We start from the raw sequence: 70,949 nt of genomic DNA on the forward strand, positions 1-70,949 counted from the left end.
CTAATTAGCTGCCACAAAGGTTCTTGAGGAGGACAGAAAACGGGGCAGAGGAGAGCCAGGCTCATCCAAGACCAGCCTGGCTTATTTTACAACAAATCCCGGGCATAGTAAGATTTTTATTCATAACTTTGTATTTCTAAAGACTTTTAAAATATAACCGCAATACCATTACCACACCTAAAAAAATAATAATTCTTTGATATCATCTAATACTCAGTGTTCACATGTACCTGATTGTGTAATATTTTTATGTAGCTGGTTGGTTTGATTTGGAATCCAAACAAGTTCATTATATATTTGTTAGATAACTATCCTTTAAGTTTATGTTTTTTTTTTTTTTAATTGTTTGGCTGTGCTGGGGTGCTGCATGCAGGATCTAGTTTTCTTACCAGTGATGGAACCTGGTCCCCCTGCATTGGTAGCACCACGTCTTAGCCACTGGACCACTAAGGAAGTTCCCTCTTAAGTTATATTTTAAGCTAGAACAGCACTGTCCAATAGAAATACAATGCAAGTCACATAATTTAACATTTTCTGATGAAAAGAAACATACAGTTCACTTTAGTAATTTAGTTTAATGTGATATATATGTACCTTAAATAGATCCAAAATATCACTTCATCGTGTAATAAATTTTCATGCTTTTTTCCTGAACTAAACTTTCAGAATCCAGTGCGTGCTTATTTTATAGCACATCTCAATTTGCACCAGCCACAGTTCAATTGTGACAAAGAGGCTCCCTTATTAGTGAGGATCTAAAGGTTTTCTATTCTTAAAGTTTCTTCTTATGTAGAAGTCAGGTTTTGTGTCTCATGTAGAATTCTTTTCCCACACTCTGGGTTTTTCTGACTACATTCCCATGGAGTTAGTTGTTTGAGTCTCTGTCCTCTGCATTTCCTTTTAAAATGTTAGTTAACCTCTATACGCTGTTCTGATTCCCTTGAAATTTTTAAAAATATTGCATTGGAGGTGTTTTGTACTCCTGCCAGGGGCACATACTGGTTGGTGTCCCTTGTGATGTTAGCAGCTATTGATTGTTCTCTAGATGCATTGTTAATTATTTCCATATCTGTGATATTTTAATTCAGTATTCCTCATTTATTAGCAGGAGTACTCCTATAAGGAAGAAATTTTCTTTATTATTTGATTACTCTAAGATGTACTTTTATAAAAGGTTAAGGTTTTGATTTCTTATTTATATTTATCAATACTAGTGTAATGAACTGAATCTTTAGTATGTGCCAAAATCAGTAATTTTTCTGGTATCATTATGAAGTCATGGATTTTATCATAGAGGATGTGTTTTAATCCATTGTAGCTTTTATTCTCTTTGATGCTCACATTATTCAATTTTTGGCTAATGGGAGTGCCCTTAAGATTGGTTCCTGAGTTTCTTGACTCAACTTCATGGTCTTTGGCTTATTGAGTTTAAGATATAATACTTTCTTAAGTGGATCCATCAAAGTTCATTCAACTGGACCTCTGCTACTGCTAAGTCGCTTCAGTCGTGTCAGACTCTGTGCAACCCCATAGACGGCAGCCCACCAGGCTCCCCCGTCCCTGGGATCCTCCAGGCAAGAACACTGGAGTGGATTGCCATTTCCTTCTCCAATGCATGAAAGTGAAAAGTGAAAGTGAAGTCGCTCAGTCGTGTCTGACTTTTCGAGACCCCATGGACTGCAGCCTACCAGGCTCCTCCGTCCATGGAATTTTCAGGCAAGAGTACTGGAGTGGGATGCCATTGCCTAGTGATGGGCAATTGGGTTGTTAGTCTTTTCCTATTAGAAATAGTGCTGCAGTGCTTCATTTACGATTCTAATTTATCTTACATGGTGATGAGCATCTTTTCATGTTTAAGGGCATTTCTTTTTCTATCAATTGTCAATATATCTAGGCTTTAAAAATTTTTTTGGACTGTTAGACTTGTGTTTCTCTTTTTAGAAGCTCTCTATATGTTTAAAGATATTAACACTCTTGGGAATAAATTGCAGATGTCTTTCCCATTTTATCAGTGATATTTTTGCATAGCTTATGCTATTTTTAGCCATGCATAAGATGTTTAGGTTGGGTTTTTTTTTTTTTTTTTTGATGTGTGTATATTTGTAACCCTATATGTGAGTCATGATCAGGCATGTTCTCTACTTCCAGTGTGGAGGAATTTTGTAATTTAGGATATTTCTTAGCATTTCTTAGAAATACGAAAAATCCTTAGCTAACTCCTATTTTACCTTCATTAAGATGCTAATGTGACATCATCAGTGATTAACTTGGAAATGATGAATTACAGTGGGATTCTTGGAATAAATCCAACTTGATCATGACATATTAAGTAGCCTTGTGTATTGTTGGATTTGGTTGTCTTATGTTTATGTAGGAATTTTTCATGTGAGTTCTGGAGTGAAATTAGCCTGTGAAACTGGATAAACTAATTCTAAAACTCTTGAAAAAATCAATTCCAAGTTTATTGTAGATTAAAATGTTTAAAAATGTAGATGAAAACAACAGAGCCTTTAAGTTTAAAAACTGTCCATATGGCCTTGGGCCAAGAGAAAGATTTCTGAAATAACACAAAAATCGATATTCATTTAAGAGAAAAATGACAAGAATGAAAAAATTCTAAACTATTATGTTTCTCTTACAGTATGCCTTTTCAAAAGTCCTGACTATATAAATATTAGAAATTCCTACCACATTCTCTCCTTTTAAGTTTATCTGCATGCAGGGATGATCCACAATTCACATCTCCAGTCTTCATCTTCACCCTAATTGAGGTCTTTTCTGCATTACTACAAATATTTGGTTAGAATAGTGCTGTCCAATAGAATTATGATATAAATGCTTTTTTTTTTCCATTTTTATATAATTCACATACCATACAGTTCACCTTTTTAAAGAGTATGATTCAGAGGGTGTTTTTTTAATTCGCAAAGTTGTAAAAAGCCATCACCACTAATTCCAGTATATTTTTGTTTGGTTAAAGTATAGTTGATTTCTAATATATTAATTTCAGGTGTAAGCACAGTGATTCAGTTATTCATGTGTATATTCTTTTTCCTTCAAGGTGATTACAAAATACTGAGTATAGTTCCCTCTGCTATGTAGTTAGGTCCTTGTTTATCTATTTCATGTTATGTGTATGTTAATTCCAACCTCCTGATTTACACCCCCTCCTTTTGCTATAAGTTTATTTTCTGTCTGTGAGCCTTCTTTCTGCTTTGTAAGTAAGTGTGTTTTGTTTTTAGCGTCTACCTATAAGCAGTATCATATTTGTCTTTGGTTTCACTTAGTATGATAGTCTCTAGGTCTATCTATGTGGCAGCAAATGGCCCGGTACATATTATGTTGAAACATTCCTAGAGTAAATTCCAGTTCATTATGGTGTATAACCCTTTTTATAGGTTGCTAGATTCATTTTATTAGTATTTTGTTGGAATTTTGCATTTATGCTCTTAGGGGTTATCTTGTGATATCTGTCTGGTTTTGCCATCTACAAGTGTATTAATTTGCTAGGGCTGCCATAAGAAAGTCCTGCAGACTTGGTGGCTTAAACAGAAATTTATTGTGCCATAATACTGAAGGCTAGAAGTCCTGCATTATGATATCAGCAGGTTTGGTTCCCTCTTGAGAAGCTTGAGGAATATATGAAGGATATGTTCCAGACCTCTCTGGTTTTTAGGTGGGTGTCTTCCCTCTGCTTTCTGTGTCCAAATTGCCCCTTCTTCATTTTGGAATACAGACGACATTAATTATGTCATTTTTAATTTAGCTATCTCTATAAATATATCCAAGTCTGGTCACATTCTGAGGTACTGGGGGTATCTTTAACATAAGAATTTTGGGGGCATGATGTTCAGCCCATAACAGACATAATTAATACTGGTCTTGTAGAATGAATTGAGAAATTTTTTAATAGTTTATTTTAATATATTGTGATTAGTTCAAAACATCCAAAATATTACTTTAGTACATAATGAAAAAATTGAAAGTGAAGTTGTTCAGTCGTGTCTGATTCATTGTGACCCCATGGACTGTAGCCTGCCAGGCTCCTCTGTCCATGGGATTTTCCAGGCAAGAATACTGGAGTGGATTGCCGTTTGCTTCTCCAGGGGAATCTTCTCAACTCAGGGATCAAACCCGGGTCTCCCACATTGCAGAAATATTTAATAAGTATTTTAATTATTATTTTTTTTTTTTTGGCTGCACTGCAAGACTTCTGAGATCTTAATTTTCCAACTAGTGATTGAACCCTCAGCAAGTGAGCAAGCAAGTGGGATCCTAACCACTGGACCACCGGGGAATTCCCTGCAATTTTTTTTTTTTTTTTTTTTTTTAAATCAAATACATATTTAATTAAGAAACTAATAATGCAATATTACCCAAACAAAATGTAAGCACATGTTCAATTACCATGTTCCATATTTCAGAGAAGAGGCATTAAGGATTTATGCTGTAAGTTTATTTACAAACATATCTAGGATGCTGAATTCAAGGGATTGATCCTTTTAAGAGACTGCACCTCTTAATATGCTCCTCTTCCTATCTGTCTCATGGATTACTTTTTCAGCAGTTGGTGTCTTACTATAAAGAAAGGTGCAGCAAATCCAGACCCAAAGAACAAAGTCATCATAGCTAGTAATCTCCACTTGTTTTCCACTGAAAATGGTATATTCTTCCCTGGACCCTCCTCATAGTGGCTCCGACGAACCACTGAGGTTGTGAACCTCCGGATGCTCTGTCCCAACATAGCGCTGTTGGACGCTCTACAAAAGATCCAGAGACCGGAGGCGGAAGAAATGGCGGCTGCAAACCTACCGCTCCTTGCCTCACGACCTTGCTCCTCTAACTGCAAGGATCGAAAGGGAAGATGGGAAAAATCCCCTGCAATTCTTTGTATATGTACTAAATTTTATCACTTGGGGCACATCTCAATTTGTTCTTGGCACATTTCAAGCTCTATGGGCTACTCTTTTTTTTTTTTTTTGCTACTCTATTTTTATCCTTTGTACCTAACCTGTTCTTTTTTTCAAAGCAGTTTTCCTTTGTACTTTAAATTTAGTTTACCAGCATATGCTTGATTTTTGTGTTTTTAAAGTATCTGTGGGGAACTACACAACAGTGTTTATCTTAAGCCAGGAAGGTTTCCTTCTATTCTTTATCTGTTCTCCTGCCTCCGTTTTGTCTTTTTATTCTCGAATGCCTACCATTCACTTGTTTCTCCTGTCCTGTCTCTTATTATATGAGTCCTCTGAATTTCATCTCTTCCCCCTTGTTTTTTTTTTTTTTCCTCCTTTGTTTTGAGCTTATTTCTTCTACTTGGTTTTCCAAGCCACTAACCTTTCTTTCATTATTAACTATAAATCAAAACTCAGTTTTTAGCACTGGAAAATGTTTCATTCTGTAATCAGGTCTGTTAAAATATTTACTAAAGTTTAGTGCAGTATTTCTTTTTCCTAGAAAACTGTTGTGTGCTGTTGTCCGGCTTGTATTACTGTTGCTAGAGCCCCTCTCAAGTACATAGTCCTGTTCCTTTGCTGCTCTTGGCTCTGTTCTCCACTCCCCTGGCATAGTGTGCTTGTGGTCCTGAGCAGTGAACATTGAGCACCAGGAGCTATAACTGCCTCCATTCTTATGGCAGCTGCAGGTGATCTGACAAGGTGTCAGCTCTCCCCCTGGTCCCACGAGGAAGTTCCAGGCCTCCTGAATGGACTGGGCATTTGTTAATACAGGTGACAGATACTTCCCTCTGTTGAGAACAGATTTTTAGCACTAGAGATCTAGTGTTTCTATTTTATGAACTGCCACACCTGATATTTTTTCTGTTCTAACTTTAGACATTAATTCTTGAGTCACCAACAAAATGCAGTCAATATCATGGAACGACTTCTTGTTTTATGTTGGCTAAAAAATTGTTCCGTGTGTTCATTTCAAAACAGACATTATAGATATGATTATTTCAACACAAACTTTATAGATATGATTTACCTAACAGTATATTACAGTTTTTGCTTTTTAGTTAACACAGCTTTTGAGAAATGAACACTGGGGAAAACAGTGTATTATTCCCCCAGGCTTAGCTACAGTAAGGTAAAGAGCCTAATAGTCTAAAGATAATGGAAAACAGCCTTCCTGTTGCTTTCAGATTATGACATATCTTCTTTGACATATGAAAATATAATGGCAAACATTTAAAGTGTCAATGTATTTTAATCCTTCATCTATAGCTTTTCTCTTTTTTAATTGAAGTTAATTTACAATATTGTGTTAGTTTCTGGTGTATAGAAAAGTGATTCAGCTGTCTATATATACCTTTTCATATTCCTTCCTGTTATAATTTATTACAGAATATTGAGTGTACTTCCTTGTGCTGTACAGTAGGACCTTATTATTTCATATTAGTTTGTATCTTAAACATTTTTCTTATTTTTGAATTTAGTAAGAACTAAATATAGTGATTAAAAGGATTCACTACAAATTAAAAATATTTTTACAAAGCATATCCTAACAAATGACTACATTTTAAAGTCTTACCTGTATACCAGGGTAAAAACGTTTTAACATTTCCACCCCTGTTCATGCAGCTTCTGATCTGTTTAAATGTCACTTCCTCAGAATCCCTATATGAGTTAGCCCCCATTTTCTAATTTGGGGTTATTTCAGAATTTGTCATCACATGTTTATTCTTTATTGATTCCTAGTCCACTGTTCTGTGGACTTAGCACAGTACCTGCATTTTGTTAGTGCACAATATTTCTGGGTTAATGAATGACTTGAGATTGAGTAAATTTTATCCTGCTGCATATCACTCAAATCCTTTGACACGCTTGAGTTTCCACCACAATGTTTTTGTTGCAGAGTATCATCAGTTCTTCCAAAATTTGACTTATTTCTTCCCATCTAGTTTCCATGCATCTGTTCCCATCATTCATCTTCCAGAGAGCAGCTAGACTGTTCTGTTGGAAAGCAAAACTCGTTTCCATTGGTCTTAGAATAAATAAAGTCTAAAATACGGTATCAGGCCTTCAGGGCCTTGGGGGAATCTTGCTCTGCTTCCCTCATTGATCTCAGTCCTGGCTGCAGGCGTTTTTGGGTGTTTTCTGTCCCAATACTTTCCCCTGTGTATTCTGTACATGTTGTTCCTTCACTGGGCAGGAACCCTATCGTGACTGATCAATTATTAACACTAAGCTAGCCAGTGTCATCAACCAGTTAAGCCAAGAAAGCATATATAACGTTACTAAACTGAAACAAATACATTGAAAAAAGTGAGGAAACGGATGTCAGTCGTGTAGATTACCAAGAATATGTTTTGACAAGGTTTTTAGGAAGTGAGAAAAGTGAAATAAATGCTCAGGAAGCAGTCAGGGTACTCATTTCTGTAGATAACTCTTTCCCAAAACAAGCCAATTTCATGGCTTAATTTTTCTTCAGAATATTATTTCTTGAATGTATGAGTTTTTAGTGTCTTTGTCATTTCCGTGGGATAGCTGCATTTTAAATCCTATCACCCAGCTTCAATAGCTACCAGTTGTGGACAGTTTTTCTTTACATCCCCCATTTTTTGAGGCAGATCCCATCCCATCCATCACACCATTTCACCCACAAATATTTAAAAATGTATCTCTAAAAGCTAATGCCTTTCGTTTTAGGATAACTAATTTCGTTACTTAAGTAAATATAATACTTTAATATCAAATTTCTAGTCGATGTTCAGGTATTTCCTAAATTGTCCTATAAATGTTTACCAATTTGTTTGAATCAAGATCCATATATTTCCCATATATCGTGAATCCCTGATAATTCTTGTTATTTTTATTGAAGTGCTCCCTTGAAGCTATTTTGTTGAAGGACCGGCTATTGTGCTTGTCCAGTTTCCCAGGGTCTTTGCAGACTGCATTATTACATTCTCACTTAGTATGGTTCCTTTTCCCTATAAATTCTGTGATTAGATTCTTACAGACTTTTCAAGATAAAAACTTTATTACTAAAAGTATTAAACATACACAAAAGTAAAGACAACAGTATAAAACTCCATGTACCCATCCCTCAGCTTCAATAATTACTGAATCATGGCCCATGTACTGACTCCCACCACTCAAGATTATTTAGAAACAGATTCTAGATAATCATACGAATCTCTAACGACTTAAACACAGCAACAAAGCTACAACTAAAATTTTATAGTTTCTTCATATAAATTCAAGTCACTGCTAACATTACTGCAATTGCCTTATAATTGTTTTCCAGTTCATTTGAATTAATATTCAGGTGTTCATAAAATGTAATTGCTTGCTAGGTTGTAAAGTTAAAGAATTGCGAGTTTTAAAATTAATCCTTTTAAACTGAAAAAAGTTGTATGACTGCTCAAACCTACAAAACAAGGTACTGTATATACAAAGAGGATTCTGCCTTTTGTACATTAGTTTTCATTCGGAATTCTTTCCTGCCTTAAAGAGTTTGTTTGTTGTTGGGTTTTTTTTATTTTACGGTTTCTCCTTCCTTAAGAGTGGTGACGGCTAACTCCTCCCCTCCTCTCCGCCTGTACTCTGGACTTTTCTCTACCCTGGCACCTCTCCTGAGAGCTCACTCAGAACGGTCTTCCTCGTTGCTTTCCTTCCCTCCTCCCACTTCCTGCCTTGGCCGACCGCGCGGGCCGCACCTGCAGGGCGCGTTTCCATTGGTGACATCTTGGCGGGCCCGCCAGTGGCACTTCCTCCTTTACACCCCGTGACCCACGTCCGGCTCGCCGCCCTCCCAGTCACGCGGCCTCTGCCTCCGGGACGCAGCCCCGTGCGCCGGCCTTCCGCACTCCAGGCCCCGGACCCGTCGTGGTGAGCCGCCGCGAGCGGACGACCCCCGCCCGCACTTCCCCCAGCCCCCGTGGGTCCCTGGAACTCCCCTACCTCCTCCCGCGCAGCCGCCCCCTACCCCCAGGAACTCTTTCTGCCCCCTCTCGCTGCCCCAGGAACTCCCCCTCCCCCACCTACCCTGCGTCCCCAAGGAAGTCCCCCCGACCCGACCCGACCCGAGAGCTCCGCCCCCAGCCCCGGGAGCCGCCCGCCCCCCTCGGGTACCGGGAACTCTTCCTCACGGCTCCACGGAGCCCCTGGGATTCGGGAGCTCCGCCTTCCCTCCCCCGCGGCTCCGGGAAGCCCGGGCCTGAGAACTCTTGCCCACTTCGCTGCGAACACTTTCGCCTCTATCCGCGGCCTGAAAACTCTGCCACCCTAGTGAGTCCCCGCTGTCCTGGGAGCCCCCCCCGCCCCACCTCGGGCCCCGGGAGCCTACGTCGCGTGACCTTCCCCTCCCCCCAGCTCGCGCGGCCCGGGAAGCCTCTCCCTCCCCCACCCGTAGTTCGCCCCGCCCCGGAAGCTCCCGCTGACCCCGCCCAGGCCCGTGGATGGGGCCCCCTGTCGTCGGGCCTTCCTGTAGGGCTTTGCCGACCGAAGGCTGTCGGATCGGCGGTTGGAGGCCGAGCGAACCCCTTCACGTCCCAGTGCCCCCGCCAGGAGCCTAGCGTCCGGGACTGATACCGCGCTTCCCGCCGAAATCGCTCAGACGCGCCCCTGGCGGCCCGCGGCCGCGAGCTTGAGAGCGCACTTTGAAGCCTGGTACGAAGCGTTTGCCCCCAGCCAGTTGAGTTTCAATTTCAGGTTGATAACAAAAGGAGGTGCACCTGGCCTTTCCGCGGAATCTTCTGCGTTTTTAAGCTTCGGGTGGAGTTGGGGGTCCTTTGGCTGTAAACTGCGCTTGCTGGTTGAAAATAGAAATCGGTCCTGCTCTCTTCAGCGGTAAGTTTTAGGGCAGAGTCAACTGCGTAATCCTGAGGCGGCGTCTCCCGTGGACTGTGATTTAAGAGGTAGAACTTTCTGATTAATTAAGACAACCTACCAGTCTGTGCGTGCTGCCAGCTGTAGGTTAAAATTCATTTACAAGTAAGGGCGAAAATGCTTTTCAGGCCCCATTGGGACGCGGATAAAGCAGGGTGAAGCCAGGGAGCTGCTGAGTTCCAGTCCCTGAATAGAAACGGTGGGGGCGCAGTTTGAGCCGCCCTGTGTACTTCGTAGATAAACCTAATCAGTCGGGCGCTGGAGGTGCGCCCTTTTTATCTCGATGGGTCTACCTGGATCTCAACTAAATCTTGCCTAACCAGTATAGTAGAGTGAGGTCGAACTCGTTCTGGAATACCTCCTGGGAGCAGTTAGATATGTTGAATCTCGGCCCCGGCCCAGATCTATTGTTTTAGAATCTGCCTTTTAACAAGATCCTTGGGTGGTCCGTGTGCTCACTTACGTCATAGACCACTTGCGGGCAGGGGGGTGGAGTTGTGCAAAATGAGTCTACAGGTGCTGGACCCAAGAGGAGTGTTTTGTAACACTTGGCCCCAGTGGTGTCGACGGGCTGTCGGGGAGCCGGGTGGGAGACCAGTGTATATCCTTAACGCTTGAACATGTGTGCGCCATAGTTCAGCCACGTGGGAATCGGTTTCCTCATGTCTGACCGCCCCCGGGTTTGCGTGTCCGAGCAGGGGCTTTTGGTCTGCGGACCACACTGGAATGAGCATGTAGCAGAGTGATAAACCCAGGCAAAGAATTCGGACCACTAAGATGACCGGGCTCTCTACCCTTTAGATTCTACTCTTTTCTGAGGGTAGAGGAGAGGGACAGTTGAAGCTTCTTGAAAACCCTCGTCTAGAGAATTTGAAACTGTTAACTTCTTAAATTGTAGTACTTTATGTAGATTTTCCTCCCCAAAGTAGTATCTCATGTAAGAGAGGGTGCTAATAAGGCAAGACAGGTACTGTGTCTATGGCAACAGGCTCAGAGAAACTGACTTTTCTCAATTCTGTGGTTCTAAAACTAAGAATGTTCTTTAGTTCTCAAACGAATTCGCTGGACATACCAAAGTTTTCTGCTACAGCTTTATTCTGTGGCTGTGGTTGATGGTAGATTGATGTTTTTCCTATTTTAAAACATTTCAACACTACCTCCCCTCATTCTCAGTTAAAAGAGCAATGTTATATAAATACAAGTCTCAAGAAATGAAATTATTAAAAACAGGGAAGGAAAATCTTTTTAATATCTCCACCCAGACCTCCAGGGATGTTTGCAAATTGTAAATACTGTTAGGACAGTTTATAGCAAACTACTTTTGCCTGGAGCAAGTCTCTGTGAATACGGCCTGGTCTCCAGTGCCGATCAGCGGTGCAACTCCTCTCCCCCCTGCTCGGCCTGCCTTCTGCTTCCGGGAACCGCTCCTCGACCCAGCCCCGCCCAAAAGGTGCGCCTCCCACTCTAGGTATTTAAATTTTCTTAACCACGGTTAGGGGTTTCTGTACAGAACGCGCCTTCTGAGTAAATCTTTCAGGGCAAGTGGGATGGTTCCAGGCTGTTATTCTCTGTATTACCCTATGAAAAAGGTAAACCTATCCAAAGCTGTTGGGGTGGGACGGGCGTGTACTTTCTTTAAGGCAACCCGGTGCTTGCCACGGCTCCGGAGAGGAGCTCAGAGCCGGTCCCAGTCAGGGGATTGCTGCCTCTTCTCGCTCCGGGAGTGCTGGGACATTAAGGTAAAATTTCCTTGTCGCTCTTTTTTAGGACGATTCGTTACCTACCTGGAGTGTCTTTGACTGTGGGCATCCCCCGGTGTTCTTTAAGGTGAGCTATTTTAAGAAAATTAATTTCTCAGTTTATAATTGATTTCTTGATACAGATAACTTCCTGAGTGAAAACTTTTTTTCACTAGCTGTAAATCTAACGTTGAGCAGAAAGCCAGCTTATTTTCACAAGTTTTAGTTAATGTACTGAAAGTCTGCGAAGAATCCAAATGTAGAGGATTCTGAGGTCAACAGAAAGGATATTGCTCTGTGTTTTAGAAGTACATATGTGTTTTGGGAAAGTGCTTTTTTCGCTTTATAATTTCTGTTTTGGGCACTTTAATTCTTACATGACATATTTGTTTTTTTATGCTTCCTGTCCCCCCCTTCTGCTTGTCTTTTTTAACCTAACCAGAAGGTGGTGTTGGCCCCACGTGGCTGTCAGTTAATCTCTTGCTAATCTTGGGCCTGCTGTGCTGGGGGTGGGACTACAGTGACCTACAGAATAGATAAGTCTGTTGCCACTAGCCTTTCAATGCAGTTGCAAAGAGTTTTAAACAAATTATGGATTGTTTCCCTAGAATGCTCTGGGATCATAGAACTATAGATTTAATTTGTGGGGGGGGAGAAAGTCTTGTGGAAAAGTTGGTAAATTTAAGCTGAGACCGTAAGGATTAGTGGGATTTAGCTAGACAGATTGGGTGGGCTATCTTCAGACAGATAATTACTACGTGTGTCAATTCCAGTGGAACAGAGAGCCTGCCACATTTCGGCACAGAGAAATACGGGAATAAAGGTTTGTTTGCTTTCTAATGCAAGTGTGTTTCAGGTCAAAGTTTCAAGGCCTGAGCACCCCCTTGGCCCTATGATTTGTGTTCCAGACAGTGGGGAGCCACTGAGGTGTTGAAACACAAGTGACATAAAATTGCTCTTAAAACAGCTACAGGTTGGGCTGGTAGCAAGGATTGGAAAAGTTGTAGATGTGAATGTCTTGGAAAGGGCTTGTTGGTATTGGAAGTAGAAAGGGATGAAGGCGATGCACAAAGATGATGATGATTTGATATTCAAATCATAACGTCAAGCAGGTCTAAGGACCAAAGTAAGATATGAGAAACCTCTATACTTGTTGGAATCAAGAGTTGCTGAATAGAATTTAGGCATGGATTAGGAATAGGATTAGGGTGGAGAATGGGATCACCCCCCCAAAGAAATGATGAGCTCATTAGATTTAAGGGCTTATAAGTTGTTCAAAGATTGCTTCAGTTTCATTCTAGAGCCTTTGGATGACAGGTAAGGCCATTTATGCCGCACCCAGGGTACTGTAGAAGAGTTTCAGAAAAAAGCAGTGTAACCTGTGGAATGGAGTTTGTCTAGGCCAGTCTTGCCCTCGGGGAGTCTTAAGTCTAGGAGCCTGTGTGTCCTGAACCCAGAATTGGCCCTGGACATACAAGGATCAGGTAAGGTTGCCTGAAAAAAGGGGGCCAGTGATTATGTATTGTTAAACCTTGGGGAAGGACTTAAAGAGGCAGAGTACCTAAGGAATTAACAGGAAAACCAAGAGCCAAGAGGAGAAAGGATTTCCAGAGAGAATGGTTAAATCCTGAGGGCACAGAAGAGATGGAGATAAGAAAATGTTTCTTTTCTTGCCATAGAGATCCTTGGCAGAGTGAGATGTGCCCTAGTTTAATGGTGGGGTAGGGTAGGGCATGTAAGAAGTCTTTTTGAAGATGAGATTTCACTGAAAGGGAAAACAAAACCAAGTAGCTGGAGGCAAAGTTGGTATCAGAAAAGATACCTTAGGGGATACCTTATATCTTATAAAGATACCTTAGGGGATGATTAGAAATGAGAAAATCTCCTTAATTGATGGGGAAAAGTGTTCAGTGAAGTTTGTGTGAAGATGAAGATTGCTTGGGGTGGGTGGAGTTGACCAGGGCAGAGCCACAGATAAGAGCTCAGCTACAGAAGAAGCAACTCCCTTGTTTATAAAGTTCTAAAACTTGCTCTGATTTGCTTCACCAGGTCTCTGTTAAACCGATTTACTTTACTTTTCTTACCATTCATGCTTTCTAGTTTTAATCGTGGGGTTTTTAGAAATCTGTCCATGTTTTGCTCTAATCGTGTAAATATGCCATGCCATTTTAGATAGTTTTAGGATTGATCTGAGGTAAGATTCTGTTTTATCTTTTTCTGTGTGATAACGTGCCTAAATTTTTTTGAAAAGGCATCTTTACCACTGACTTAATAGCTACATCTGTTACACTTGTTATCAAATGACAATTCCATAAAACTTGTATATACTTGTGCCTGTTCTGAATATATTTTTGGCCCTATCTGTATTTTTATTGTCCGTGTTATTCATGTATTGCTATCTGACTCAGCTCCCGCTCTTCAGAATGCTGCCCTTCGACATGGATTTAACCTTTACTCTTTTTTAGCTTGGACTCTAGGTGTCAGATGCCACTTGCACTTCATGGCACTTTGTCAGGAGGGGCACCTGTCATGCCTCTTGTACAATGAAGAGTCCATTCCATTTCTAGTCCCTCAGTGAAACACAGTGATGTGTGTGTTACGTTGAACAACGTAATGTGTTTTATTTTGTTTTTTTTTGGGGGGGAGGGGGGTCATGCTGTGCTGCTTATGGGACTAGGGATTGAACCCAAGCCATGGCAGTGTGAAACTGAGAGGCATATAATTTGATTTCTATGTTTGCATCTCATATAACTGATACTCTGCTGATGTACTTACCTGTTTTAGATATGTCTTAATTTGACCTTGCACTTGATTGGGGTTTTGAATAGACAGTAGGACTTGCCACCTACTCTCTTGCGTTTTAGTGATGCAGTAATACAATCTGTTTTCCTTTAGTTTCATATTCTTGTTATACGTATTAAATGAAAATTTATGTAAAGTAGTTTTTGCTTTCTTTTCAGCCACAAAAGCTGCACCCAAGCTTGTTTGACGTCTGCTCTGTCGAGTGTCCATGATGTTGGGCCCTGAGGGAGGTGAAGGCTTTGTGGTCAAGCTCCGTGGCCTGCCCTGGTCCTGCTCTGTTGAGGATGTGCAGAATTTCCTCTCCGACTGCACGATCCATGACGGGGTCGCAGGTGTTCACTTTATCTACACTAGAGAAGGCAGGCAGAGTGGTGAGGCTTTTGTCGAACTTGAATCAGAAGATGACGTAAAATTGGCCCTTAAAAAAGACAGGGAAAGCATGGGACATCGGTACATTGAAGTGTTCAAGTCCCACAGAACCGAGATGGATTGGGTGTTGAAGCACAGTGGTCCAAACAGTGCTGACACTGCCAATGATGGTTTAAATGCGACTTGAGGACTCCCGTTTGGATGCACCAAGGAAGAGATCATTCAGTTTTTCTCAGGGTTGGAAATCGTGCCAAACGGGATCACATTGCCTGTGGACCCGAGGGCAAGATTACAGGGAAGCCTTTGTGCAGTTTGCCTCACAGGAGTTAGCAGAGAAGGCTCTAGGGAAGCACAAGGAGAGAATAGGGCACAGGTATATTGAGGTGTTCAAGAGCAGTCAGGAAGAAGTTAGGTCATACTCGGATCCCCACTGAAGTTCATGTCAGTGCAGCGCCAGGGCCCTATGACCGCCCTGGCACAGCCAGGAGGTATATTGGCATCGTCAAGCAGGCAGGTCTGGAGAGGATGAGGTCTGGTGCCTACAGTGCAGGCTATGGGGGGGTATGAGGAGTACAGCGGCCTCAGTGATGGCTACGGCTTCACCACCGACCTGTTTGGGAGAGACCTCAGTTACTGTCTCTCTGGAATGTACGACCACAGGTATGGAGATGGTGAGTTCACTGTCCAGAGCACCACTGGACACTGCGTCCACATGAGAGGTCTGCCCTACAAAGCCACAGAGAACGACATTTACAACTTCTTCTCCCCGCTCAACCCTGTGAGAGTCCACATTGAGATCGGCCCTGATGGAAGAGTGACGGGCGAAGCTGATGTTGAGTTTGCCACTCATGAAGAAGCCGTGGCGGCCATGTCCAAAGACAGGGCCAATATGCAACATCGATACATAGAACTTTTCTTAAATTCCACAACAGGGGCCAGCAACGGGGCATATAGCAGCCAGATGATGCAAGGCATGGGGGTGTCAACCCAGTCCACTTACAGTGGCCTTGAGAGCCAGTCTGTGAGCGGCTGTTACGGGGCTGGCTATGGTGGCCAGAACAGCATGGGTGGATATGACTAGTTTTGTTAGTAGCTTTTGAGTTATTTCAGTCAAATTTTCACAGGCAGCCAACAAGCAGTGAAAAGCAGTTATTACTCTAGAGGAAGCTATGGGACCCAATTTGCACCATGAGTTTGTGAAATCTGGATTAAAAAATTACCTCTTCAGTGTTTTCTCATGCAAACTTTCTTCTAGCATGTGATATTGAGTAAACTAAAACTTTTCAGCTTTTCTCAATTAACATTTTGGTAGTGTACTTCTGGAGTGATGTTATCTGAGTTTAAAGTAGTTTTAAGTATGTTAAATGTGGATCTTTTACACCACATCATCGTGAATACATTGGGGAGGCGTGCTTTTTTGGAAAACTCAAGGTGCTAGATCCCTAATTCAAAGAGGACATTTCTCATGTTTGTTCATTCTAGTTTATTTTCATTTAAAATCTCTTAGGTTAAGTTTAAGCTTTTTAAAAGTTAGTTTTGAAAATTGAGACACATTACTAATACTGTAGGAATTGGTGAGGCCTTGACTTAAAAACTTTCTTTGTACTGTGATTTCCTTTCGGGTGTATTTTGCTAAGTGAAACTTGTTAAATTTTTTTGTTAACTAAATTTTTTTCTTAAAATAAAAAGACTTTTTCACAATGACTGGCACAGACTATATACTCACCAACAAATAGCAAAATGACTTGGGTGGTTGAATTTAATACTGCTGTGTTAAACAGTGTGAATTTTAAATTTAGCACTATGATTTCCCTTGTGTTCTTATAACAAGGCTAAATTAAAAACTTTAAAAACATTAAACACACGAGTGGAGATGGTGACTAGAAACTAGAATAGAAACATAGAGTTCCAGTTTTCCTGTGACTTTTTTTCTGTTCATCGGCCATTTGTAATATCCTGATGTTTCCTTTATACCAGGGTGGCACCTATTCATAGCTAGAGGTCTTTAGTTTTTGGTGCTACATACATTGAGTCATTAACCACAATTTATGGTTTTATATAAGATGTGCTGTTTGGAACAGTCTCCCATATTTATTATTTTGATAGGACACACTCAGGTTACAGTTATTGGTTATTGCAGGATATGCATATTCTGAAGTTTGAGACCTACATCCAAATTGTTGGTAGAAAATTGTTGATCTAGCAGTGGGAACAGCATTACAATCACATTAAACACTATCAAGACTTTAACATGAGAGAATTTCACTTCGTGGGTGTTCATTTTCCCACTTTAGAGTCCAATCAGTGTAGCCCAGATCTAATAAGTCTGTAGGTAGACGAGAGGGAGTCTTGGGCCTTTCCTAACTGTGTTGGACTTCATGGCCCCACCCTGTCATTCTTCCCACCAGTGGTCTGCTGACTCAGATGGCAAAGATACAGTGGCAGCATCACCCAGGAATGCCAGAGCTAGGATGCAATGAAAAGGCTAAGATTTAATTAGAGCAGTGAAGTTTCAGGGAGTATATTTATTCCCTGTAGATCTTGGCAAATTTAAAAGTTCAAATATGGAAGGAGTGGGCTTCCCTGGTGGCTCAGATGGTAAAGAATCCACCTGCAATGTGGAAGACCTGGGTTTGATCTCTGGGTTGGGAAGGCCCCATAGAGGAGGGCATGGCAACTCACCTGAAGAATTCCCATGGACGGAGTCTGGTGGGCTCCAGGCCATGGGGTCACAAAGAGACACAACTGACTTAATAAACACAGCACATGGAGTGGGCTCTAAGAACCTGGGGTAGGAAATCAGGAATGTGCTGGATGACTAAATCCCACTGCAGCTGCAGTGGTTACCTGCCTCTTCCTAGACTTGGTCACCTCACCTGAGGTGTGTGGTTGATACAAAGGAAATTTGTGTATCAAAGTCTGCGCCAGGAATGAGGTAAAATGCTGGTAAGCCAAATCCAGCCTGCCCTGAAAATGGTTTCCATTTTGATGAATCAGTTTGATGGCAGGGGACCCAAGTTATGTCTCAAAATCTATTCCTAATAGACCTGCAGTACAAAATACTGCACTTATTTTCTAGTTTTGTCAAAAATTGTGAAAACTTCAAATGGGCCTTGGCCTTCAAATTTTTATTACACAACCTCGTGAAGGAAACTACACAAGTATTAGGACTGAGTGTGTAAGTTGTAAGCACTTCTGGAGCCCTTTTAATACAGAATTGAAGCTTGGAGACTGACTTATAAGACTGACCTATAGGAGGGAGAGATCCTGAGTGTTGAGAAGGATGGATATGCAATTCCAGAAGAGGAGAGGAAGTGGAAGCAATTGGATGAATGGGCAGCAAAGCCTGAAAGGCAGTTAAGGAGCCTGGACCCTGCTATATCTGTGGTGAGGCTAACACCTATGTGTCAGGGTCCTGCAGGTGCAGTTCTGAGGTGTCTGTCAGCTTTTGCTCCCAGCATTTGCTTCTCTTTGATTATGTGAGCAAAAAGCAGATTGAAAAATCAGAGTCTTCTATTTTCAGAACAGAGCCAGGTCTCAGGCCCAGAGACCATCAAATGAAGTGGGGGAAGGGCCTGGCAGCATTGTGACAATGTGTGTGTAGTAAAGATTAAATCTCTTAACATGATGTTGCATTGATAGTCTGAGTTAATACTGATCCCAGGCATCCAAAATGCCAACTTCTCTTATAGTGGGAGCATAAGAAGGCCAGGTGATATGGATTCACAGGCCCAAGTTCATGTCACTGGATTAAACAGGTGAAGACACCTCAGGTTATCTCCATGAGTGAGTAGGAAGGGGTATCTTTGGCAACTAATAGGTTTTCCCCCACCTGGAAACACGCTTGCGTCCTTGTAAGTCTTGGTGGTAGGTAAGGCCAAGAGGAACCTCTCAGAAAGCACTCCCCATCCAAGACAGTGAACAGAGGTTCTGTGATGTCTGCAACGTGTGGGGTTAGAGCCATACTCCAAGGCTTGAAGGGGTTAAGCCTAGCCCTTTTTATTTGCATGTCTGGTCCCCAGAAAGCAGATGGATTCTGGCAGATGGAAGCAAACACAGAACTGAACCATACATTAGCAAACAACCAGGAACTTAACTACACGGTTGCCCCAGTTGCAGCTCAGTGCTTAATGTGATGTTTGCTGGAAAGGTAAAGCCTCTGGAACTTGGGAAGCCCCTGACCCTAGTGAATACATTCTGAGTTAGCATCAAGCAAAAGATTTTTTTCTAATGACCTTGTAACCTGGACATTCTTGTCTGTCTTCTGGCTGGTAACTCCTGCCCTCTGGAGACTGATCACCTTGCCACATCCACTGTATTGATGATATGCTCATTGGTCTTGGCAAGGAGGAAGCAGTGAGTACTTGGGATGCCTTAGAAAGACACCTGTGTGCTAGCGAGTGGAAGAGTTCAGGGCTCTGCTGTGTCAAGGACGTTTTTAGGGTCTAGTATAATAGTCCTGGGCAGCAACTGGCAAACTAGGGCCCGTGACCCAAGTCTGGACCTGTTTTGTAAATAGTTGTTTTACTGGTACACAGCCATCTGCATTCATTTATTTTGTATAGGCTGCTCTTATGTTACCTCTGCCAAGAGATGAGTAGTTTCATCAGACCATGTGGCCCACAAAGCCTAGCAGATTTTACTCTGAGCCTTTATAGGAAGTATTTGCTGACTTCAGGCCTTGGGCAAAATGGACATTTCCTCCAATGGAAAAGTAAAGACACTGCCTCACCAAGAAGCATAGTTTTTGGCAGGACCTTTTGGATTTTGAAGAAATCCTACTTGACTTGAAAACAATGCTGCTACCCAACTACCAGGTGACTAGCAGGCTGCAGGGACAGCCTTTGCCCTGCTGCAAAGGACAGAGCAGGCTTCACCATCCAGGAATCACTGTTCTAGATGGTTTTGTGTGCTATCTCTGATGTCTCACTACATGGTGACTGCTCAGCCACTTGCGTGATGGGAATGAACACTTCCTCTGTAGCAGGGAGCCGTTTACCATTCAAAAAACTACTGGAGCTACTGTGCTCACCCTGCACTAAGATCCCTCTCTTGCTGAGTGTTGGCATATGCATCTAATCCTGAGGCTTTTTTAATGGTTTTTAGACTTTGTGTAAAAATTCTTGGACATATTTTGTTAGACTTATTTCTAGGTATTTTATATTTTAAATGGTGCCTTTTTCTTTTGCTGAAAGTTTTGTTCCTGGGACTAGAAATAGCAGGATTAAAAAAATATATATATATTTTTTAATGTTGACTTTTGTGATCTTGCTAAAATCACTTATGCTGATTTAAATGTAGATTCTTTGGATTTTCTTCTTTTCTTTATTTGGTTGTGAAGGGTCTTAGTTGCAGCATGTGGGATCTAGTTCTCTGACCAGGGATCCAGCCCAGGCCCTTGCATTGTTAGTGCAGAGTCTTTGCCACTGGATCATTACAGAGGTCCTGATTCTTTGAATTTTCTATGTACAAAGTCCTGCCATTTACAAATAATGGCAGTTTGAATAATTTCTTTCTAATCCTTAGGTACTTTTTTTCTTTTCTTAGCCTTGTTGCTTACATAGGTACGTTCATTTTTTTATCATTAGAAAACATGGTGATGAACAAAGTTGGGATCAGGGGGCATCTTACTGCCAATTTCAGAGAAAGCTTTCAATAATATTTCTCTATTAAAAGATTGATTTTTGTTGTTGTTGGATACTATTAGAATTTGCAGTTACTTCAGGTTTAGTATTAATTTATTTTTTAATCACTGGTAAATTGGATTTTATTTAATACTCTTTCCTTATATGTCTTTATTCCTTTTATCTATCTTCCAGTCATTCTCTTCAGCTAAGTCTAATTGGCTGTTAAACATCAGTTACTGTGAGTTGTAAAGTTTCCATGTAACTTTTTTACATAATGTAGAAAAATTAATTTTTTCACAGTTTTGGTGGTGAGAAGTAGGAATTAAGGCGTTGGCAAAGCCCTTCTCACTCTGAGGAAGAATCCTTGCCTCTTCCAGCCTAGGCGACTGCTGGCAGTTCTTGGTGTTCCTTGGCCTCTTTGTTCTTCCCTCTCTCCGTGTCCAAATTTTCCTCAAACTCATGTCTGTCGCATCGGTGATGCCATCTAACTATCTCATCCTCTGTCATCCCCATCTCCTGCCTTCAATCTTTCCCAGCATCAGAGTCTTTTCCAGTGACTCAGTTCTTTGCATCAGGTGGCCAAAGTATTGGAGCTTCAGCTTCAGCTGAAGGGGTTTTTTGTAAGATAATACTCCTTTGATGGCTGGGTTGAGACTTGAGTGATAAACCCCTTTATAGGATCTGGCAGAGGATCTAACCATTGGCCAACCAAGATAACGGGATCATGCTCCCTCATGTTAGCTGTTAGCCCTCACTTCTTACCCTGAGCTTTATAGTATTTACATGTAGCTCAGATGGTAAAGAATCTTCCTGCAATGGAAGAGACACAGGTTCAATCCCTGGATTGGGAAGATCCCCTAGAGAACAGAGTAGCAACCCGCTCCAGTATTCTTACCTGGAAAATTCCATGGGCCGAGGAGCCTTTTGGGCTACAGTCCATGGAGTCGCAGATTCAGACACAACTGAAGGACTAACACACACAGAAATTGAGGGTAAAAGACTGCTACCTTCTGTGGAACAGAAATACCAATGTTTTCAAATGACTAGTCTTAGAATAAACCGTATTAATTCTCTTTAAGTTAGTAGGCCCTCCCTTATTTTAAGAGGACTGCCTGGGACTACTCAGCAATACAAAGTAATGACCTACTGGTTCATGCAACAACCTGGAGCTCCAGAGAATTAGAGAATACTGTCATTATATATCAAAACATACCCTTTATTATTTCTGAGTGCTGAGTAAGAAATTGGTTTCTCTTCTGAGGTATCTCTGTACTATTCAGTTTTCTGGATAATCATGAAAAATGCTTGCAATCAGAAAATCAGATTGTTTAAATAAAGTGTGTGTGTATATGTATAATATATATAGTCCCCCGGCAGGTACAGAACCTGGATTCTCTTTCAGATAGTGAATACCAGAAAGGCAGTGTAACCTAGTCCTTCAGAAACGGCTCAGTGAGTAAGATGACCTGTGAGAACCTTGGTGTCCTCTTAAGAACAGAGGGCGTAATATGAAATCCCCATCACATAGGTTGTTAGGAAGTGTTTATAACGGTGCCCATAATGACCCAAGTGTTCAGTTAAGTGGAAATGACCCTTCGCTTTCTCTGGTTCTTTCCTGGGCAGCCCTCATCTAGGAGATGACAAAAGGCAGGAATGGTGACATAAACCCAGCCTCCTCCCAATCCCCAACCCCCTGTTGCCTCGGTCGGTGGGTGGGGTTGGGGGTGTGTGGAAGGGGCTTGAGGGAGAGGTCTCTAAGGCACAGCGAGTAATTCCACACAGTGAAGCCTGGGCAGAGACTCCTCTCGTCCTATGACTGACTGACCTTCGCCACTTGCTACTCCCTCCTTCCTACTGGGAGGGAAAAAGGAGAGCTAGCTTCTCTTGGGAATCAGCACCAGGCGCCAGCCACACCAGGCTAACATCAACTCTGTCCTGCATGGCCCTCTCCCCCAACCTTCTCATCGCAGTCAGTGACTTTTCCCACCCACTATCAACCCAGGCTCCCAGATGTTCTCCATGAACCCTGTGCCTCAGCCTTGGACAGGTAGAATCAACCTAAACCACCAGGTGGGACCCTGTAATTGGTCAAAGCCAGGTTCACTGACTAGGCCATGAGGGAGCTGCACAGCAAGGGTGTATGGGGATATAGTGCCTTTCAGTGGATTATGGGGCGTGAGAAAAACTGGAGTTTGTTTAGGTGAAATTAGGCTGTTTGGCGGGGTGAAAGCAGATTAAAACTGTGTAACTGGTCTCCACCGCGAATCGGAGCTGGGGAATCAAAACGTTAAGATGGTAGGGAACACTGCGTCCAGAAACGCCTCTTCCGGAGCTGGGCGCCCCGGTGGCAATCGAGGTTGAATCTCTTGCCAGAGTGACTCAGGTTCCCCTGGCAGCGATGGGCTTTCCTTCATAATGACTGAATTTCAGACAGAAGAACACCTCACCCTTTGCGATGGTAGAGACCTAATTTTCTCAGAGAACGGTTGCCGGTCACCCAGAAGAGGGCGTTCTGACAATACTGCGTCCGCGTCTGCCACTCTAGCCCCGTGTGAGGCCACAGACTTGCTTTTTTTTCTTTTTTAGGCGGAGCTAATTTTACTCTCCAATGCAGTTATTCACATCAGCAGCCTCCCGTGTTCAGGGAGCAGCCCCCTCCCCAAGACGGAAAGGCGGGGCCGGAAACCGCCTTTGGGCAGATGATGCTGCGTGTTGCGTCAGGGCTGCGCCCTCCCCTGGGCGCGCCTGTTCCCTGCCTTCTTCCTGGTCTCGCTCCCTGCGCAGCTGCCGGTGTCTTATAATTCCTACTCAGGATTTGGCAGGGGTTCTCGCCTATGTACCAGTCACGGTGACTTTCCTCTGGCCCTCAAAAAAGCAAAAGGCCAAAGTTCCTTCTACCAGGAAAGATGTTTGCGCGACTGGCCCCTCTCCACTTTGACCTTTGAGGATTCATCTCAGATATTATGTCACTTCATGACTTGACCATATCACCCATCGCTAACCAGGCACTCGCGCCGCTGCAGCACACTCATTTTACTTTTTTCATGATATCTATCCGACTCCTAATGGCATAGCCGTCCACGCCCATAGCACCCTGCTAGGGCTCCCCTACTCACCTTGGACAGTGAATGGCTCCAATTTCAGCCAGGTATTCCGAGTTCCACTCAGGTTCTTGGAGTAATGGCTGTAGCTCTGGGCCAGCCTTCGAACCATCCTCTCACCCTGCTTATATATCCTGATCAAGGGCCCTAAACAGATCTATGACCCTCATTTTTAGACCTCACGACCTGGGAGGGCTGAAGACCAGAAGGCAGGCTCCTCAGCCTCTAGAATCTCTTGTGCTGGCCTCCTAACCCCAGCCCACAGGTCTTGGACACAGTATACTTTCCAGAGGATCTGGTACCAACACCCTGGAAATGGATGGAAGGTTTGGAGCAGGACACCAGTAGAGGTGGGGCTTCCCAGGTGGTTCAGTGCCTGCCAAAGCAAAAGCCACAAGAGACTTGGGTTGGATCACTGGGTTGGCAAGATCCCCAGGAGGAGGAAATGGTAACCCACTCCAGATATTCTTGCCCGAAAAATCCCTTGGACAGAGGAGCCTGGCGGGCTACAGTCCACTTCAGACACAATAGCATATGCTCCACGCTGCCAGTAGAGGTGGCTTGAAGCAACATTAAGGCAGGTGGCTGCCCCGTCAGCCCAGATTCAGACCCAGGTTGTGAGCCACTGCCTGGCAGGGACAGGGCAGACCACTGCTGCCCTGACCTGTCTCCACCCCAGGGTCTCTGCCAGGAGCAGGGGCTGGGCAGGGTAGGCCTCAGCTCCTTCCACCTTAGGGTATGGAGGTCGGCAAGAGGGGTGAGGCTCCAGACGAACAGGCTGCCAAGTGGAAGAGCCATTTCCACAGACCTATGCCATGCATGCTGGGGCCTCTCAATGAGGTATTCCAGGAATGGACTTAGGACATCCTGAGACCCAGAGTGGCATGTATGGTTTTGGGTTCTGAAATGCACTCTGCAGGGCTTCTTGGGATGTTGCTCATAGTAGGGTCTCACAGGACATTACCCGGAGTAAGAGGAAGGGTCCATGGATTGCTCTAAGGGTTACAATAGTTTTACTGGGCTGAGTCTGTGAAGGAAGAACTGCATTTCCTGGATTGTGTGAACACTCACTGGGTGAGCTGGGGTCTTAGCAGAGGGCAAACCACTGAGGATCATTCTGGGTTACAGGAAGTCATGGGGATCTGGGTCACAGGGACTTCAAGGTCTTCAGGAAAGGTGTGGAAATTGTAATGTTCTTTGATATAATGTTGAGGTGTCTTGTGTGGTGCATGGATGAGGCAGGAGATCAATTATCAATTATCAGGAGGCCCTCAAAGGGAGGGGGGTGCTGGGAATGGGCTTCAGGACAAACATGCGGCCACAAGGTGCATCAGCCATCCATGGGACATCCCCCGCCCCACCCCGGCTGAGGAGCCTGGACTTTCCTGAGCAAGACTTTATCGTCTCGTCCCAAACTACCCATCCCCAACCAGACCCACAGAAGGTCATAAGTCCATCAGAGGGGGAGATAAATTTAATTTAGAAATAATCTCTGGACAGCCTTTTGATCAGAAGAGAGCCTCAGGGCCCACCAACAGAGAGAAAAGCCATCCTGAGGGGTAAGGCCCCCAAAGGGAAGGGGACAGCATGGGAGCCAGTGCAGGGAGGGTCATGAAACCAATCCTGTGCTCAGCAGGTACTGGCAGAGCCTGTGGAGAGAATGTGGGGTCAGGTCTTCACAAACTCCATATACACATCCTCAGCCTCAGGCATCCCCAAGGCTGACTGGTTCAGGACAGTCCTGCCTTACACACAGCACAACATGTATTAATCCTCAAATTATACAGCTCTACTGCCTGAGTGCCAGGAAGGCTCTCAAGTCCATCTCACCTGGAGTGAGGAGTGGTACAGCTTTCTCAGGTAAGGAGCTGCGAAAGGAACATACCAGATTAGCATCCTCGAACTTTCTGTCCTTTTTCCCCACCAAGATTCCTGGTACCAATTTAAACAGTACAAAGGGTCAGAGGTTTCTCTGACAGAGGCCCCCTCAGGGTTGATTATCTGTGAATAACAAATTCTACTGCAAACCCAGGGACAGCCAGGACTCTGTCCTCCTTTTCCAAATTGTAGGACATTATGCCCAAATTGCTCTGCTCAGCTCAAAGGACACACAATAGGAGTCTCACCCGTGCTTCTGCTTGTTCTTGCATTTGCATTTGCCACCTGTGAAGGAAGACACAGCCAGTACAAAGAGCCCGGAAAGCCTGGGCCACCCTCCTCCCATCCGCTCCCCGCCTCCACCCGACCCTGCTAGTCCCACTGCTCACTCAGGGCAAACAAGAGTCCAGCGATGCACATGAGGCCCGCACAGATCATCCCGCCCAGCTGCAGGCCTTCCCAGTCTAAAGGAATGGAGAGTGGGCTAGCATCAGCCTGGCTCCACCCCACTCATTCAACAGATAGTTATGCGCACCTGCTTATACAGACGCACTTACATTCCAGGCAACAAGCAGGACAAACTCATAAATACATCATGTTATATCTGGTGGGAACAAGTACTAGGAAGAAAAATCAAGCAGAAATGCACAGAAAAAGAAGAGGCTTTGAAGAATGATCAAGGAAGGCTTTGCTGAAAGGTGACATTTGAGCTGAGACCCGGGGAAGATGAGGGTGTGTGGGGGACAGTGGCAGGCAGAAGGAGAGGACACCTCCTTGCAGGGATTGTAGGGCAGCAAGGAGCTGGTCCTGGGGAAGGCAAGAGAAGAGAGAGTGAATGGAAGAAAGGAGATCAGCCAGCTGCCTCCAGCCACTTTCCCAGGAGTCTTCCTAAACATTCTGCAGGCCCCTTACCTCCTTGCTGGAGGGAAGTTCCCCCAAAGACGACGTTACATGTTGGCCTGTCGTTCTTTTGATCCACCATGCTGATTCTTTAATTCCCAGTCTCATCCTCATTCTGCCCCTCCTTGCCCACTCCCTCAAGCCCCCGTCTGTCTACACTGGGCTCCACATCACCCCTTACCAACTCTAGCAAAGGGGTCTAGCATAGGCAAGGGTAGGGGTCAGGGGCAAGGGATATCAGCTCTTACCATAGTAGAAGGGACTGTCTTTATCTGCAGGAAAGGAAAAAAAAAAATTAACAACCGGAACCAGGAGGCAAGATGTGGGGTCTTAGAGAGAAAACTTGGGGGCAGGGCCAGCAGAGCAGTTTAGGGCCTCACTCACCAATCACGTCATTGGCTTCCAAGACAGGCAGTCCTGGGTGAGAGAAGCAGAGGGACTGTGTGTTAATTCATGATACTGGTCTCAAAATGAATCAGCAGGCAGGACATCAGCCCAGAGGCAAAAGATCAACCAGCCCTGCTTGGGGCACCAGAGTGGGGGGTGGAGGGGGACCCTGAGGTCACTGGTTCCCCTCCTCATACCTTTTCAACCCAAACAGACCTAGGATTTTGTCTCCTATTTTCTGGCCTTTGTGCCCCGCTCCCCCATTCCAGCCCGTCCTGCTATTTCTCAGGCTTCTTGTTATTCTTTCTTATATTCAAAATGGGATGGTGTGTTGGTATCTTTACCCTCTCCTGAAAAGCTTCCTACCCAGATCCTGGCTAATGGTCTGCCTCCTAAAGAAGCTGGGAACACTGGTCTCTTCTTGCTAACAGGTGATTACAGTTTCCCAAAATTCCATGATTCAGGATAATGTTGGGAACATCTACCTCACTGTAATCAGGTTGGCCAAAAAGTTCGTTCGGGTTATAAGATCTACGGAAAATCCAAACAAACCTTTTGGCCAACTCAACACTTCCTTTATGTTTATCTTTAAGTTAATAGTCTAAATGAAAACCCATTTATTCAACATCAGGCGCTCTTTATGAGATGCTGTCCTGGTTTTCACAGCCTTGGTAGGTGAGTGAGTGGCAGCAGGGTCGCCTCTGGGAGGACTCACCAGCCAACAGGAGGAGAAGGGCCCGGGTCACTCCCTCCATGACACAGCGGCACGCAGGACCGGTCTGCAGGAGAAGAGGGCAGGCTGGGGTCAGACAGTCCCAACCAGCTCCACACTCACAGAGGCCAGTGGCACAAATCTCAAGGCTGCTTGTGGGGTAGACATGAGAAAGTTACTAATTTCTGTGTCCTTTCTAGAGTTAATAATAGTAGTACCTCTAATACTTACAGCGATGCCTGCACATATTGGGTTGCCCAAGAAATTTGTTCAGGTTTTTCTGTATCATCTGATGGAAAAACTCGAACAAACTTTCTGGCCAACCCAATAGTAAGCGCCATATGAGGTTCTGTTAAAATCTGGTAATCAGATGCCTGACACACCTTCAGGAGGAGGGCTACTGCTCTAAATCAGGCTTTGGTGCCTGCCTTCCTGACCCCCAGCTCAAAGGACTTGAGGTATTGTTTTCAAAGATCTGGGCCTGGGGCACTACCAGGCTGAAGTCCAAGACAGCCTCCAGCTAGGGCATGCCCAGACTTCCCAGGGAGTGCAGTGGTAAAGAACCCTCCTGCCAATGCAGAAGATGTGGATTTGATCCCTTGGTTGGGAAGATCTCCTGGAGAAGGAAATGGCAATCCACTCCAGTATTCTTGCCTGGGAAATCCCATGGACTGAGGAGCCTGGGAAGCTACAGTCCATGTGGTCGCAAAGAGTCAGACACGACTGAGTGCGCACACACAGGGCAAGCCCAGAACTCCTCTGAGTGAGCAGTGGGACAGGGTAAGTGGAAGAGTTGGGGGCAGATGCTGGGTGCAGGCAAATGCCTCCCACTCCAGCCCCGGCCAAGGACCATGCTCCAGGTAGCCTCGAATTCCACTCTCAGAGTACAGACTGCTGTTAGCAGAAAAGTGCCTGGTGGCTGGGACATGGCCCATTCTTTCTCCTTAGGGTGGGAACTATTTCTGTCTTCATTTATTAGTCCCTAGGGTGGCTGTGTCCTTGAGATAAGACGCTCCCAGCTTTCTGCCTATTATTAGCCTCAGGCAGGCATAGGGATTGTCAGTGTTCCAAATTGCAACCCCAGTTATTACATGTTGGGCCCAGCTAGCTGGAGAATTCCTCTCTCAGCACTTAATAGCTGTGTGAGTCAGCTAGGTTACTTAACCTGTCTGTGCTTCAGTGCCCCATAAAAATGAGGATAATAAGAACAACCTCCTAAGGTTGTGTTTGAATTGAATGAGTTACTATATGTTGAGCCTAAGAATAGTGCCAAGCACATAATAAGTACTGAAACATGTTACAGTAAGTAAATACACAAGTACATGGATCCTTTTGCAGTAGGAAGTCAGAACTATTAAGCTGCTCCTTCAGAACATGGGGGTCTTTTGGCTTTGAGCAATTTGTAAACCGGGCCCTCCATTGGCCTCTGTTTCTCCCTGCCCCTTCTATCACCCTGGAACTCCTGGATCATGAGGGGCGCAACTCCCCATTATTCTTTAGCCAAAGACTGCTTCCTGTTTCCTCCAGCCCCCAGTCCACCTTCCGCATGATGGTGCTCACAGGGCAGGCAGCTTCCAGTCCTCCAAACCCCCAAACACATCTGTTACTGGGAATACTTAGGCAGGTACCATACCCTTCCTCAGACTGGTACCCCAGACCACCGCTCCACCTCCACCCCTCTGCCTAGGAGTCCTGAAGTCCTAGCAGAAACCTGCTCACCTGAGAGGCTTCTCCTGAGCTCACCTGAGAGCCGGCTGGGTGCAGAGAGCTGGTTTGAGGAGGCTTCTAGGGCTGCGTCCAGCCCAGGTGGGTTCCGGTTTTTTAAGCCCGCGGCCCCGCCTGCCCAGGGCAACAATACTATCAGGCAGAAGGAACTGGTCAGATTCCTTGAGAATCTGGAAGGATTCCTGCAGCTCCCTCTCCCCAGTGTGCTCTTAAAGGAGACTGCCACACCCGGCGGACAGTGGAGTGAGAGACCTAGGCCCGCTGAGTCTAAGGCAATGGTGGGGAGCGGGCTGGGCCCCAGACCCTTCTCATGAGGAGAAGGTGGGCTTTCTGCTTCTTTAGTTCACCTGGACCCTAAAAGAGAGGTCCAGAAAGGTGCTGGAGGGAACCAGGATGTTTCTGGGTACTTATACCAAAAGTAGGGGTTCCAGGACTTCTGTAGGGGAGTGTCCCAGAAACATGGTGTCAACGAGAGTCAGGGTCTGGCCTTGAGGCTCCATTTGCTCAGTGGTCTCATTGCTTTTCCTTGGACTGGTTTCATTGAGGTGAAGAAATGGGGTTGATGGGCACCCCTTAAGATGGCCCACCCTCTGACCAGCCCTGAGAACCACTTAGCTGTGGGTGGAGGCAGGCAGAAGCTGGAATCAGAACCACCCCCCAGGTCCTCAGTTCCTGCCTACTGCCTGGGGGCAGGGGTGTAAGATAGGGTGGTGGGGCCAGGTGGGGGGCAGGAGGAGGACCACCAGCCCCAAGATGAGGAATGGGCCACCTCCCTCTGTGGACCCTATGCCTGGCCAAATTCTCTTCCTGTCCCTCACCCCCCACGTGCCTTCTACCTGTGCTCTTGACCTTGGATGACTCCAGGCCTATCTATTATCCTGTCCCCCCTCCCTAATTCCTCTCTCTTCACCCTCTTCTCCAATGCATGGTGACCAACAGGACTGTTGCCTCCCTATTCCCTCCCAATGCCCAGTCATGGATACTGATAGATTTTGATTGAATTGTTGAGTCATTGAGGACAGGAAGCCATCAGTGGATCACAGTGCTAAGGGTCAGAGGGCAGGACAGAGCCCTGAAAGACAGGGGTGGAGAGGATTCCGAGAGGATCTTCCTAGTGCAAACATGTGGCACCTCCTCATGAAAACCTTCCATGGTGCTTCCTATTCTTGATTCAGTTTGTACAGAGTTTAAATTAGGGCCTCTGGGGCCAGAAAGAGCTGGCCCCAGCTTGCCAGTAGCTCACTGAGTGATCTCAATCAGCTCCTTCATTCCAAGCCTCAGTTCCCTCTCCTCTAAACTGCAGAAACAACAGGACTTACCTGAGGTTTGGGGTGGAGATGTTGCAGGGGCAAGGGGCTGACCCATGGCTGGTCCTCAATTTGTGGAATGAATGCCTCCCAGGCCCCATGTAAGGAGAGTCTGTGAAACTCAAGATTCAGAAAAATCATTAATAGTGCATGCCTTGAAGTCAACCCCAGGCTCTGTTAGTTACTTGCTATATGCACTTGAACAACTTACCTCTTCCAGCCTGTTTGCTCATCCATGAAGTGGGAACTATGACCGAGCTGACTCTGAGTATGTGCTGTGATGATGACATCTGATTATGCTGCTCAGTTCACAGGAGCTATTTGTGTAGCTGGGAATGGCCCTTGTATACACACAGTGAGCCCTGCAGCATGAGAGAAACTGTGGTCCAGAGAAGATAAAAGTCTTGCTCAAGGTCACATTGCATGCCATGGTAGCAGAGTGGAAACTCAGCTCAAGTTTTCCCACTCCACATGTGAGAAATAAACAGCAAGAAAGCAAGCATTTGTAGGAAGAGGACTGTTTAAGTCCCAAGTGCTTGGAAAGATCTCCAGGAAGTATGAAAAAGGCCTCAGATCCACTTCTCCAGAAGGTTCTAGCACTTTTACTCCATCCTGAAGCTGCTGCCCACTTGAAGGATCCTCCATTCCCATCCCTATCACCATGAGATATTATCACCTTTAACAGGTAGAAGGAAAACTTCACCTGTGTCAGGTGTTACTGCCACTGGTTGAAGGTAGAGGACAGGTTGAGCCCAGGACAGAACCAGGGAGAGGGAGCCCAGCTACCTGTGTGTAACTTCTGTGAGCACACAGTGAGTTACCACCTCATCTCCCGCTTTTGCCAGAGTTCAGTGTAGGTGCATTAAGACTGAGTGTTGCTTCTGTCCCCTCCGAGAGGCCCCAAAGGCTGGCCACACACTCAGTGGTGGGCAACAATGCTTTCCACACTGGAAGCAGCATAAATCAGTTCCCAAGCTAATGAATTTAGCTTCTTAGATATATTAAACTCAGTGCTTATAAGTGATCACGAAGGTGCATGTAGAAAACTTTACAAGCTTTGTATATTAAGAATTGTCCCTGGTGGTCCACTGGCTAAGATTCCAAGCTCCCAATGCAAGGGGCCCAGGTTCGATCCCTGGTTGGGGAACTAAGATCTCCCAGTTCAGTTCAGTTCAGTTCAGTCACTCAGTCATGTCCGATTCTTTGTAACCCCATGAATTGCAGCACGCCAGGCCTACCTGTCCGTCACCAACTCCCGGAGTTCACTCAAACTCGAATCCATTGAGTCAGTGATGCCATCCAGCCATCTCATCCTCTGTCGTCCCCTTCTCCTCCTGCCCCCAATCCCTCCCAGCATCAGAGTCTTTTCCAATGAGTCAACTGTTCGCATGAGGTGGCCAAAGTACTGGAGTTTCAGCTTTAGCATCACTCCTTCCAAAGAACACGCAGGGCTGATCTCCTTCAGAGTGGACTGGTTGGATCTCCTTGCAGTCCAATGGACTCTCAAGAGTCTTCTCCAACACCATAGTTCAAAAGCATCAATTCTTCGGTGCTCAGCCTTCTTCACAGTCCAACTCTCACATCCATACATGACCACTGGAAAAACCATAGCCTTGACTAGACGGACCTTTGTTGGCAAAGTAATGTCTCTGCTTTTGAATATGCTATCTAGGTTGGTCATAACTTTCTTTCCAAGGAGTAAACATCTTTTAATTTCACGGCTGCAATCACCATCTGCAGTGATTTTGGAGCCCCCAAAAATAAAGTCTGACACTGTTTCCCCATCTATTTCCCATGAAGTGATGGGACCAGATGCCATTATCTTCGTTTTCTGAATGTTGAGCTTTAAGCCAACTTTTTCACTCTCCTCTTTCACTTTCATCAAGAGGCTTTTGAGTTCCTCTTCACTTTCTGCCATAAGGGGTGGTGTCATCTGCATATCTGAGGTTATTGCTATTTCTCCCGCAATCTTGACTCCAGCTTGTGCTTCTTCCAGCCCAGCGTTTCTCATGATGTACTCTGCATATAAGTTAAATAAGCAGGGTGACAATATACAGGCTTGATGTACTCCTTTTCCTATTTGGAACCAGTCTGTTGTTTCATGTCCAGTTCTAACTGTTGCTTCCTGACCTGCATATAGGTTTCTCAAGAGGCAGGTCAGGTGGTCTGGTATTCCCATCTCTTGAAGAATTTTCTACAGTTTATTGTGATCCACACAGTCAAAGGCTTTGGCATAGTCAATAAAGCAGAAATAGATGTTTTTCTGGAACTCTCTTGCTTTTTCCATGATCCAGCGGATGTTGGCAATTTGATCTCTGGTTCCTCTGCCTTTTCTAAAACCAGCTTGAACATCTGGAAGTTCACGGTTCACATATTGCTGAAGCCTGGCTTGGAGAATTTTGAGCATTACTTTACTAGCGTGTGAGATGAGTGCAATTGTGCGGTAGTTTGAGCATTCTTTTGCATTGCCTTTCTTTGGGATTGGAATGAAAACTGACCTTTTCCAGTCCTGTGGCCAGGTCCAAACAAATGAGACACTTTTTTTTTTTTTTTATGAGGTTTGGGAGAAATTTGGAAAAGATCTACCAAACCTCAAAAAAAAAAAAAAAAAAAAGGTGCCTCATTTGTTTGTAGTATTTAGGATGAACAGTTGCTCTCTCAAGATGTGATTCCTGAGGGGCTGGACTGGCAGTGAAGGCTGTTTTCAGGAAGTCATTTTCAAGGAGATCTGGCCACTTGCCCAGCTTCTTGGGCATGCATTCCTTATCAGAATTTCTGGAATCATCCATTTGGGCCTGATTTCTTATCTACCAGATGGGGAGCTTGGTGAGAGGAACTGACACCTACAGGGAAATCAAATCTCTGATGATGAAAGGTTCAGAGGAGTGGGTGATGGAGAGCCAGCCTCAGTCAGATGGATGCAGATGAGAGCCTAGAGGTATCAGAAGTCAAAAGAGAGAATGTAGCAAGATCCAGCTCTGAACTCTCCCTTCCCCTTCAGGACTTCAGTGCTGCAAATGATACAAAGGACCTTGTGTGAAACAAGGGAAGTCTGTTGCCAAGAGTGGCCACCTGAAAATCAGCACTCACACCAGGACTCTCTCTTCTACTCATGTCAATCACTGCCAAAGCTCTTCATACTCCCAACTTATACTTTTCCCCTTCCCAAAGCATTACCAGTTAGTTACTCTGTGGAGAACATAGATGCATCCTCAAAGTCATTAATTTTTCTGAAGAAAGATACTAAAACAGGAATTAGCTAAGGTTGGCCAGAGATAAAAGGGAAGTGGCTAGTATTAATGCCTGGCGCAGAGTGGAAGTGTTTTTTTCCTGCCTTCGAAGATAGACTGAATGTCACAGGCGTCAGTAGAAAGCTGAGATTGTCTATTTTGATGAATCTGGTAGAGGAGAGAAAAAACCTCATTCATGACAGAACAAGGACAAAGGAAATCTCTGAGGCTTCTCCTGGTTGTCAGAAATACTGTACTCCCACCTGGACCCCTTCTGTGCTGTCTCCCTCAGGAGACCCCTGTTCTTATTCCCGTCTCTTTAGCATCTGGGTATGTATTTAACTTCATTGGCTGATATGTTCCGCAGGTCCCTTTCTGTGTGCTCAGGATGCTGGGCTCCTTGCCCACAGACCTGGGTCTCACTTTGAGGACCGTGTGGAGGGAGGAAGCCTGACTTCGCTCGCCTGCCTACCAGTGCGAGAGCAGGAGGCGAATGGGTGTAAGACAAGGAGGTGAATGAGTGCAGGGAAGCCATTTGAAGGGAAGCGGCAGTTTGAGGGCTTTTCCCTGGATCTAGGTCTAGGCTGACTCCTGCGCATTTGGGAGGCGGCAGGATGGGCCCGTCACGTTGCGCGATCTAAGAGCCTTCCAGACGAGGGGATACTGAAACGATGTGGGGGAGTGTCTCAAGAATGGGGATATGGAGGTCTCTGCGACAGTCAGTGACTGCCTGGCTCTCTTCGGGCAACTTCGGCCAAAAAGACGTCATTGACTTTTAGGATGTCCTTCCAAGAAGCCATCCGTACCCACTACACCTCGTGCAGGGGGCCGAGAAAAGAGCCACCAGGAGCGGGACTATGATGACTTCCAGCCAATCGGCACCAAGGAAAGGGAGTTGAGGCGGGGCCTTGGGCAAGCCGCTTGTGAGGCGCAGGCGCGGGCCCAGGCCGTGTGGGCGGGGCTTTTCTGGCGTGGAAGCAGTCCCGCTCATCCCGGTGCGGATTGGCCCTACGTGGGTTCTCGCGAGTGGCTGTCAAGCAGCCGTCCTATTACGCATGCGCAGTTTTCCTTTCACCGCTGCGTCAGCCTGTAACGGTCGGGGTTCTGGTTGTTTCTGGGGCCTTTGTTCACCCGTTTATCCGTTTCTGCCGCGAGATGGCCGTAGTCTTCCGGACTTGGGTCCTTAGAGGCTGTGAGGGATAGCTGAGGTGAAGAGACAGAGCATCGGATGAGCTCAGGAGGCCAAGGAGGAGGGGGAAGAGCCGTGGAGGCGGACCGCAGGGAGTGAGGCCAGAAAGCCGGCAGTGGACCTTGGGAGGGAGGACTTAAAGCAGGGGAGAGATATTGTTAGATTTGCATTTGAGAAGGCCCTTCGAAGAGTGAGGATGAAAACCTGTGCGAGAGGAGAGAAGCGCAAGGGTTCCCAAAACAGATACCGGGAGATGTCATTTCTCATCGACCCTTCATTCCGCTTCTGTTAGAGCTCCTCCAGGGGTCTCTCGTCCAACTGCTGCTCATGTCTCTCAACCGTACTCCTCAGCCCTCGACCGTATTATTGAAGTACCTCCTGGACACACTGCCCAATCAACCACTTCTGAAATAAACCTTTCCATTGTGTCACCTGCCCCATAGCCAACCCTGTCTCATTTCAGAATTCCCTGAAAAGTCACTCCTTTATCCACCTGGTCACACAGGCCACCACTGAGCACACCATAATGGGGATTATCTATTGATATGTGTCACCCCCTCAGATGATGACCTTCGTAAGGGTAAGGGAACTAGCACCCCTCACTCTGGGTGTATCCACAGTGGCAGCCTTGGTGAGTGCTTGCTACCTGGCAGGCTGCTTTCCTCATGTTAATTCATGTCATCATCGCAACCTTTCCAGAGAAGGCTCTCACCTTGTTTCAGGATGAGGAAACTAGGTGAAGAGAGATTAAGAGAAGCATGCTGGGAAGTTGCTGTATAACACAGAGACCTCAGCGTTCTGACAACCTAGAGGGGTGGGCTGGGGTCAGGGGTGGGAGAGAAGTTCACAGGGGAGGGGACGTATGTATACGTATGGCTGATTGAAGTTGTTTATGGCAGAAGCCAACACAATATTATAAAGCAATTATTTTCCAATTAAAAATAAATTTTAAAAAAATAAAAAAGAAGCATCCAACCTCACAACTGGAAATGACAGCTCCAGAACCAGTTCTTTTAACCACCACTCTCCACGTTAAACTGCATGTGATTTTATTTTGAATGTGATTTAAAAAACAGCTTTGATTTCACATACCAAACAATTCTCCCATTTAAATTGTACAATTTCAGTGTTTTTTAGATTGTATATTGGAGAGATATATATGTGTGTGTGAGTGTGTGTATTTCTCTTTGGTGTGCATGCATATGTGAATTTTAGGCTGATGCCTATCTGTTTAGATATTTTGTGTCCATAAATATGTATTTTCACTAACATGCCAATTGTGGGAAAGTTGGTATTACTATATATGTACTGGGCTTCCCAGGTGTCACTAGTGGTAAAGAATCTGCCTGCCAGTGCAGGAGATGTGGGTTAGATCCCTGGACTGGGAAAATCCCCTGGAGGAGGGCATGGCAACCGCCCCAGTATTCTTGCCTGGAGAATCCCGTGGACAGAGTAGTCTGCCCAGCTATAGTCCATAGGGTCACAAAGAGTTTCAGACATGACTGAAGCAACTTAGCATGCATGTACATACACGTACTATGTGTATTGTGCTTTTTTAAAAAAAACTGAAGTATGTGCTTATTTATGTATTTATTTTTGGCCTCGCCACACAGCATGTGGGATCTTAGTTCCCCAACCAAGGATTGATCCCGTGTCCCTTGCATTGGAAAGGTAGTCTTAACCACACTGGATAACCAGGGAAGTCCCTACGATGTTTTTTAAATTTAATGTTATAATTTGATCTTACATCTTTCAAAGTATTTTCATTCTAATATAATTACTTGATATGTATTCACTGATTCAATGTCTGTCTTGAATTTTACTACTGTTCTGGCACTTTTTCCAGGAACTGAGGGTTCCAACTGGGTAATGCAAAGCTTCTGCCTTGAACAGCTGACATGATGAGGATGAGTAGGAAAGAGAAAAAAGCTGGTATAATATTTCAAGTATTGATTGACATTGATGAGTGTGGTGAAGACACATAAAGCAGCTGAGTTATATAGTGATGGAGGAGAGAGACTGCCTTCTTAGAAGGTTAGAGTTGGCCAGTGTTCGAAATACAGATTTAAAAATATTTGTGTTGACATAGTCGTAAATTTCCCTTGGCCCATTTCACCCTTGTTAAACTGGGCCAATGAGGTCAAATACATACCCAGATTGCAGATTAGAGCATAATTTATGAAAAGGGTCTCTTATCTAGATCAAGTTGCTCTCATTCCAAAAAATGTCTCCTTCAAACTTGTTTATCCACATCTTTGTATAAGTTAGTTATAATAAGATTAAGTGTCTGATAAAGAGCATTACTTACTTATTTGGCAATAATAGAATAAAAGAATGTTTTTACTGGCATTGAATGTTACTGTTGAAAAGCTGAAAACATTAGCTCAACAGACCAAAGACACTAGGCTTGGAAGGGGTTTTAACTCTGTGTTTGTTAGCGTTGAATATGACTGTGAATGTCAGTAGTTTCTAGAACCTTGCCTGGAGGATAAAGAATGCATTGAATTTGTGGCCACCTGGATTCAATGCAATCTGGATTCAAAAGCAATCAAAGCTTGACAAAGCCTTTGTTGTCTCCACTACAGTAGCTCATCTAAAAGTCCCCTAAGGTTCTGCAGTTATATGTTAGGCAGTGTTACCAATAAACAAAGAGAGCTACTGTTCTGTTCTACTCCAGTCAGACGACCCAACAGGATGACAAGTTCCTCCCAGAAATGTTTACCAAATTAAAATGACTACTGAAGTTGAAGATTAGTAAACAATAGGAAATCATATTTTAAAAGTTGTGTAGCACTTTTTCCTCCTGTAGAAAGTCTTGTAGTTTCATGGATAAAGTCTTTAAGTTCTTAATATACTAGTAAAATATTCATATATTAACTTCTAATGATCAACAGTGGCATTTTCCATAGTGAGGGTCTGAAGCCATCCCTGCTCCCTGGTCCGCGCTTTCATTGCACGCAGCACTTGGAGAATCAATTTTGCCACTAGAACTGGGTGGAGTTTGCTGTATTCTACTTTTTCATCCATGGTGACTAAGACCTTCAAAGCTCCTAGGCTTGGGCAGAGTGGGGTGCACAGGATCTCAGTTTGATTTCTAAATTGGCATACCTGCCTTGGGAAACAAGAGTCATTGCTTCTGAGAACTGGAATAGTGCAAACGTGGTGCCCAGCAGCAATGCCCCACGTAAGGCCCTCAGAGCACAAACATACCAGCCCCAGAAGAGAGGCAAGGGCAGATCTTGGAAGTGGGAGCTGAAACCAGCTCAGTGCTGAAAGTTCTAGGAAAAAGAACACAAAGTATGAACATAATATGTTTGTGTGAAAGTTCATATGTATTTAGAATAACAGAACAATTGCTTTTTTTTTTTTTTTTACTGCATGGCTGTGGGATCTTATTTCTTGGACTAGGGATTGAACCTGGGCCCAGGGCAGTGAAAGCACTGAGTCTTAACCACTGGACTTCCAGGGTTAATATTGCAAAGTGTGTGCCCATTTTACAGATTAGAAATGGAAGTTTGGAAGGATTAAATGAATTCTCCAAGGCCAGACTGACTCCAAAGTCCCAAGTTTTAACTCTGTTCAGTGCCACACTTTGCAGTATTAACTGAATCCTCACGACAATGTTATAAAGTGGATCCTATTAGTATTCTGTCTTATATTTGGAGAAGTGGAAGCAAGGAGAGCCAGATGGTAAGTGGTAGGATCAGAATTAGAATCCAGGGGACTTCCCTGGCAGTCCTGTGGTTAAGACTCTGCGCTTTCATTGCAGGGGGGTGCAAGTTCCACCCCTGACTGAGAAACTAAAATCCTGTGTGCTGCGTGGCATGGCCAAAAAAGTTAAAAAGAAAGAATTAGAATCCAGAAGGTCATAATCTAGGCTTCTAGGCCATAGACAGTGGCCTCAGGGTGAGACTAGTTGGGGAAGGTGAGAAGAGAATGCAGGAGAACTGAAGTTGGAGTTGACATTTCCTACCTTCCCAAGTCCCTCCGCTGTTAACTCACCCCACATTCTCCAGGAGCTTGCTAAGTGCCAGCAAGGAGGTGGTCCTGGAACACAACACAAAAATAAGCAGACTGCATGGGGCAGATGAAGCCATGAGGTCTCCACAGTGGGTTAAAACAGATCCTGTTTTCCATCAGCCAGTCAGGGATCTTTAGCAAGCCAGGAGAGATCCCTGGACCCTCCAAATTCACAGCTGTTTATGCCTCAGCAAAACAGAGTCAGTTGGGAAGAAACCCATAGTCAGTTTTGTTTTCTCCAGGCAAAGTGCTACAGATTTTTTTTTTTTTTTTTAACTTTTCAGCCCAACCACACAACTTGTGGAATCTTAGTTTCCTGACCGAGGATGGAACCTGTGCCCCCTGCAGTGGAAGCACAGATCCTTAACCACTGGACTGCCAGGGAAGTCCCTACTGGCATTTTAAAAATATTTATTTATTTATTTGGCTGTTCTGGGTCTTGGTTGTGGCATGCGGAACCTTCAGTTGTAGCATATGGGATTTAGTTCCCTGGTCCCCAGGCCCCCTGTGCTGGGAGCATGGAGTTTTAGCCACTGGACCATCAGGGAAGTCCCTACAGAGATTTTTATGTATAAGAAAATATACATTATGTATATGAAGGAGACCTGAGAAATACACTCACCAGGAGAAAGAGAAGGGCAAAGAGACAATGGCTGCCGGGTTTCTGAAGCTGTGAATCTGGACCTGCCACAGCAGAGGTGGCGCCTCAGCCTGTCCCAGGGAAAGCCCTGAAATAAGCTAATTTGTACCAACGAGTCTCAGAAAGGACTAGGAATTAGAGTGCCAGGACCTTCTGAAAGGTGTATTTGGATGGGGCTGGAGGACTACCTGGAAGTCCGTGGGAACAATGGGGCTTTTCCTGTTTGGCAGGCCCTCCCACCTGCCGGCAGCCTTCTGTGAGTCTGCGTCTCCTAATGTTGCTTGGTGTTGCTTTCTGAATTTGTCTGAGACTTTCTTTCTGTCTCTCTCTCTCATCCCTCTGGGTCTCTTAAGTTGTTGGCATCTTTATTTCTTTATCTTTGCTATATCCACGTATCTCTCAATGCCTCCCTGCCTTAGTTTCTCTGTGACATTACTGTCCCTCCAGGCCAGGCCCAGAAACTGCCCCCTCAGGCCACAGCCCCACCAGGCATGAAGCCAGTGGTCAGGTCCTCATTTCACTTACCCAGGGCCTTTTCTGTGGCCTGGCCTCTGAGTCAGGCAAAAAACGGTGTGGGATCCCAAGGTGGTTTTCATCTGGGGAGACAGGGAGGAGTCCACCCAGAATAGCCACTAGGTGGCAGTCAAGGACTGCTTCAGCATTGGTTCTTCCTCTATGGGTCAGTGCTCCCACTGGTACTCTTGATACAGGACTTGACAGGACTGTCCTTGGCTTGACCTGGCTGAAGTTTTTAGTGGGAAAAGCTTGTCTTCATAACATTCAGGTGCCTTAACAACTAAACTTAACTAACCATTAAGTATCTGATTATATGTTTATTGAATCACTCTATACACCTTGTTTATCAAGAAATGTGAAAAATATATTTTCCTATGTATATAGTGTCAACTTAGACATATTTATCTAACTACTGGATATGCAAATGGCTATCTTTACCAGTCTACAGAGATAAATCTGTATATTGACTATGCATGGGCCTCCCTGGTGGCACAGTGGTAAAGAATCCACCTGTCAATGCAGGAGACATAAGGGATGTGGGTTCAATCCCTGGGTTGGGAAAATCCCCTGGAGGAGGAAATAGCAACCCACTTCAGTATACTTGCCTAGGAAATACCATGGACAGAGGAGCCTGGCGGGCTAGTCCATGGGGTTGCAAAGAGTCGAACACGACTGAATGACTGAGCGTGCACATACTGTGCACATGTATACCATTTCTCCACTTAGAATTAATTTAAGCACTATTCTACACCTCTTCATTTTTAAAAATATTTATGTAACCACTATATTTGTCTAACCACATAATTTTTATTACAGTAGTCTTCATTTCTGTCCATAGGGAGATAGATGTAATACATTTCTTGTATAGATGGCAGATTCTTTCTCTGTTTTATGAAATGTTTTATATACTGCATGCTTCATATCGCTGACATGTGTGTGCATTTCCAGTGCTCTTCATGAGAACCTATTCCGTCCAGGCTGTTGTTGTTGATCATTATGAACCTGCGTCTTTGAGGCCTTCAAAGCCCTGGCAGTCCAGTGGCTAAGACTCCGCACTCCCAATGCAGCCTAAATTATCATCCTATATCACATGTCTTTATTTAGCACTTATGTATGCATGTCCCCATTGTGTTCCATGTTCTTACCAAAGGTCCCTGTCCTCCCTGCCCTTCTTATGCAGGATAGACTCTTAGATGATGTGGCCTTTGGTGGCAGCAGCTCAGCAGGCCAGCGTATCATCCGCATGGCTCATGGCAGCTCCAAGGACACCACATGCAGTCGAATAACACCCCTTCCAAAGCTTACCTGTACTTCTCACTTTTCACTGCCCTATCCTTTTCTTTGGGAAGGTTTTCTCTCATGGTGGGAGGAGGAGCGGTGTCCCAAGGCAGGTTACAAAGGTCACACATCATCTGGGGGCTGTCGGAGAACATAATTCACCACTCCAAAACGTCTCTCTGGTATGTGGATTATTTCCAGCTGAAAATAGTCAAGGACCGAAAGACTCCAGAAGAAACTTTGGCCCTGCCCTTCACCTCCCCAGTCCACGTTCAGCCTGTTCTAGCATGAACAGGAATTCAGGGTGAGGTAGACCAACAAAAATGAGAGTTCATGGGGAACAGGTCAATAACCATCTCAGGACTTTCCTGGCGGTCCAGTGGCTAAGACTCCACACTCCCAATGCAGGGAGCCTGGGTTAGATTCCTGCTTATGGAACTACATCCCACATGCTGCAACTAAAGATCCTGCGTGCCTGTATTTGCCTCACAGTTATGGGGGTCAGGAGTCCAGGTGTGCCAGGCAGCGTTCTCTGGCAGGGTCCCAGGGGCCAAGTCAAGGTGTGGGCCAGCTAGTTTCTTATCTGGAGGCTCTGAGCAGGAATATTTCTAAGCCCAGTTGAGTTATTGGCAGAATCCAGTTCTTTGGGTTTATAGGACTTGCAACGCAGGGGCAGGGAGAGGTCCTTGAGGGTAGTGGTCAGTGGAGCCCCAGAGCCCATCTCTCTCCCAGGGGCCTCAGCCCCTAAGCCCCACCCACACACAGCAGACCACCGTGGTCTCCATGGTAAACAAACCCCAGCTTTCATCTGGCTACCCTTTTCATCTCTTAAGTATAACCCAGGGAGATGGAATTGGAGGTGAGATGAGGTCTGGTGCCCAGGGCAGCAGGCACTGGGAGGACAGGGTGGGGCTAAGAGCCTAGACGGAAATGGAGGGATATGGGGAGGGGGCCTTGAGGGTCTGGGTCCCAGAGCAGAGTTTAGAGCTCAGATCAGTACACCCTGGTCCTTCACTGATGTCACTGCCTGCATCCACCTTGGCCTCCTTCCTTCTCTGGGTCTTTGATCGTTACGTTCTGCCCCCTAGTATTCCATGCCTGTCCATGGATTAATAGCCCAGGGAGAGGGACCTCTACAACCACCCTGATGATTTACACATGACTGAGCTTGGAACTGACCTTGGCACTGCCGTTCATGCTCCTACTCCATGTGTGTTAGTTGTTCAGTCGTGTCCAACTCTTCTGGACCCCGTGGACCGTAGCCTGCCAAGCCCTCCAGACTCCCCTGGCCATGGAACTTTTCAGGCAAGAATACTGGAGTGGGTTGCCATTTCTGCTGTTGGCCAATTCACTCTCCCAAGACATCTTCCTTGCCCTGACTCTCCGAGAAAACTTGGTTTCATTTTGACTAACTTGACAGAAGCAGTCAGGAGGGAACCTCTGGGCTGCCCTCCAGGGTGAACTCTTCTGCTCTTCCAAGTGACCTCATTGCCTCTCCTTGCTCAAGGACATGTTCCTCCACTTCTGCACTTCCTCTGTCCTCCACTGAAACATTCCCATCCGTAGGAAAGCATGACCCCACTGGTCTTTCTTGACCTAGCAGATATTTCATGGAGGATAATTTCTTTCTCTTTGAAGTATTCATAGTTTTTTCCTTGGCCTCCAGCACCACTGTCCCATGGTTCTCTTACCCGACTGGCTGGTCCTTCTTGGACTCCTTTGCTGGTTGCTGCTCACCATCCTGACCTTTTAAAGTTGAAATGCCCAGGGATCAGTCTTTGGAATTCTTCTCTAAAACATCCAGTACCTGGGGGTCCTTATCCTTCCTCACTGAAAGATCATGATTCCAAATTTATCTTCTTGGACCAAGGATAAAATACATGTCCCCTGCATTGGCAGGCAGATTCTTATCCAGTGGGCCACCAGGGAAGTCCCACACACAGCTCTTTGCAGAGCTCATTGCCCCCTCTTCCCCTCCAGCCTCCACTGGCCTCTTCAGCATGGCCTCTCTCCCAGCTCCTGTAACAGAGTCTATTAGATACTGCCAGGCCCTCAAGCTGCGACTGGGATTCTTCTTCCCTTTCTGAAAAATGTCCTAGGCATGTCTGTTCCCATCACACCACTCCCTTTCTGTCCGCCCCCAGCCCCAGCGTTCCTGGGAGCCACTTTGTCAAGGCTGTTCCTGGCCCTTTCATCTCTTTTTTTTTTTGGCTGCGCAACGCAGTTTGCAGATTAGTTCCCTGACCAGGGATCGAACTTAGGGCCGCTGCAATAGAAGGTTGAAGTCCTAACCACTGGGCTGCCAGGGAAGTCCTGGCCTTCTTCATTCTTGACCTCCTGAAGCCTCACAATGGGCAGAGTAGCTTGGCATCTAGGGTCATGGGTTCAGGTGCCAACTCGGGTTCAGGTCCTGACCCAAGCACTTCCAAGCTGCATTGTTTTGGGCCCGTTACTTCCCTTGGGAGGAGATTCCTTTCCTGAGAGAGGGAGATGAGGGCACATCACCCTCCTCAGGATGAGCTGAGGTGGAGGTGCCTGGCAGCTGGCACTCAATACGTGAGTGTTTTACTGGAGGACTTTGTCTCCTGCCTGACAGCCTCACTGCTGGGCCTCCGATGGCCTGACTTTGGCTTAGTCCCAGAATTTCTGGTGGCTCCTTCCCTGAGAAAATACAGCAGGATCTATTTTTTTTTAAGTATTTATTTGTCTTGGGTCTTAGTTGAGGCATGCACACTCTTAATTGCAGCGTGTGGGATTTAGTTCCTTGTTCAGTCGCCAAGTTGTGTCCGATTCTTTGCAACCCCGTGAACTGCAGTACACCAGGCTTCCCTGTCTTTTCACTGTCACCCAGAGTTCGCTCACATTCATGTCCATTCAGTTGGTGATGCCAATCCAAACATCTCATCCTGTGTTGTCGCCTTCTCCTCCTGCCCTCAATCTTTCCCAGCATCAGGGGCTTTTACAATGAGTCTGCTTGTCCTATCAGGTGGCCAAAGTATTGGAGCTTCAGCTTCAGCATCAGTCCTTCCAGTGAATATTCAGGTTCTTTGACTAGGGATTGAACCTGGGTTCCCTGCATTTAGAATGCAGAGTCTTAGCCACTGGACTACCAGGGATGTCCCTAGTAGGAGCTATTTTTGTACCTTTGCTCAGACTGTAAGGAAACCACCTGCAATGCAGGAGCCGCAGGACACAGGGGTTCGATCCGTGGGTAAGGAAGATCCCCTGGTGGAGAGCATGGCAACCCATTCCATTATTCTTGCCTGGAGAATTCCAGGAACAGAGGAGCCCAGCAGGCTACAGTCTATGGGGTTGCAAAGAGTCGTGTATGACTGAAGTGATTAACATTAATACACTGATCAGTGGAGGCACTGAGAGCCCTGGGCCATGGCCAGGGCCACACAGCTTGATTTCAGATACACACAGCAATAGGTGGCAGCTTGTGGCAAGCAGCATGAGCAGTAGCAGGGAGCAAGATCTTAGTTCCCAGCCTGGGAACTAAAAGCCTTTTACAACTACTAGACCACAGGACCAGTGACGAGGGCCTAGACCCCTAGTTCTTGCCTGCCTTGTCAAGAAAGAATTCAGGCAAGGAGGCAGAAAGTAAAGAGAAAAGTAAGTTTATTAGAAAAGAAAAGTATACATGCAACAATGCATGGGCAAATTCAGAGAGAGAGTTGCACCTTTGGGAAGTTTAAATTCTTTATAAGAGAGAAGTTTTTCAGGTCTTTGTCTTCCTTCAGGCCAATCATTTCATTTTGCTCCCCCTGACTAGTTAATCTCAGGACCCTCCCCTTAGCTGTGCATGCACCCCCTCAGCCAAGATGGATCTTGATGTGAAGGCATCCGGGAAAAGTAAGACTCATTATGGCCTGACATTGTCCCCTGACCCTTGACCTTCAAGGACCCTTTCTTCGAATTTGTAGTGTCTCCCTTGTCTTGAGAGGGTAGGGAGGGGAGATCCCTTAATCCGTTACTCAAACAGGGTTTTGTTCTTCATTCTTACCATGACTGTTTATCTTAAGGTGTTTGCAAGAGACAAAGCTTGGCTATTTACCCTGTTTCTACTGTTACTTCCATTTCAGAGGGCAAATAGAAGGTTGATTGTAAATGCCTTACCTGGAATCCACCTATCTCCTATCTCAGGAAATGCAAACAGGAGGCCAGTTGTAAATGTCTAACCTGAAGCCTGTCTCCTGCCTCAAGCTGACAGCAGTAGATCTTATATCAAAAACTGACCCCTTGATTCAAGGGCACCACTTCTCTGCTCTGCTTCTGACTCAATCCAGGTACACAGCCCTCTCTCTAGCCCTCATTTAGCATCCAGGAGCTGTGTAGACATAGCCCGGGCTCCACCCTGCCCCTGGGTCTGGGCCTTCAGGACACATTCGTCCAAAGCCCTGGGGGTGCCCTCCACCAGCCCTGCCTTGGCCTCCCCAGGTGCTGCTCCTCTCACATTCCTTTCTCCCTTGTGCATTCCAGCTTCCTCATTCTGATGCTCCTGGAGGTTGTGAAAGCAGTCTTTTGGGCACCTTGCACAGCCCCAGGAAATTTGTGCTTCTACCCACCTCTGATCCACCTCCTGCCCTTGCTCTTCTGGTCTTTCTGGCTGAACTGGGTGCAAAACTGTACTGCTGCCTCACCCCCACTCTCCATCCAGTTTCCAGGCTGGCTGCCACCAGTTGTCTCTCAGATCCCTCTGTCCCCTCGTTGCCCTGGGGACTTACCCTCCTCCCACACCTTATCCTTTCCCAGACTTGCTTGGCCGCTCTCCCCTCCACATCAGATGGAGTTTTCTCAAGCGTTGCTCTAACCATGCCTGGTCTCTGCTGGAAACCTCCCGGGGCTTCCTCCTTCCTCCCCAATCACGCCCAGCTCCTCAGCTCCAGCTTCAGCATCTCCCTGCCGGCTTGATCACTCCCTGCCTATTCCACCCCTTCTCCAGCTTCTCCCCAACCCCCAGCGTTTGCTCCAGGCTGTCAGATGCCTCTTCAGACTCACCGTATGCTCAGGCCAACTGTCTGTCCCCTTCCGTCGTCCACATCTCCATTGCTGGCAATCAGCCTGGCCCTCCTGGCATTGGGAATTGGAGGTGGAGGTGTGTCCACCTCCAATTGTGCAGTGCAGGGTGGAATGTGCTGGAAGGGACATTCACAGGCATGTGGTATGCTGGACCATGGAGCACTGCAGGGCAGGATTGAGGCAGGAGATAGATGGGCTCCAGGCTGGGTATTTACAACTAGCCTCCTGGTTACATTTCCAGGGATAAGAGGCAAGTGGGCTCCAAGGTAGATATTTATGACCAGCCTTCTGCCTACACTTAGAGATAAAACTAGCAAGAACAGGGTAAATAGCTGGATTTTGTTTCCTGTGGATTCTTTAAGTAAACAGGGAGGGACGTGCGTGTGTGCTCAGTTACTCAGTCGTGTCCTACTCTGGGAACTCATGGACTGTAGCCTGTCAGTCTCCTCTGTCCATGGTATTTTCCAGGTGAGAATCCTGGAGTGGGTTGCCATTTCCTACTCTAGGGATCTTCCTGACCCAGGGATTGAACCCATGTCTGACAGAGAGGGGCTAAACCCTGTTTGACTAAAAGATCAGGAGGTTACATATTCCCCGTCACTGGGGCAAGAGATATACTACACATGTGCGGAAAAGTCTCCTGCAGGGGTGTGTCAAAAGGCAGAGGGCGACAGACCATAATGAGTCATGTCAACCTCCTCCTCCCCCAAGCCCTTGGGCTAAAATCCATCTTGGCTGAAAGGTGTGCGTTCACATAGGAGAGGGTCCTGAGGCAAATCAGCCATGGGGTCAAAGCAAGACAACTGGTCAGAAGGAAAGCAAAGATTTGGAAAATTGCCCCTTTTTATTTAAACCTCCCAACGTCTCAACTCTCACGCTGACTCATCAGTGCGTCTGTGTGTACTCTGCTTTTCTACTAAACACTTAACTTGCACACTGCAGCACGCTTTCCTCTCTATCTTCCATCTCCTTGTCAGAATTTTTTCTTTTCAAGGCAGACAAGAACCAGGACCCAAACTCTAGCAACTGGCTCTCACGGTCTAGTGGTTAGAATTTGATACTCTCACCACCACAACTAGGGTTTTGTTTTTTTTTTAACTATTTATTTTTGGCTATGCTGGATCTTCATTGCTGTGCGTGGCCTTTCTCTTGTTGCAGTGAGCAGGGGCTACTCTCTCGTTGTGGTGCGTGGGTTTCTCATTGAGGCGGCTTCCCTTGTTGTGGAGCACCGGCTCTAGCGTGCAGGCCTCAGTAGCTCTGGCTCCCGAGCTCTAGAATACACACTCAGTAGTGGTGGTACATGCGCTTAGTTACTCTGGGGCATGTGGGATCTTCCCAGACTAGCCGTCAAAACTGTCCCCTGCATTGGCAGGTAGATTCCTAACCACTGCACCGCCTGGGAAGCCCTGCAACCAGGGTTTGATCCTTGGTCAGGGAACTAAGATCTCTCTTCAGGTTGCTGCTCACTGCTAGCTACCATTCAAGTAGTGGCTGCTGTTGACTCCCAACTGAGTCCTGCTCCAGGAACTGCCTTTGGCCCAAGGCCACATCCCCTCCCTGGGGGCAGTCCACCTCCAGTGACAGGCAAGGCAATGCACAGGCAAAAAAGCTCCCCTGCCTCAAGGCAGGACATCCCTGACCAGCCAGCCAAGCTCCAGAGCTTCTCTGTGGGCTTGAATGAGGCCTCTGGTGGCCTGGGTCACTCCTCCTCTGCCCATCCTGCTTTAAGCCATGTCTCATGGGTATTGTTCCCAAGAACATTTGCCAATAAACTTCCTGCATGCACATGGCCAGATCAGTCTGCTGGCCAGTTCAGTCTTCTGGCCAGGGATCGTGACCTAAGGCAGTTGGTTCCAGGGTGGGTCAAGGTAGGTGGGACCCTAAATGGGATTATGGAGTTTCATTGCTGAGTGGTTGCCTAGTGAAAACCTCCTGCCCCGATCACTGATGGTGGGTATGTGTTGATGCCATGGCATGCTGAGAATAGGTGAAATTGTTAACACTTTTGCTACTGGTAAATTGGAATGGGAAAAAAAAAAAATGCACTGGGGACACAGTATCTCAGGCTTCTGAGAGGTAACAGGGCAGGACTAATTAAAAGGTCTGGAACTGGATGGCTGCTATTGAGACCACTGACTAGGAAAAGACAGTGAGAAACTAAGTATGACTCATCACCAACAGGTAGTGAAATGTCAGAGTCAGAGGCTTTCCACGCTGTGTTTAAACAGACACTTTTTCCCTGCTGCTAGAGCACTGAAAACGCTGAGAATTGGGCCCAGGGCTTAATTAGACCTAGAGCAAATGAGGAACTCTCAGCCTTAGCAAGTTTCCCTTCCCGCGGTGGGACAGAAGTTCCCTGAGGCTTAGCACGGGGACATCTGAGCAGACAGTTGTACTGTCAGATTTCCAGGAACCCTCTGCACCTGCAGAAGTGCCTTCCCTCCCTCTCAGGATCCCCCCTCCTCTAACCTGGTAATAACACCAAGTACTTGGGCTTCTCTGATAGCTCAGTTGGTAAAGAATCTGCCTGCAACGCAGGAGACCCTGGTTCAATTCCTGGGTCAGGAAGATCTGCTGGAGAAGGGGTAGGCAACCCACTCCAGAATTCTTGGGCTTCCCTTGTGGCTCAGCTGGTAAAGAATCCACCTGCAATATGGGAGATCTGGGTTTGATCCCTGGGTTGGGAAGATCCCCTGGAGAAAGGAAAGGCTACCCACTCAAGTTTTCTGGCCTGGAGAATTTCATGGACTGTATAGTCCATGGGGTCACAAAGAGGTGAACATGACTGAGTGACTTTCACTTTTGGGCAGTGAAAATGCTGAGTTCTAACCACTGGATTACCAGGGAATTCCAAGAAAATGTGGACACTTTTCTTGCTCCATGAGTGTGTCACTGGGGTTACTCAGTTTTCAGCTAGTGACTGGGGTGATCTGGGGCCCATGATGGCTTCATTCATGTGCCTGGTACTTTTGTTATGACCGGAAGCTAGGCTCAGCAAGTTCTCTCTCTATGCAGTTTCATGGGCTCTCAATATGGTATCTTTAGAAAGGTAGCAGAAATTCTTACCTTGCAGCTAAGAACTCCAAGGCTGAGTGTTCTGAGAGACATAAAGTGGAAGCTTCTAAAATCCTGAGCTCCAAATTGGCCTAGCATCACTTCCTCTATATTTTGTTGGTCAAACCAGCTGAAGAGCCTGCCAGATTTAATGTGAGGGGACATAGACCCCACTTCAGTATGGGAGAAGATCCAAAAAATTCATGGCCATCTTTGAACTACCACCGTGGCACAGCAAGAACCCTCTTAGAAAGGAGAGTCCATACTCAGACTAAGTGTCTATTCCAGTAAGATCAAAGTGATTTTTCTTCCATGATGTAAGCTGTCCAGCAGAATCAACTTGGCACTGTGGCCACTTTGCTCATGATCCCATTGGGTGATGACGGGGTGGCTGAGGAAAAAGGCTGAATAGTAACCACAGAAGGGATCATCCTATCCCCTTGATTATTAAAATTCTCCTCTGCTGCAATCACACTTGGGTGAGCATTCACACAAGACACAAATGGTTTGGTTTTTGTTTTGCCTATTCAGAGAAGCAGATCCACGTACTTCTTCCCCAAACTTCACTGTCACCAATATTGCAATTGTGTTCCTTGTTATATTCCTAAACACAGGTTCACTGTCATTCTCCAAGACCTACCTGTCTTTCACATATGCCAAAAGAGTGAGTTGAATGGGTTTGTGGGTGGGAATCACTGCCACTCCAGTATCCTTCAGATCCTTGATGGTGACACTAATCTGAATGGTGATCTTCAGAAATTACTTCAGAACCAATGTGCAGTAGTTTCTGAAAAGTATGATTATCTTTACCCATTGCACCGTAATGACGCTGGCAAACAGCTTTTAGTCTTTTGGGGGAAGGCTGAGAGAAAGATTAACAATATCCGTGGTTGTTTTTGGCTCTCTGCTTCTGAGTTTCACGTGTCCTACAGAAAAAAGTTGCGGGGGTGTGGGGCATCAGGAGCGGCCAGCACGAGGATATTTTTGTTCCTGTGGAGGTCCCTTAAAGTGATAAGGGGCGAACATCTCCCTCTATGACTTTGCCAGGCCCCAGAAATGAGGTTGCTGCTGCTGCTGCTAAGCCACTTCAGTCGTGTCCGACTCTGTGTGACCCCATAGACAGCAGCCCACCAGGCTCCCCCGTCCCTGGGATTCTCCAGGCAAGAACACTGGAGTGGGTTGCCATTTCCTCCAATGCATGAAAGTGAAAAGTGAAAGTGAAGTCGCTCAGTCGTGTCCAACTCTTAGCGACCCCATGGACTGCAGCCTACCAGGCTCCTCTGTCCATGGGATTTTCCAGGCAAGAGTACTGGAGTGGGGTGCCATTGCCTTCTCCAGAAATGAGGTTTCTACCTGTTAAATCCACGGCCCGTCCCTGCCACTACCCACCTGGCGCCTCCAGGCTCTCAGCTCATCCCCAGCCGGCCCCGCCCCGCACCCTACCGACCAATCCAAGGCTCCGATCCGGGAGCGTCACAATGACGGCTTCGCAGCCCCGCCCATGGTGTTCCCATGGTGACAGTAGGTAGCTGGAGTGTATAGAGAAGCTCACTTCCTTAGAGCTAGCAACCTCAGGCAGGGAGACCCGCACAGGTACATTAGGAGCAGGTGAACGGCGGAGACCGCGGGGAAAACAGTTTATTCAGAGGGCCCCTCACCTCCCCCGCAGCCCTCCTTGTTGGTTAGTGAAAATTTTGGATTCACCTAGCGTGTGTTCTGGTTCCCTCATCTTCTCACGGGTACTCTGGCCTCTTCTTGTCTCCGAAACCAAAGCTGTAGTAACATTCGTGGGGTGCTCTGAGCAAAGTGCGCGGAGCCTCCTGAGGACCGGTCTTTTGTGTCAGGGATGGGGCAGCCTGCCTCAGTGTTGACCATATCCGGAGATTTGGGACAGGGGGCGGGGAGAGGGGGCGGGTGTGTGGTTTCGGCGAGTTTTGTTCTGGGTAAATGGTGTATGGAACTGTGGTGCTGCCTGTGACCATGAAGGGCAGGAAGAGCTTCTTGGGAAGTGGACTTAGTTACGGTGGGTAAGAGGCTGAACTAACGAAGCCCAGCACCGGTAATACCCATTTCAGCTTCTCACTCCAACCTTTCTTCCAGTTTACCTTACCTTCGCTCTTCTTTGAAGCCCTTGTCCACTAAAGAAATTATTCACCACCTTAAAGTTGAGGGTTTACTACAGGAGCCTAAGAAGGGATCCCCCTATTGCTGCTCTGGATCCCAATCTACTCTCCCCACATATTGGAGCATGTCACCTTGAACTTTACCCCCACCCCATCCCTGCTCCTGAACTTCCCTGACCTCCTCACTCTGGCCCCTTGCAGTTCTCCTGGCTTTGAAAACTGTTCCTTCTGCATGACTCACCTTCGCTGATCATTATATCTAAACCTGCCCCCTAGTCCAAGAAACTCCCAAATAGGTAATACTACAAAGTGAGGAATACCACTAATAAGCATGTAAGGTAGTGTTCAGCTTCACAGTTCTGGTGGAATTACTAGTCTGGATGTTTCACTTTCCTGCAGTAAGGACCATCAGCCACCATGACATCATGGTGAGAGGCATGGACTTCCTGTCCCTTGACACTGGGCTTGGCAGGGACTTGTTTTGAAACTCTTGTGGCTATGATGTGAGCAGAGACTTTTTCTCCTGTGTTTCTGAAGCACACAGGATGTATGCTGTTTCTGCAGCAGAAGAATGTATGTGAGTTGTCATTGGTCCCAGGAGAATTAGAGACCCAGGGAGCAGACCTGAGCATACCGTGTTGGCTGAAGTCCAGCCACCCCATGGGTGCATAAATGTGGAACAAAGTCTTTTATGTCATGGAAACTTTGTGGCTGTTTGTACACAGTATTCTGGCAATAACCAACCAATATACTTTTACAGGAACTTTTATACTTCAGAGAATTTTTCATCTATGAAACTAGCAGTGATATATAGAGATACAGACTATGTAATGTGTTTGGGGACTTCCCTTGCAGTCCAGTGGTTAAGACTCCATGCGCTTCCAATTCAGGGGGTGTGCATTCGATCCCTGGTTGGGGAACTAAGATCCCACATGCCTCTTGGTGTGGCCAAAAAATAAAATTTAAAAAACCCCAAAACTATGAAATGTGTTTTTGGTAAGGGCTCAGGAAACAGGAATGCCAATTTGTGGCCGTATGTGTTAAAATTATTACACTAACCCATTACTTCTGTTAGTAAAAACTTATTTTAAGAAACACTTAAGGGCCTTCCTGGTAGTCCAGTGGTTAAGAGTCTGCTAATGTAGGAGACGTAGGTTCAATCCCTGGTCTGGGAAAACTCCACATGCCTCAAGGCAACTAAGCCCATGCAGCATGACTACTGAGCCTGCGTGCTAGGGCCTGCACGCTCTAACTACAGACTGTCTGTGCCACAACAACTGAAGCCCAAGTGCCCTAGAGCCCGTGCTCTGCGACAAGAGAAGCTGCTGCAATGAGAAGCACACACACTGCAACTCGAGAAAACACACGCACAGCAACCAAGACCCAGTACAGCCAAGAAAAGGGGGGGCATGCACAGAGAATTATCATTATTATTGACAAGGATATTCACTGAAATGTTATTTCAAATGGTGCACGTGTACTAAGTCCCTTCAGTTGTGTACAACTCTTTGCGACCTATGGACAGGGTTGATAAATATTCCCCTGACAGCCTGACAGGCTCCTCTGTCCATGGAAATCCCAGGCAAGAACACTGGAGTGGGTTGCCATCTCTTATATCTTCTGCATTAGGAGGCAGGTTCTTTACCACCTGCGCTACCCGGAAAGCCCATAAGTGAAAGTGTTAGTCGTTCTGTCTTATCCAGCCCTTTGCAATCCCATGAACTGTAGCCCACCAGGCTCCTCTGTCCATGGAATTCTCCATGCAAGAATACTGGAGTGGGGATTCCCTTCCCCAGGAGATCTTCCCAACCCAAGGATTGAACCTGGGTCTCTTGCACTGCAGGTGGCTTACTGTCTGAGCCACCAGGGAAGTCCATTTCAAAGGGTAGTAAATGTAAATGTTAGTAGGGGAAATTGTTGTTTTATAACCCTCCAGTGATAAGCACTGGAGCACTTCTGACATAGGCCTCAGTTATAGGGAATGTTTATCAATGTGCCAGGCAAATATTAATAGCTCTCTGTGTGAGGACTGGGACCCACTTTCATCCTATGGCCCAGACCTCACTCTTAGGCCTAACAATATGGAGTGAAGCTTGCCCACAGCCATTTGCTTGCCCACCCTGCTCCTGCCCTAAAGAACTGGAGACAAAAACTGAGATAGGAATGTCAGGTTCTTCAGCAGGGAGGGGCCCACAGAGGGCTCCAGCAGGAGGCAGGAGCACAGGACTGCAAGGGGAAGGGCACACCATTGTTTTAGGGAAGCTGCAGAAATGTGCCATAGTGACTTCACGAGTCACTCCTGTATGGTCAAGTGGCCCTGGGTGAAGCACTTGCCTGTGATCTCATTTGGTCTTCAGGTTGGGGCTGAGATGGACAGTGCTCAAGGAACAATCTTCCCTGAGGTCTCTGGATGAAAATGACAGCTAACACCATGGGCACTCATGAGGCTATTCTAAGTTTTTTGAAGATATTAATTCATTGAAGGGTCATAACAAGGCAAGGGAAAGAGGCTGTCTCACCATTATTTTATAGAAAGGCAGCAAGGCCACAGCCAGCTTGTGGCAGAGCTGGGTCATGAACTCAGGAGTCGTCACTCAGGTTCCACGCACCCGGCCCTCTGGCCTAGATCCCAACTGGCTCCTGGGTCCGCCTCACTGGTTTTCAGCCCGACTCTCAAATGTCTTCTTTGCCTTACTGCCTGGCCCTGGGCAAAGGGCAGGCTGAGGGCTGGAAGTAAGTGAATTGTCCTGGCTGGGCACTCTAGGGCCAAAATGTGTGGTTTCCTCTTTTTTGTTAATATTTTTAAAAATTGAGTTATAATTCTCTTGCTGTACTTGCACAATTCAGTGACTTTGATATATTTACAGAGTTGTGTAACTATCACCACAGACATAGAGATTTTTTGGGGGCTACACCCAGCACATAGGACCTTAATTCTCCAACCAGGGATTGAACCTGTACCCCCTATATTGGAAGAACTTAGCTTAGTCTTGGCTGCTGGACCACCAGGGAAGTCTCTACACTGTTTCTTCTCAATGCCAAGGCCCACTTTTAGGCAGGAATGAAGCAGAGGAGAATCCTGGAGGAGTGGCAGCTGCTGACCTCTCCCAGGCATGAGCCAGGCATCCGTCATCTTGTGGGGTGGGGGCTGGGGTAGGCACTCTGGGCTCTCCCTGTCTTTGTTTCCTTCCCCTCCATAGCACAGGCATGTCTACTCATGGAGTTCATCAGGCAGAGTGAGGGCCCTTGCCAGAAGATGTGGTTCTGTGCCCCTGCACCCTGAAGACAAGGCAGTGCCAACACATGACCCAACAATGTGTCCATCTCCGTGGATTCCCGGAACACAGACAGGCCAGTGCCCCAGCCACACAGTCATGATTCACTTGCTTCTGTTCTGAACTCAGAGTCCTAGAAGCTCTCACTCGGTTCCCTGGGACAGCTTTACAGGTGATATTAGCTGATGCTAAGAATCATGTACCCATGGGTCTTTCTTGTAGTGTCCTTTGCTGAGTATACAATCCAGTCCTTCCCATCCTGGCTTTGAGAGGATCCTTTGTTGGACATGCAGTTTCTGGCTCTTAGCTTAAAATGGGTCTTCAGGCAAGCCTGGCAGGAAAGCAGAGGCCATCTGCTGAAGACATAACTGCTTGACCTGGTTAAATTATTACAGTAACCAGCAATATCCGAACAGAACTACTTCACACATGACCTTTCCCAGAGGCCTCAGCACCATGACATAGCCAGACCTTCTGAGTCACCCTGTAAAGCGTACAGATGCTAAAAGTTTTTTTTTTAATAAAACATTTTATTTATACTCTGTACATTCTGCATATACAAAATTAACCTCCAAAAGGTTGAACTTCATTTTTAGATTTTAGAGCTTTTCCTACCCTGCAGGCTGGATAAATGGGTCAGCAGGTCAGTTCTTTAATGTTGCTTTAATAGAAAATGTGGAGCTAATTAAATGTAAAGGATAACGCTATGCCTCTTATATCTAGGGTCTCTTACATGTGACTACTGTGACAGGTGGCAAGTGAAGGAGCAAAAATTTCTGGGGCTTTTGTTTATTCAGGAGGCATCAAGATAGATTGGGGGTAAAACCACATTGAGAGCACTGGTTTTTTTTTTTCCCTGGAGTTTAGTGTCTGATCATAAGAAAGGCAACACAAAAAAGGCTTGTCTGGACAGACTGACCTCTTGGTTAAGGCAGAATCCTAAATTTTCTGGGAGGAAGACACAGGCAGAAGGTCATGGACAGAGACTGTCAGGGCATGTGAAGCCAGCCCTTTCGAGATATGGCACAAAGGGAGCAAGACTATGAAGAAAAGCAAGGAAATCGTTAAAATTGAGGATCAAAGTGAACCTCTGGGTGGGTCTCAGGGATATGGCCACATCTGGAACCAATGGTCTGCCTCCTTGAATTACAGCTCAGGCTCAGGTACACGGAGGATCTCTGAGATGATGGTGTGTCCACTTTGCCCTCTGAGACTTCCTTAGTTATACACTGGCCCTGCTTCCTAGTATTCTTTTTTTTTTTTTTAAGTCTTTATTGAATTGTTACAATGTTGCTTCTGTTGTTTATATTCTGGGTTTTTTTTTTTTTTTTTTTGGGTAGAGGCATGTGGGATCTGACCTCCCCTACCAGCAATCGAACCCACATCTCCCTCATTGGAAGGCAAAGTTTTTAACCCTGGACAACCAGGGAAGTCCCCCTAGTGCTCTTAAGGCCCTACCTTTATAACCTCTCATCTACATAGTGTGACCTTTATTCTTTCAAGATGAGAAAGACGATTACGTATAAAAACTTGAATCACCACACAATCTGTGCAAGCCTAGAACACAGCACTGACACTCACAGCCCTGATTCCCCCTGACACAAATGTCCCATGCAGATCTAATCCAGGAGAAACTCAATTCCAAGATGAGATAAGGAAAAGAAACCAGCAGAGGATCACTTTGGAGGTCACTACAGGAGGGTTCCCTAAGCAAGAATGCTGGAGTGGGTTGCCATGTCCTTCTTCAGGGGATCTTCCTGACTCAGATCAAATTCATATCTCTTGCATCTCCTGCATTGGCAGGCGGATCCTTTACCACCAAGTCACCCAGGAAGCCCCAAAAAGAAGTCCGGGCAACACAAATGGATGAGGAGGGACTGCTGCCATGAGGCACATATTGTGTTGTGTGACAGTGGCTGATAGGATCCCCTCTGCAAACAGGAGACAAATATGGAGACACAGAGCTGAGGGGGAGACGGCAGGACCTCAGAGATGAACTGTGACCTGGAAGAGCTCAGGGATGGAAAAGCCCAGCTCGGGAGTGATTTCCTCTGAGAGCAGGCAGTGGGCAAAGGAGGAGGGAGTCACTATCTTTTGTGATACAGCCTTAGAGAAATATTTGACTTTTCCAACTATGTGATATATAACTAAGATTTAAAACGTTTACAAAGAGCCTCTTTCCTCACTGGACTCAGTGTCTCAGCCCTCTGGACAGATTGCTTGTAGGAATGATCAGGAGTCTGCCTGCACATCTCCAGGGCCTGGAGGCCTGTTCTAGGACTGCTCTACAATGGAGAAGGCCTTCCTTAGGATGAGCTTTTCTCTCCCCGACCTTGCCTCCCCACTAGCTGGTCCTAGATCTCTGCTTTTTATGGCTCCGTGCACCTCTGGACTCCCTCTCATGGGCATCCCACTCATGTTCCCAAGTCTCCTTAAACCCCCAATCCTTGACCTCTCAGACACTACACAGCCTTGGACCATAGGCTCATAGTTCCTGACCCCAGAGGCCCTCTGCCTCCTGTCAAAAGCACCCTGGCCACTCCTTCCCCAGGACCTCTGTAGCCCCACTTATTTGTATTCTGCCTCATTGCACATAGACATCTGAGCACTGAATTAGGGATGGGGGTGTGAGGACCTGGACATGATGCAGAAACAAGAGTTTAGGGTTGCATGTCATCACCATGGAAATACCTGTTTCTGTGATCTGGGTGCAGCTTCAGAGAGGTGGGACCAGAAACAGACCAGAAGAGGCACCAGTCCCCTCCAGTCCACAGTGTTTCTCTTACTGAGCTTCACTCGCTCCTAATCTTGCCAGAGTGTTGGGTCCCTGGGAAGCATCAGATTCCTGGGCCTCAGTGAGCAACTGGGGAGCTCTCGGGTTGAGTGGCTGCCCTCTGCAGTGTCAATGTGTGAGGGACGCAGAACAAGTATCGGATAAGGAGCCCATCACAGGACACCTACAGCTGACAAAGAAGCATAAACACCAGCTAAAGGAGATCATCAGAAAACCCTCGGAATTACAGATGTGAGTAAGTGGGGTGAGGACTGTCACTACTCAGCAGAAATGCAAAAAGAGGGCTAGGCATACCGGAAGACTCCCATGACCCAAGAACTCAACACCTCTGACTCTGGCTTAGTCCTTAAGCTATAGTGAGGGCAGGGCTTTTAATAAAATAACATGTTAAGAAGGACTGAGTGACTTAAATGCTGTTCTGCTTGAAGATCCATGGCCTGGGCCAGTTTCTCGTTGTGCACTGGCAGCCTGTGCCTAACACCATTTTATTCTTGGCGCTCCGCTCTCTTTAAGACATTGAGTGAATCAGCATGAATTGAGCCAGAATTTAGAAATGTCTGCCTAGAAATGTAGCAAGTGCTTGGAAAATGGCCAGATTGTGAACAGAGGGCCAGAGCAAGAGAGTACTCTTGAAAATACCACGTGGCTGGCCTCCAAGAGCCAACTCCCAGAAGATATGTTCATAAAAATCTTTCCAGAAAAGTCACATCTGAGTCAAGAAGGCTCTTCTGGCCAGTGTCCTGAAACTGGAGAAGTCTTTTACAAACCATTGGGTGATGTCCCAAACTGGTTCTCTAGTTTCTAAATGTGTCTGAGAATGAGCCTCAGCCTTAACTAGGGAGTCACCCACAAGTCCTCAAACAGTCAAGTCACATACAGAAGGCCACACATAGAACTGAGAGAGTGCCTGAAAAACTATGGATAGAGGTTCATGACATTGTACAGGAGGCAGTGATCAAGACCATCCCCAAGAAAAAGAAATGCAAAAAGGCAAAATGGTTGCTTGAGGAGGCCTTACAAATAGCTGAGAAAAGAGACGCTAAAGGCAAAGGAAGAAAGGAAAGATATACCCATCTGAATGCAGAGTTCCAAAGAATAGCAAGGAGAGATAGGAAAGCCCTCCTAAGTGATCCATGCAAAGAAATAGAGGAAAACAATAGAATGGGAAAGACTAGAGATCTCTTCAAGAAAATTAGAGATACCAAGGGAACATTTAATACAAAGATGGACACAATAAAGGACAGAAATGATATGGACCTAACAGAAGCAGAAGATATTAAGAAGAGGTGGAAAGAATACACAGAAAAACTATACAAAAAAGATCTTCAATGACCCAGATAACCACAATGGTGTTATCACTCACCTAGAGCCAGACATCCTGGAGTCCAAAGTCAAGTAGGCCTTAGGAAAAATCACTACAAACAAAGATAGTGGAGGTGATGGAATTCCAGCTGAGCTATTTCAAATCCTAAAAAATGATGCTGTGAAAGTGCTGCACTCAATATGCCAGCAAATTTGGAAAACTCAGCAATGGCCACAGGACTAGAAAAGGTCAGTTTTCATTACAGTCCCAAAGAAAGGCAATGCCAAAGATGTTCAAACTACTGCACAATTGTACTTACCTGACATGTTAGCAAAGTAATGCTCAAAATTCTCCAAGTGAGGCTTTAACAGTATGTGAACTGTGAAATTCCAGATGTTCAAGCTGGATTTAGAAAAGGCAGAGGAACCAGAGATCAAATTGCCAACATCCACTGATCATCGAAAAAGCAAGAGAATTCCAGAAAAACATCTATTTCTGCTTTATTGACTATGCCAAAGCTTTTGACTGTATGGATCCCAATAAACTGTGGAAAATTGTGAAAGAGATGGGAATACCAGACCACCTGACTTGCCTCATGAGAAATCTGTATGCAGGTCAAGAAGCAACAGTTAGAACCCCACCAGGCTCCCACGTCCCTGGGATTCTCCAGGCAAGAACACTGGAGTGGGTTGCCATTTCCTTCTCCAATGCAGGAAAGTGAAAAGTAAAAGTGAAGTCACTCAGTCATGTCCAACTCTTCGAGACCTCATGGACTGCAGCCTACCAGGCTCCTCCATCCATGGGATTTTCCAGGCAAGAGTACTGGAGTGGGGTGCCATTGCCTTCTCTGCCTTGGTACACTAAAGGCCAAGAATACCTCATTCCCTCCCACTAGTGGCCGCACAGAGAACTTTTGGGTGCTCAAAGGGGCCTTTAAGCTCAGGGGAGCTAAAAGAGCCCCTTGATGAACGTGAAAGAGGAAAGTGAAAAATTTGGCTTAAAGCTCAACATTTCAGAAAACTAAGATCATGGCATCTGGTCCCATCACTTCATGGCAAATAGATGGGGAAACAGTGGAAACAGTGGCTGACTTTGTTTTTTGGGGGCTCCAAAATCACTGCAGATGGTGACTTCAGCCATGAAATTAAAAGACACTTACTCCTTGGAAAGAAAGTTATGACCAACCTAGACAGCATATTAAAAAGCAGAGACATTACTCTGCTGACGAAGGTCTGTCTAGTCAAGGCTATGGTTTTTCCAGTAGTCATGTATGGATGTGAGAGTTGGACTATAAAGAAAGCTGAGCGCCAAAGAACTGATGCTTTTGAACTGTGGTATTGGAGAAGACTCTTGAGAGTCCCTTGGACGGCAAGGAGATCCAACCTGTCCATCCTAAAGGAGATCAGTCCTGGGTGTTCATTGGAAGGACTGATGTTGAAGCTGAAACTGCAATGTTTTGGCCACCTGATGTGAAGAGCTGACTCATTTGAAAAGACCCTGATGTTGGGAAAGATGGAAGGCAGGAGGAGAAGGGGATGACAGAGGATGAGATGGTTAGATGGCATCACTGACTCAATGGACATGAGTTTGGGTAAACTCTGGGAGTTGGTGATGGACAGGGAGGCCTGGTGTGCTGTGGTCCGTGGGGTCGCAAAGAGTCGGACACAACTGAGCAACTAAACTGAACTGAACTGAAAAATCTTTGTGGCTGGCCTTCCACTGAGCAGGAACCTGGCAGGCAGTGGGCCAGGGAGCAGATGGTGCTTATTTGGAGACGGTCTCACTTTCACAAATCTCATAACACACTTCTTTTGCTTTATACCTTCCTAATGACCTATATGCTGTAAATGTCTTTGCTTGACACCTATTTTCTTGACAAATGGTGCCAAAATGTCACAGTGCTATTTAACTATTCCATAGGAATGTTTTGGTTAAAAAAGCAGACCATCAAGTGGTTCCCAGTGACTGGTACTGGATTGTGGCACAGAAGCCTTTTTTTGACTGTGCCTCAAGTCTTGCGAGATCTTAATTCCCTGACCAAGGATTGGATCTGGGCTTTGGTAGTGCAAGTACTGAGTCTCAACCACTGGATCACCAGGGGAGTCCCATGAAAGCCCTCTTGTTCATCCCCACAAACTGGTTGGGAACACGCCGCTTGCTTCCAGGATTATTCCTGACCTTGCTCGGTGCCCATTTTGGTCCATCAGTTTCTCCTCTAGGAAAAAAGATTAGATAATTCAAGTGGGGAAAAAAACTGGGCCTCGAGTTACAAACAGGAACCCCAAACACCCAAGGGGAATTCTGGATTGCTTTCTTCTTTACTCAGTCTTCTTCATTTCATGCTTTACAACAGTCCCAGAAAATGGGGGACTCAGAGACCAGCAGGCAACTCAGACCAAGCGCTCCAGTGCTGTAGATCTCATTATAGAGGTTTCTGAATTGGGTGCGGACGAGGGTGAGGCAGGTGTGGACATAACATTTAAAGGACTGCCCCAGATGCCTGTAATCCAGATAATATTTTAATATAGCCTTTTAAAAATAAAAATTAATGCAAAAATTTCACAATGAATAAAAATATCAACGTTTGAAATAAAGCAGGATCAGTCCCATGCTAAGCCAAATTGGAAGCTAAAGAAAAAAATCAATAATGCTGATTTTCTTTTTATTTAAAAGGTTGATATTTTTCTCATCATGATTTTTTTTTTTTTTTGCATTGGTTTGTCACATTCACCTTACTCTAGTTCTGCATAAAATTGGACAGGGGATGGTTCAACACAGAGTGGCCTTAGCTACTCTGTGATCTCTCGAGGGGACCATGTGATGTTTGGGAGGAAAAGGCAGTGCTTACATTCCTGTGCACCTGTCTGGTATCCTTAATATTAATATTACTAAAAAGATGCAGGAAAAAAAAAAGAAGGCAGCGACGAAGGAGGAGGAGGCAGAGGAGGATGAGAAAATTTCAGCATTGGGTGATTTTAGGCAACTTCCATTTTTTTCTACTGCTTAACTTTTCCATTTTTACTGATTTTCTACAATCAACAGTATTACATAATAGAGATTAAAAAAGGAAAATAGAAACAAAAATGATCAAGGGCAGATAAGACCAGAAATGTACTTTTAGCCTTCAAGGTCAACTTCTTGAGTTATTAAGTGAAAACCAAAATTCTGTTACTCTTTTTCAGTTCTCATATAAACAGATTAAAAACTCTAGGATACAAAAGAGAGAGGTACTTCCAGGGTGGTCCAGTGGCTAAGACTCTGCTTTCCCAATGCTGGGGACCTGGGTTTGATCCCTGGTCAGGGAACTAGATCCCACATGCTGCAACTAAGAGTTGGTGCAGCCAAATAAGTATTGAAAAAAAAAAAAGAGAGAGAGAGTGAGAGAGGGAGACAGCTGATAGACAGATAGAAATGAGAGAAAAGAATAAAAAGAGAGATTGGAACTTCCCTGGTGGTCCAGTGGTTAAGACTCCACATTCCCATCACAGTGAATGTTGGGTTGATCCCTTGTTGAGGAACTAAGAACCTGCATGCTTCGAGGCGCAGACAAAAAGAAAATAAAAAGAGAGGTAATAACATTGACATAGTTCACAGGCAATGTGGCCATCTATTAAGAATACCCACCAAATCAAACAACTATTTCTATGTTTTGTCCCAAGCATCATGAGGCTCCTCCTTAATCTGGGTGTCTTCTCCCTGTGGACATGACTTTAGGGAAGGAGGCAGAAATGCCAGACAATGGTAGTTCCCACAGTAGGAGTGCCAGTTTCTGACTCTGGCATCCTAGGGTAGCATGAGAGGAGAAAAGACTTGGGATTTACCCTAGCTGCAAAAGTAAATTTTACTATTTTTACCATTGCTAGTGGTAAAGAATCCACTTGCCAATGCAGAAGACTTAAGAGATCCCAGGGTCGGGAAGACCCCCTGGAGGAGGGCATGGCAACCCACTCCAGTATTCTTCCCTGCAGAATTACATGGACAGAGGAACCTTTAGGGTCACAGTCCATGGGGTGGCAAAGAGTCAGACACGACTGAAGCGACTTAGCACGCAAGCAATACCCTTTCTACCAGTTCAAAAATATTATATGTGCTCACTCTCTCTCTCTCCACACAAACATACATCCCACCTTGACCAAAGTAGTGTAAACTGGAATCAGACAAGTATTTACTAAGTGACATTTCATGTGGTGGGCCGTTGACTGTCTCCTAGGTTTACATCAGAAAGAAAGGTAGGACTTCCCTGGTGGTCCAGTGGTTAAGAATCCACCTTCCAGTGTAGGTGACACAGGTTCAGTCCCTGGCCCAGAAAGGTTCCATATGCCGCTGAGCAACTAAGCCCATGTACCACAGCTACTGAACCCATGTTCCGCAACAAGATAAGCCACCACAACGAGAAACTCACGCACGGCAATGAACAGTAGCACTGGCTTACCACAACCAAGACCCAGCACGGCCAAAAATGAATGAATAGAGAAATAAAATTAATTTTAAAAGTAGAATATATATATATACGAAGCAAAGATAGGTAAGTGTATAGTTGAGTGTCCATCCCAGAGAAGAAAAAATCAAGTGTATATATGGTTGACCCTCCATATCCTTGGGTCCTGAATTAGTAGATTTAACCAGTCGTAATCAATTGGGTGAATCCTCAGAGGCAGAGCTCTCGGATGCAACTGGCTGGCTTACTGCACCATTTTATAAAAGGAACTTGAGCCGCTACACGTTTTGTTATTTGTGGGGTCCTGGGACTGATCCATCGAGGATATCAGGAGACTACTGTTTTTCATAAGAAATAAAGCCAAAAGCCAACAACAGTCAAAGGAAACTCCAATTTACCTCCTCTGGAGTCACTTTCAGGATTTGTTTTGTTGTAACTGGAAATTCAAAGATCCTGGTGATTGTTTCCAGGAACTGAGCCCAGAGAAAGTGAAGGCATTGATACTTAAAGAAATGTTTACATCTTTAGGGATGTATTTCCTTTGATAGGCACTTCTTGCCTTTCTAGGAGGAATTAGAGATAAACTGATGCGACACCAAAAGTTAAGCACTTAGTCCTATGCCTGACACAAGCTGAGATTTCAGTTCTCACAAACTCAGATAGTTCAGCCACGGTTCACAGGACCAGCCTCTCCAGTACACAAGGATGGGAAACCAAGATGGTGCCAGGCAGCCACTGGACTTTAATATTTCATTTCAGAGGCTTTCCTGGTGGCTCAGTGGTAAAGAATCAGCCTGCCAATGCAGGAGACACGGGTTCAATCCCTGATCCAAGAGGATCCCACATGTCTCAGAGCAACTTAAGCCCGTGTGCCACAGCTGTTGAGCCTGCCTGTGCTCTAGAACCCGTGAGCTGCAACTACTGAAGCCCTCGTGTGCCCTAGAGCCTGGATTCGGCAACAAGAGAAGCCCATGGACCACAAGAGAGTAGCCCCAGATCGCCACAACTAGGAAAAAAAGCCCGTGCAGCAGCAAAGATCCAGCACAGCCAAAAATAAATAAAATTAAAAAAAATTTTCATTCCATCCTCTGGGTAAGCAAACCAACATGTGGAAGACTCCCCTGTTGCCAGGAAACGAATGTGACAAAGAAGCCAAGTCATTAACAAGCTAATTTATAATGGAAGCCTAATCATTTGAGTAAATAAGATTGAATGTTTATCTCTCAGGCCAAATACAGATCAAGAAGCAAGAATTATTAAATAAGAGACAAGTTTCATATAAAAGGAAAAAAGAAATTTGGGAATGTCTTAACAGATTAGTTCTTGTAAAAGATGACTGGTTCTCAAGTAAAAAATTATAGGAAGAATAAGACTTAGGTAGAAAGTATTTTCTGTGTCAAATCTGTGAACATGACTTTCTACTTAAATCACCTGGAGGGATTTTTTTTTTTTTTTGCATCACTTTATTATTATTATTTGGCCACACAGCTTGTGGGATCTTAGTTCCCCAATCAGGGATTGAACCTATGCCCTCAGCAGAGAAAGCACAGAGTCGTAACCACTAGATTGCCAAGGAATCTCACCTGGAGATTTTTAAACATACAGATACTCAGGGTCTCATCTGGAAGTACCTAGTGCAGGGGACCTAGGACTGGTCTGAGAAACTGGTGCTTTTAAGAGTTTTGGAGGGACTTCTCTGGTGGTGCAGTGGTTACGAATCCACCTGCCAATGCAGGGGACACAGGTTGGATCCCTGGTCTGGGAAGATTTCACACGCCACGACTACTGAAACCTGTGGCTCCGGAACAAGAGAAGCCACCATGATGAGAAGCCCATGCACTGCAATGAAGAGTAGCCCTCACTCACTGCAACTAGAGAAAGCCCGTGCGCAGCAACAAAGACACAGCATAGTCAAAAAAAAAAAAGCAAAAACCCAAAAAACAGTGTCTTGGAGTCTTTCCATTTAATAATAGTGACTCTAAGTTGGCATTTTCTTTTCTTTCCAAAACCAGATAAGAACAAATATGGTCTTCAACTAAACTAGGGAGAACTGAAGTGCTGAACGAATCAAGTAGGAGAGGAGCCATCCACAGAGCTAGGAGAGGGAACGGAATGGGCTGCAGAAGGAGTGGACATCCTGCAGTGCAAAATGCAGACACCTCTCGTGAGATCAGGAATGAAATGCAGCCACCTTCTCTGCAGGGAAAAAATGAGTGGGTCCGAATAAGGAACCACACGCTCAAGTCACATAGAAGATAGTTTGGTGGAGAAAAGGAGTGTGGAGAGTTTCCCCCATGTCTCCCACTGTCCACTCCCTGTTGGTGACAATGACAAAAATATGAAAGATGTGAAGGACATAGAACAGTGAGCCATCTCTGAGGGTTGGAGCATTGTCAGCACAGTCACTTTGGAAACCGGTGTGCAGGGTGGGGCAGACTTGGGGCCTGTCCCAAGTCCCAGCAGTTCTTCTCCAAGAAGCATAGCCCTGTGGGACTCTTGGAAAGGAGTCCCAGGGACCAGATGATTTTGTTCTAGGCAGTCTAGATGGATAACATGGCAGAGCCTGGGACAACACAAACGTCCTTCAACAGAGGAATGGAGAAATCAGTTGTGTACAGTCAGCAGAGTGGAATGCCATTCTGAAGGGAGTGTAACAGTCTCACCACCACCTCCAACATGGAGCCATCTCTCAAGTATGATGTTGACTAAGAAAAGCATATCAGGGACTTGCCTGGTGGGCCAGTGGTTAAGATTCTGCCCTTCAGGGGGCATGGGTTCTATCCCTTACAATGGTTAGAAGGTATCATTCAAAAAAGGACAGACACATCATTCAAAAAAAAAAATCACAGAAGATGATATAAAGCATAAAACTGTGTCTTTGAAAGTCCAAGTATATATGATACTATTTAATATAATGTGTAGACATAAAACAGGACACTGAAAATCTATAAAGAATAACAGGGATTAGTAAGCACACATTTAGGGTTATGTTGCTTTAGGGTGGGCACCCTGCAAGGGCCCCAAAGATGGAGATAGCACCTGATTTTGTTACCTGAGCTCCAGATACACTGATCTTTGTTCTATTTTCTTTCTTTAATCTTACATATACATTTTATATTTCATATATTCTCTCAATTTAATTTTTCAAAATGCAAAAGAAATAACTACACATTAAAGCCTTGACTAGCCCTGGGCCCTCCTCCACGTGAACCTTCTGCAAAGTGCTGGTTCAGAAAACACCTCAAGGGAGATGAGTTATCAAAAATGAACCAGAAAAAGATCTATACAAAGATATTACAAGGGAAAGGGAAGGAAGAGGATAAAACAGTTGACCAACTCGCAGAAAAACACTGCTACAAGATGAACAGAAAGGAAGCCCAGCACTTCCTATGAACATTTACTGAGGTATGTGTGTGTGAAAGTTGCTTGGTTGGGTCCAACTCTTTGCGACCCCATGACTATAGCTCCCTGGGTTCCTCTGTCCATGGAATTCTCCAGTCAAGAAAATTAGAATGGGTAGCCATTCCCATCCCCAGGGGATCTTCCCAATCCAGGGATCGAACTGGGGTCTCCCGCATTGCAGGCAGATTCTTTACAATCTGAGCCACCAGGGAAGCCGTTACTGAAGTGATCACCTCTGAAAAATAAGACAGATTCTTGTAGAAATACAAGAGTTCAAGACTAGATGGCGGTCTATTTCAAATAACTCAGCAAAACTGAGCATGGAACTGCAACCTGGTCCTGCCCTCTGCCTGAGTGTCAGGGAGAATGAGTATGTTCCCAGGGACTAAAACTGACTTGGGGAACTTCCCTGGTGCTTTAGTGGTTAAGAATCCGCCTTGCAATGCAAGGGACAAAGGTTTGATCCCTGGTCAGGGAACAAAGATCCCAAATGCCATGGAGCTACTGAATCCCTCTGGCTCTGGAGCTCTGGAACCACAATGAGAGATTCCCTGCATCTCAGAGATAGATCCCGCAATGATACAACGAAGATCGCGCGTGCTGTGACTAAGCTGACGCTGCCAAATAAATATGAAAAAGATAAAATAAAACTAACTTGGGAGAGTTTTTTAAGGATCTCTCCAGTCTCCCATATATCCTAACTGAACCACTTAAGCCATTTCAAATGGTGTCTATTTCATTTTTAACCCCTGTCTTTCAAACATTCCTGCATGTCAGGTGCTGTGCTAGATGAGTTGTATTCTAGAGCCCTTGGTGCCTGGAAGTGGAGATGGCAATTAGATGGTGCCACAGGAGGGGGTATCTAGGGCCTCTCTATGCAGAAGCATCTAACTGGTCTAGGGGTCTGGGAAAATTTGCCAGAGGAAATAGCATCCCAGATGGGGCCTGAAGGAGGAGTAAGAGTCAGCCAGGGAAGATAAAGGGTGGCGGGCGGGAAGAATGTTCCAGATAGGGAAATAGAATATGCAAAGGCCTAAAGGAGGCAGAAGGTGTGGAATCCTAAAGGAGAGGCTTGAGTGGGATGCCAGGCCCAAATAGGGATGCCTTGTAGGCCAAGTTAGGGAATTATTTGCTGTCTTATAGGAATTGGAAAACACCATTTTAAGCAAGGGAGTTATATATCAGACTGGTATTTTAGATCCCACATGTGGCATGGGGCAGCCAAAAAAAAGAAGTATTATCTTACAGTTATAGAGGTCAGAAGTCCACCATGGGTTTCACTGGTTGTATTTGCTAGGACGCAAGTCTCCTGTGGCTCCTGCATTGCAGGAGGATTCTTTACCAGCTGAGCGCTCAGGGAAGTCCATCTCAAACTTAATACATCCCAGACAGAACATGTGATTTCCCCACAACCTGTTATCCCAGCTTCTCTATTCCAAGAAATGCACTCTCTCCACTCATTTGCTCAAGACAAAGACCTGTGAGTCTTTGCCCAACCCCACTGCCAGTGCTGTGGAATTTACCCTACAGGTGCGTCCACATCCGTGTCATAACATTATTGTCAGAGCAGTGCTGTCCAACAGAACTGTCTGAGATGATGGGAATACCCTGTCTCTGCATTGTCTAATTTGGTGGCTACTAGTCTCATGCGGCTGTCAAGCATTTGAAATGTGGCTAGTGTCCCCAAGGAGTGAATTTTTAAGTTAATTAGCCACATGTGGCTAGTGCTACCATATTGGAAAGCACAGGTCTGCCGTGACTCATTTCATATCCTTTTCTGTTCTCAACCCAGTCTACTTATACTTTCTCCCCACTTCTCTACCAGGATTTCTTTTCTCAAGGCCGCCAATGGTTATCCATTGTCAAGTCTGGTCATCATTGTTCTGTCCTTTTTTATCTTACTTCTCAATTGCTATTGGCTCAGTTGATCAGACCTTCATTTTCTATTTTTGGCTGTGCAGCATGTGGGATTTAATTCCCTGACCAGTACTTGAACCCGTGTCCCTGCATTGGGAGCATGGAGTCTTAATCACTGAGCAGCCAGGGAAGTCCTGACAAGACCCTCATTATGACGTGTTCTCTGCTGGGGCTCTGTGACTCTTCTGTCTTCATCTGTCTGTACCATTGTCCTACTCCATCCCTGTGGCTGGCCTCTTCCTTTGCTTCAGCTGGAAGTGTCTGACTGCCCCAGATATCTATCCTGTACCCTTCACCATCTATCCACCTCTTTGCAGGTGCTCTCACCCAGTTACCTAGCATTAGATACAGTGTATGTACTGATCAGAACCAACTCTGTGTCTCCAGCCTGTCTTCCCCACTGAGCTCTGAACACTCATATCCAATTGCCTACTTCACATATCCACGGAGATTTTTGATAAGCATCTCAAACTTGAGCTGCCATATTTGCCCCTGAATTATGGCAAAAACCTCACCGTTGTTTCCTCTGTTGCCACCCTCCCCACACCACCACTGCATACAGTGTCTGCACAGCAGCCAGAAAGAACTTTCAAAATTGCAAACACTTTAGAAAATGTTTTGAAAATCCTCCAGTAGCTTTCTCTTGCACTTAAAATATGGGATCAGTGAGTCTCTCTGTCAACGCATTTGGGAATTTCCCCACCTCTGAGTTTCATATGACATGAGGTCCTGCACTATCCTTATTGTTTAAACCTTTCATTTGGATTTACTGTTACTTGAAGCCAAGCACATCCTAACTGATCCAGCGCTCAGTGGATCCTCTCTGAGCGTGTGTGCTCAGTCACTTCAGTCGTGTCCCTTTGCGACCCTCTGGACTGTAGCCCACCAGGCTCCTCTGACCATGGGGTTCTCCAGGCAAGAATACTGGAGTGGGTTGTCATGCCCTCCTGCGAGGGATCTTCTCGACCCAGGGATTGAACCTGTGTCACCTGCATTGCAGGTGGATTCTTTACCTGCTGAGCCACCGGGGAAACCCAGAGAATTGCTTATTAGTAAATAAAAGTCCTCTAAGATGGCAGGCTAGGGTCCTAGAGAACCGTCTTGCTGGGGTCTGGATGGAGGGGGAGGTGAGGAGGCAAAGTAAGAAGACTTGTAAAAGTTGTTGCAAAGATGTCCCGATTTTGGCCTGACTGGGGAGGAGGTGTGTTAATTTCTTGTTTCCTGCAGCCATTCACAGGTGGGCTAGATCAGGATGTTTCCTTTGAGCCGTACAAAGGTATTTTAGTTTAACCTTTAGGCATGGGGATCTTCTCAGAGATGGGCCATCATGTAAATTTTAAAATAGACAACATCCCTTTAGTGATTAACTTGTAGCAAAAGCAATAGAAAACAAAGGTTAAAGTAAAAGAAACAGATCTAATATGGAGTCAGATTTGTTATTCCCTATCCTTATCCCAACCTAATTCAATTAATGAATTTTTAATTAGGTGAAGGTAAACCTGCAGGCCTGGATCTGAATGACAATTAGTTCAGAATCATGTCAGAAAGTGAGTGAATTACCAAAATATCTTGGAGCTTTTCTTGCTGTATCAGAGCAGCTAAAAGAAGGCAGTTCTTTTTTTTTTTTTTTTTTTAATTACTATTTATTTTTGGCTGCTTTGGGTCTTAGTTGTGGCACACGGGCTCCAGAGCGCATGGGCTCAGTTGCTCTATGGCATGTGGGATCATCCCTGACCAAGGATTGAACCTGTGTCCCCTGCATTGGAAAGTGGGCTCCCAACCACTGGACCACCAGGGAAGTCCCAGAATGGCAGTTCTGATCAGGCCAAAAATAAAACTGGAAAAATCATTATCCTATAGAAGATGACTACAGGGTAACCATAGATGAACTTGTTTTAAATGATTTAAGAACAGCAAGCTGGTAAAGCATTCTGGTAGAGAGGAGTGTTGTAATCGATGAAGGTAAATTCTAACTCCTAGGAAGGAAGGGTCTGTCCAGAGTCCCTCAAAACAGTCTGCAGAACTTGAACCAAAATGATTTTCAGAAATCCACAGATCAAGTATTTGTACTCTATTTATTTTTGTCAATTCATGCTTCTATTCAACTAACATTTCTGAAGCCCTACTATGTGTCAGTTACCATTCTAAGCACTGTGCATGTAGCATTGAAAAAAGTCCCTGTTTTCATTCCTTCTAATGGAGGGAGACAGACATCAAAAACTAATTTAGGACTTCCTTCGTGGTACAGTGGATAAGAGTCTGCTTACCAGTGCAGGGGACATGGGTTCAGTCCTTGATCCAGGAAGATCCAGCATGCTGCGGAGCAACCAAATCCCATGCACTGCAGCTACTGAAGCCGTGCTCCTCAGCAAGA

At 45.6% G+C, this 70,949-nt stretch overlaps 3 protein-coding genes across 3 annotated transcripts; 1 reads left to right on the forward strand and 2 right to left on the reverse strand.

Moving 5' to 3' along the window:
* Positions 1-4,434: 4,434 nt before the first annotated feature.
* On the reverse strand, positions 4,435-4,860 carry LOC106700981 (cytochrome c oxidase subunit 7C, mitochondrial). Its single transcript, XM_014479157.2, has one exon. It carries the CDS (start codon positions 4,742-4,744, stop codon positions 4,553-4,555), a length of 192 nt encoding a protein of 63 aa, XP_014334643.2. The 5' UTR covers positions 4,745-4,860; the 3' UTR covers positions 4,435-4,552.
* Positions 4,861-8,559: 3,699 nt separating this feature from the next.
* HNRNPF (heterogeneous nuclear ribonucleoprotein F) lies at positions 8,560-16,438 on the forward strand. Its single transcript, XM_014479165.2, is given in 7 exon segments — positions 8,560-8,828; positions 9,651-9,788; positions 11,595-11,654; positions 14,527-15,013; positions 15,015-15,161; positions 15,163-15,292; positions 15,294-16,438. Coding segments are annotated over 4 exon segments (1,239 nt in total). The 5' UTR covers positions 8,560-8,828; positions 9,651-9,788; positions 11,595-11,654; positions 14,527-14,576; the 3' UTR covers positions 15,819-16,438.
* Positions 16,439-24,862: 8,424 nt separating this feature from the next.
* FXYD4 (FXYD domain containing ion transport regulator 4) lies at positions 24,863-31,006 on the reverse strand. Its single transcript, XM_070364739.1, has 9 exons — positions 30,586-31,006; positions 30,387-30,486; positions 27,346-27,409; positions 26,628-26,660; positions 26,492-26,515; positions 25,733-25,807; positions 25,592-25,628; positions 25,296-25,333; positions 24,863-25,114 (listed from the first exon to the last, which is right to left on the reverse strand). Exons 1-9 carry the CDS (start codon positions 30,609-30,611, stop codon positions 25,095-25,097), a joined length of 417 nt encoding a protein of 138 aa, XP_070220840.1. The 5' UTR covers positions 30,612-31,006; the 3' UTR covers positions 24,863-25,094.
* Positions 31,007-70,949: the final 39,943 nt, after the last annotated feature.

Source organism: Bos mutus, chromosome 28 (genome assembly GCF_027580195.1).
Source record: "Bos mutus isolate GX-2022 chromosome 28, NWIPB_WYAK_1.1, whole genome shotgun sequence".
NCBI classification, from domain to species: domain Eukaryota; kingdom Metazoa; phylum Chordata; class Mammalia; order Artiodactyla; family Bovidae; genus Bos; species Bos mutus.

What these genes read in the sequence shown, in the direction of transcription:
- LOC106700981 (XM_014479157.2), bottom strand. Translation starts at nt 4,744, where the DNA reads ATGTTGGGACAGAGCATCCGGAGGTTCACAACCTCAGTGGTTCGTCGG.
- FXYD4 (XM_070364739.1), bottom strand. Translation starts at nt 30,611, where the DNA reads ATGGATGAGCAAACAGGCTGGAAGAG. An exon ending in ATCTCCACCCCAAACCTCAG is followed by an intron (nt 27,410 to 30,386) that starts GTAAGTCCTGTT and finishes CTTCTCCTGCAG; the next exon opens with ACCGGTCCTGCGTGCCGCTG. An exon ending in TGGACTCTTGTTTGCCCTGA is followed by an intron (nt 25,629 to 25,732) that starts GTGAGCAGTGGG and finishes CTTCCTTCACAG; the next exon opens with GTGGCAAATGCAAATGCAAG.